At 34.9% G+C, this 60,948-nt stretch overlaps 1 protein-coding gene across 8 annotated transcripts; it reads left to right on the forward strand.

The window, feature by feature from the left end:
• Positions 1 to 7,369: 7,369 nt before the first annotated feature.
• On the forward strand, positions 7,370 to 55,244 carry LOC125649774 (serine palmitoyltransferase 2-like). Of its 8 annotated transcripts, none has more exons than XM_048877527.2 (14): positions 11,430 to 11,537; positions 16,815 to 16,922; positions 17,027 to 17,359; positions 24,206 to 24,360; positions 27,118 to 27,263; positions 29,635 to 29,759; positions 33,891 to 33,984; positions 39,153 to 39,258; positions 44,947 to 45,166; positions 47,045 to 47,171; positions 48,613 to 48,748; positions 48,909 to 49,038; positions 50,793 to 50,891; positions 51,713 to 55,244. In XM_048877527.2, the coding sequence occupies exons 3-14, from the start codon at positions 17,051 to 17,053 to the stop codon at positions 51,743 to 51,745; spliced, it is 1,680 nt and encodes a 559-aa protein (XP_048733484.2). In that variant the 5' UTR covers positions 11,430 to 11,537; positions 16,815 to 16,922; positions 17,027 to 17,050; the 3' UTR covers positions 51,746 to 55,244. The 8 variants fall into 8 exon arrangements, with proteins under 8 accessions (XP_048733483.2, XP_048733477.2, XP_048733478.2 ...); XM_056139309.1 differs by having other exon boundaries at positions 11,535 to 11,562; XM_048877526.2 differs by lacking the exons at positions 11,430 to 11,537; positions 16,815 to 16,922 and adding an exon at positions 7,370 to 7,492.
• Positions 55,245 to 60,948: the final 5,704 nt, after the last annotated feature.

The raw sequence follows: 60,948 nt of genomic DNA on the forward strand, positions 1-60,948 counted from the left end.
GATTAAATAATTATTGTCTCGCAAGCCAATAAATCTTCTTTATATATTTCTTTACATTAAATAACCGCTTTCAAGTATTTCTTTTGTTATTTATTTATTTATTTATTTACAAACTAAATGTTTTTATTAGTCATTAATATATATTCTTTACGTACGAAAGCCCATTGAGCTCATTTTCGTAGCTGAAAAGAAATAAAATTTCACGAATTAACGCGAAACTTTCGCGATATAAACACCTAACTTTCGCGAATTAACACGTAGCTTTCGTGTTATAACGCGAAAAATTATATGATATATAAATATTAGTTATGTAAAATAGGAAGCCGTGATTAGTACAATGAACGAGGACTGACGTTTATACATTTATAAGGAATCTTAACGTAAAGAACTATATACACACGCTAACACGCCTACATTTTACACACACACGTTTCAGAATTTTTGGTATATATGTTAATAACGTTTTATTGAATGCAAAGTAGAATTCATATTTGTAATTGATTAATACCAGTGTTGCTTAGCTAAAAACAGCTTTTAATACGGGGCTATAAAATTTCGTCCATTGAAATCAAACCTTAAAATGTCACAGAATTTCAAAGAACAATTAATCTGAATTTGTTATGTTATTGAGTATAACTAGATGCTTATTCTAGATTTGCTTTTGATTTATTTGATATCCTGGGGGGAAAAAACCAACAACCTCAGAATGTCTCTAAACAGCACCTGGTGACCCTTATTAACATTTTTGATCTAAGATATCTCATCAACTCTTATAAGATATTTTATAACTTTTATAAGGTATCTTATAAAAGAAATTTTATAATATATCTCGTATATTTTATAAGATATCTTGTAGAACATATAAGATATCTTATATGTTTTATAAGATATTTCTTAAACTTTATAAGATATCTCATAAATGAATTTTTACAAGATATCTTATATACCAGATACAGTATCATATTGTTGTGTAATACTTGCACTTGAGTGACACCTGTGTCCTAGATTTTTCTAGAGTCCGATGTTTATCACGTAGTAGAAAGATGACGAACTGTGTCTTTCAAGAATGTACCAGAACATTTAGTCTGATTATGAATACAATTTGAATTTAGCCGATGTTAAGTTCTGGTTAGACAAGCACTTTAGGCATTTTTGATTATTCTATACAGTGGCGTAGCTTCCATTGAGGCAACCGAGGCAGCTGCCTCGGTAAAAAACAAAAAACACCTTTTACGTTGTTAAAATGTCGATAGCTTCTGGAGGGCTTCGCCCCCCAGACCCCTGCCTCGGTAATATTCGAACCCAAGCTACGCCTATGCTATAACTGGAACGAGGATTTAGGAATTTCGTTGGAAATTAACAGCCGATTTGTGATTTGTGTTGTATACAGACTCAGCTCGGCACGGACATTGTTTATTGTTCACTTATTGTAAGTTAGTACTTTGTTAAAATTTTCTTTCACGAATTGCAAATAAATGTTATTACTTGTTTGACTGCCGTTGTTAGTAAATTCTGCTGCTGGGTAATTGTGACCCATAATAACATGTATAAGATATGTTATAAAACATATTTGATATCCCGTATGTTTTATAAGATATCTTATAAAGTTGATGAGATATCTTTTAAAAATTCATTTCTAAGATATCTTTTTATAAAATATATGAGATATCTTATATATTTTTTAAGATATCTTACAAAAATAAATTTAAAAGATATCTTCTATCTTTTATAAGATATCTCATAAACTTTATAAGATATCTTGTTTAATATACAAGATATCTTATAAAGTTTATGAGATATCTTATATAGTTTAAAAATATCTTATATATTTTATGATATATATTATCAACTGTACATTATGTGAGACATCTTATAAAATTTATTAGATATCTGATTCAAAATGGAAGATATATCATAGATTACATTAGATACATTTATAAAGGAGTAAATATAAATATGACGTGACATACATCCTGACAAGTAAGAGTGCGCAAACACGCATACAAATACACATGAGCACACAGAGTGAAATACAAGTAAGTACTACATGTATAATACTACCATTTGTCATGGTTTGATAAGAAAGTGAAATCTTTGAATTCGGCATAAACACTGCATGCATAGTTTTAATTTTAGTGAACATAATATTTATGAACAGCATTTTGCCACTTACCATGTCAACTTACTGTAAAAAAAAATAAATAATAATAATAAAAAAAATCCATCAGTACTATCATGATGAACAAAATTTTAAAAAGAAGAAGAGAGAATTGAAGTCAACTGCTGTACTAGCGATGAAAGTAAAACGTACGAAATAGCTACAAATTGGTACTTTTTGCAAAGTACGCATCAAATTGAACAGGTGGAATAAGTAAATCTATAAATTTGCCACTTCATAGGTATGGAGCACTTTTCATACATGAAATTGGCTCTTTTATGGTCGCCGGCGACCATTTGTGTCGCACGTATCGTCGCCGGGCGACCGAACGTGCCGTGAGGGTGGACAAGCCCGAAGACGATACGTGCAGCACAAATGGTCGCCGGCGACCAAGCGTGCGGCAGGAACGTGCAAACGTGCCGAAACGACCAAACGTGCTGTAACAATGCCCTTTGAGCTCATTTTCGTAGATCAATTTTTTTTTCGCGTTAAAATGCGAAACTTTCGTGAATAAACACGTAACTTTCGCGTTATAACGTTAAACTTTCGTGTTATAACGCGAAACTTTCGCGAATTAACGTAAAATTTTTAGGTTATAAAGCGTAGATTTTGTTTTTAAACACTAATTTATGGATTGAATGCGCTCAATATAGAAAACAGTAGCATGAAATAACGTGTTCATTACAATGAAGAAAAATAACGATAAACTTGTCCAGCTGTACTTTATAATTTTGTATATGCATATTTCTTGATATAATTTGACTGCTTTAAGAAGATCATCGTATTGACTTTTGATTCTTTTGTACATATTTTGTTTTATTAATAGTCACACAGGAGAGATCTTTCTAGACAATAAAATATATTAAAACCAAAAGCCTATCAAATGGAAAAAAATATGAAACAGGTAGTTACGAAGGTTGCTGTGAGAATTCTATGGGTTTTTATAAAAATATGACAGCTAAGGGACATAACAGGGGTGGATCCAAGATTTGGGGGAGGGGGGCAAACTTTATGAGGCAGGGGGTCTGGGACCCGCCAGTGGAAAGCTCCTGGATTTTACAGATTTTATAGGACTTGAAAATGTCTTAGAACTATATAGTAATTTCTACTATTTTCTGTCATTTCTAAGAAGCTGAAATTAATAAAATGACGCAATTCAATAAATCAAAAGATTTTGTTATTTATTTCTCCGAGAGAGAAAGAAATAATTGCTTCTTTTATCGTTGACATATTTCTAAACAAGAGACCATGATCTAACTTAAATTTGAAAATTTAGGGGGGAGGCTTAAATCCGATACTCCATAACCTTTGGAAAGTGTGGATTCATCTTTTATTGGAAGAACTTAGGTCACAAAGTGCTTTCTAGAGACATTCTGAGGGGGTTTTCAGGATATCAAATAAATCAAAAGCAAATGTAGATTAAACATAGTTTACTCTGTAACATAACAAATTCAGAGATTTAGTGGTTGATAGTTCTTCGAAATTCTGTGACATTTTAAGGCTTGATTTCAATGGAAAAAAATTTATAGCCCCGTATTAAAAGCTGTTGTTAGCTAAGCAACACTGGTATTAATCAATTACAAATATGAATTCTACTTTGCATTCAATAAAACTTTATTAACATACATGTATATACCAAAAATTCTGAAACGTGTGTGTGTAAATCGTAGGCGTGTTAGCGTGTGCATATAGTTCTTTACGTTATAAATGTATAAATGTCAGTCCTCAATCATTGTACTAATCACGGGTTTCTATTTTACATAACTATATTTATCGTTAATTGGCGAAAGTTTCGCGTTATAACGCGAAAGTTACGCGATAATTCGAAAAGTTTCACATTATAACGCGAAAGTTACCCGTAAATTCGCGAAAGTTACGCGTTAATTCGTGAATATAACGCGGGAAAAAAAATCAGCTACGAAAATGAGCTCAATAGGCTTTCGTATATTATATCAAGAGATATGCATAAACAAAATTACAAAGTACAGCTGGACAAGTTCATCGTTATTTTTCTTCATTGTAATGAACAAATTATTTCATGCTGCTGTTTTTATTTATCTATCCATAAATTAGTGTTTATAAGTAAAACGTACGCTTTATAACGTAAAAGTTTTGCGTTAATTCGTGAAAATTACGCGTTTATTCGCGAAAGTTTTGCGTTACTTCGCGAAAGTTACGCAGTTTCGCGTTAATTTGCAAAAATTTGGCATTTACCTGCGAAAGTTTCGCGTTAATTCGCGAAAATTACAAGTTAATTCGCAAAAGTTTCGCGTTAATTTGTGAAATTTTCTTATTTCAGCTACGAAAATGAGCTCAATGGGCTTTAGAATTTGCGAATTAACGCAAAAAATCGCGAATTAACGCGTAACATTCGCGAAACTTTCACGAATTAACGCGAAACCTTAGAGAATATACGCGTAACTTTCGCGATAATTTAATACGCATAAAATATTTTAATCTATATTTTACACAATACATGTATGTAGTGTTTATAGAATATGATTTATTTCCAAATTAGGGCCCTCTCGGGCATACAGCATACATGATTATTAACATTTCAATGTGCAATGACGATAAAAAAAAAAAAAAGAAAAAAAAAAAAAAAAAAGTAAAATCTGCACTATTAGTATGAGCAATGTTCATACATGAGACATTTGAACATGATAATACTTATTTGTATTATATGTAAGTACCACCATGTATCCTAATGCAAAACAGTCAGAAATACACATAGGGGAATATATATATATATATATATATATATATATATATATATATATATATATATATATATATATAGATGTCTATATATATACATGTACATAACAACTCTACATGTAATAATAGTAAAGGTAGTATAAGTACATATGATTAACTCCATTGTAATGCAAAAGATACCACGGGACGGTGCATTGGTACTAGATCAACATGTCATGTTTATAATGAGTGCATATGTGCAATATGGTTTCATATGGTTCACACATAATATACAGTAATACTAGTAGTATGAGCTTAGACAATGTACATAACATGAGTCATTACTTGATGTAATATATGTAAGTACCACTGTGTATCCTAATGCAAAACAGTCAGAAATGCACACAGGAAGAAAATAATAACAATATATGCAATGACACATAATAATAGTAATAGGCACATAGTACAAATACATATGATTGAATGTAATGCAAAAGATACCATGGGACGGTGCATTGGTACTAAGTCAACATGTCATGTTTACAAGGAGTGCATAATTATGTATAAACATATTGGTTTGAACTTTCACATGTTTCATTTTATATTGCTTCTTTAATCAAATCGCAAAGGGCTACAAGTACATCAGTATTTTCACAATTAAGTAACCATATTAATCTATTCATGTTGTCAAGACTGGAAAAATGTTCACATTGTTGTTTTATAATTTCATACATGTTCTGCCTGAGTGAGTTATAAGTTAAACATTCAAAAATTAGATGAATTTCATCACCAATTTTACAAGAACACTTTGTGCAAAATCTTAAATGTCTAGGGATTCCTGAATAACGACCTCGTTCTACTGGTAAATTGTGCGCTGATGTACGTAATCTTGCAAGTGCTTTACGTTGTACAGGTGGTAAGAGTGTTAAGTAGTTTTCAAAAACAAAATTAGTTTTAAATTTAACATAAGTTTCAAGTTTTCCATATTGTAAACTTCTGATATGTCCCCATTCTTTCAAATAATGATTGCATAACAATTCCTTACATTTTTTCTTAAAAATTGATAGGTTATTGATTGCAATATGATTGTTTCTAATTCCAACAATTCCAAATAAGTTTTGCACCACACCATACCATGACTGCGATTTTAATGTTCAAGCATTATGCTTACTTTGCATGTATGCAGCATTTAGTAGAGGAAAAGAAGTACCCAGATTTTCTAATCTGTTTACATATTTTATTATATTTTTCACTACATCAAAATGTAGTGGAAACCTGCCAAGTTCGGATAGTGTTGCAAAGTTTGAGCTTTTTCTATGAAGACCTAGAATAAATTTACAGAATTTTACATGGAGGTTTTTACATTTTAATTTAGAGTAAAAATCATGTAAGGAGATATCATTGCGATTGAAAAAAGAAGGGCGATTAAAAATTCCCCAAATCTCACTGCCGTAGAGTAAAATTGGCTTGATTGTGTGATCAAAGACATGAAGGGATGTTTTAATGCTAGGTTGTAATGATAAAAAATCTTTATGTAGTTTGAAATATGCTTTCATTGTCTTTTTGTACAGATCCTCTTGAGCATTAGAAAAATTTCCAGCTGTATTGAAATATATTCCCAAATATCTGTAAGAGGGGACACACTGTATTTCCCTTTTCTCCAAAATAAAATTTTGCTTGAGAAATCTTCCTGCTTTGTTAAAGATTAAAACTTTAGTTTTATCAATATTGACTTTCAAGCACCAATCAGAACAGAATTTTTGCAATTTATCAAGGTTACATTGTAAACCAACTGCTGAGCGTGACAGTAATATTACATCATCTGCATACATTAAACAGTGTATTATTTTATTGTTTAGAACTATTGGGTCACTTGCATCTTTGAAGTACTCTGGTAAGTCATTGATAAATATATTAAACAAGTTGGGACTGAGGTTGTCTCCCTGTTTTACACCGAGTTTAATTTGGAAAAAGTCTGTATGATGACTTTTTATCTTAATGCATGAGTTACTATTGTTGTACATACTTTTAATAAGCATATAAAATTGGGTTCCAACACATAATTTGAGTAGTTTGTATTTGATACCCGAGTGTATGACAGTATCAAATGCCTTTCTAAAATCTACAAAACAAGCATATACTCGCCCCTCTTTATTATGGCAATAAGTTTCAATGATATTTTTAAAAATAAACATGTGGTCTGATGTCCTTGCAGATTTTGTGAAACCAATCTGGCATTCATTAATTATTTTATGCTTTTCAAGAAATTTTTCTAGCCTCCTATTGAGGATATAAATATATCATAACACCGTCCCTCGATCGGTTCCAATCAGAAAATGATGCATTGGATCTATATAGAAGTCAAATAAACATCTATTTCTTTCAGATTCGGTAGAGGTGTGTTTAACTTTTATTCAAAGAATATCTATACGTTCTAGATAGAGCTATGGTTCCAGAAACCGCGTCGGGAGATGTCACGTTCTGTTTTCCATCATTCTTCAGATACGTCACTCAATATATAGGAAGGAGTTTGGGACGCGACGCTTGGTTTTCATGACCTCTTATGCTTGACATGTGCTTTAGAAGAGTTAAAGAGTTATTTCTCGCACGGTTGAATAGAGCCTGGAATTACTTTAGGTTTGTTTGTATGTTGTTTCATGTCATATTTGAGAGTATTTTAAATGTATCTAGACACGACACCTGCATGAGATGGAGTGCCGCAAATTTAGGCATGAACCAGGACATTGAGGCAGGGTCGTAGTAGTGAGGGATTGTTATGTGTGTATGTTTCAGTGCCTGTCGTGACACTGGACTTCGGATTTTGAGATATTTCACTTATATAGAAACTCGAATGAATCACACCTCGATCCCGAACATTTGGCGAAGGAGCAGTCATTAAAGTCACTACATGTCTATGGGTTGACAAAGATGTGACGTCACAGCATAATGCACTATGTTACGAATGATATGCGGTTAAGTATGCTCTAGCTTTGATGACATATGTACAACCGACTTTTATAGTCGTAAAGAATATGGTGTGTAACTTCGCTTTGCTTTATGTTAGTTGAAATTGAAGAGTTCTATTGTATTGTGCTACGTCATCAAATCATTGTATAGAGCGCAAAAATGACACAATTCAATATATTTTTTTAATTTACAAGACGCTTGACTTTCTTATATTTGACTTGTTGTATTTAAAATTATATATATTATTATATATTATACATGGAAAATTCAGCATGTATGGTTGATGTTTTGCTTAATGTTTATACTGTGAGTTTTATAAATGAATGATTTTCGGTACCAACTACTACCAAGTATGGATTTCCTACATTTGTTTACATTCAGACACTGAAATTTCTATTATTTTGAATCCAAGTATGAAATAAATATGTGTGAAATATCTAACTGATTTATCATATATATGACTTTGCAAAAGAAATAAAACCAAGTGAAATTTAAAATTTTCATGAAAATATCTGTTTGATTAATATCATTCTAGCTGTCCATACTTTTTAGCATTGGCACTAATCACGTATTCTAAATAACAAAAATAACCAAACGATGTTTTTGAAAAAATTCAGAAGGTATTAGCCAAATAATGAATATTGTTCTAACACCAGAGTAACGTACACTGAGTGGCCAAAAGTATTGCAACAAACATGGCTGACGTCATCACAATTTTACTCGCTTCAAATTTTATTTTTATTGCTGACGCGTAACAAAGTAAGCTTGGGTCGTGATGTCAGGTATGCGAATTAACTAGGGTACGAATTATATGGGGAACCGTTTGTAATTCAAAGTAGCAGACGATTTCCGGTAAGGTATCGAATGAAAACAATGTCGAAGAATGAGAGAGAATTGTCAAAGGACCTAAAGGAAAGGATTGTAATTCTAAATTCAAAGGGATTTAATGACAACAAAATTAGTGAATCATTGGGAATCCATCGAAGCACTGCTGGACGAGTTTTGAAAACATTCCGACAAAAAGAAAGTGTTAAAAACGATCCCCGGAGAGGAAGGCCCCGAGTGATAGATGAGAAGGGTGATCGGAAACTTTATCGCTTTCTGAAAACTAACAGAAGACAATTTCTTCAGGACATTACATCAACTTTTAATAGGAATGAAGGTACAAATGTGTCCATGAGAACTGTTCGTCGTAAGTTACACCAGGAAGGATACAGGAGGGGCAAAATTTAGAAAACGCTTACAATCGCTAAAGTCAACAAACAACGCCGAATTTTGTGGTGCCGAGGAAAAGACATTGGAAACCTGAACAGTGGTAGAAAGTTATTTTCTCAGACGAAACACAGGTAGTCATTGGACAAAGTAACTCTGTAAGTTTGTGGAGAAAATCGTCCGAGAAGAGCACCTTACCATCTGAACCAACGCAAAACGCCCGTGAGAGTAAGTTGTATGTTTTAGGGGTGTATTACCTATTATGGTATTGGTGTTCGTGTACCTGTTGATAGAAATCTAAACTCAGCAAGGCATATTGAATTGCTGGATAATCACTTATGGCCTGTTGTTAGCAAAATTTTTGGAAATCAGCAATTTATTTTCCAAGACGATAATTCCACCCCCACTCCTCTAGACAGACTAATACTTGGAAATAAGAAAACGGTATTCCAAAATTCAACTGGCCTGCACAGTCCCCGGACCTTAATGTCATTGAAAATGTCTGGCGTTGTATCAAAATCAAACTGTCCCGTGAGTTTGATGATATTAAAAACCAGGATGACCTAATGGCTGCAGTGACAAAAATTTCGGATGACCTCTCTCAAACATATATCCGTAGCTTCCATGCTTGAATATCTTCAAGACTACAACAAGTTATTATTCAGAAAGACTTTGGCAACAAAATACTAGAAAAAAATGGTAAATAAATAATGTTTATTTCATTGAAAGTTGGTTTTTTCCATGCAGCTGTTATTTACATTGTGATGACGTCAGCCATGTTTGTTGCAATACTTTTGGCCACTCAGTGTATAACGCGAAAGTTACGCCGTTTATTCGTGAAAGTTTTGCATTATAACGCGAATTTCCCCCAGACGAAAATGAGCTCAATAGCCTTTTCTACGAGTTAATGATTATATTGTTATAAAGAGTTCGTATCTAGAGAAATTAAAAATTTAAAGGACCTCATCTTTCTAAGTAAAAGCTCAACATTAAAATTAGAAATTATTGAAATCGCAAAGAAAAAATAATTCAATAAGAAAATGAAGTATTATACATTACATTATATCGGGTGTGGGATCGAAAATCCCACGGAGTGAACAAGATTAACTATCTGGTGATTATACGAAAAAATAAAATATGAGGATGTGTTTTCTTGAATTCAACAAAAAGACTGAGTTGTCACGAAGTGATATAATTATCATTTATCGTTTTTTAAAATAACTAGTCGAATGGTTTGACATATTTTCATTTCAGCAAGGTTAAATGCATGTTTAAAATTATGACCAAATGTGCTTCATTTTTAGGCACATAGCATCGTTTTTCAAAGTGTGTGTGTGTGTGTGTGGGGGGGGGGGGGGGGGGGGGAGGAAAAGTTGGAAGTTGACTTGTCTAAAATTCATACATTTAAAATAACTTATCCTATCTTCAAAATCCTAATTCGTGGAAAGGGGGGGGGGGTGGGGGGGTGGGGGGGTCCAGGGTGGTCTTCTTCGGCTAAAAGCATAAAACTGCCTCCGTTTACAGTCTTCTCATTCACTACTGCTATCAAAAAGTAGTTGGGGAGGGCAGAACCCCAATATATCTTTATTTGCACATGAAAATAACAGATATTATTTTAATATCATCGTGTACATGTACGACTTCAGTCACATATAAGATTTCCTTCAAATCAAATATACGCTTTTTACAACATGTGTGTATTTTCACAAACAATTAAAATCTATGTGAAGATGGAGTTGAACCGCAAGTCGATAAATTAAAAATGTTCAATTTCTTTTACTGATGATTTTTTAAAAATTTGTTTATGTATATACAGTGTACATGTATATGGTGGCGCCCAGTTTTTATTGGTGGAAGAGAGAACCCAGATACAATGTCTGGGAAGAGACCACCGACCTTCCGAACGTTATAACGAGATAATAACAATATACTAATTATAACGAGTTAGACTTTTTAAAAAATGAGACCAGCTGGCTTTCTAGTTTTCTCTTCTTCTTTTTTCGCGCAAAAAAGGGGATCCGGACTCTCTGGATCCCCCTTCTGGGTCTGCTCCTACATATTAGTTACTCAAGTTTGAAAATATTACATTTTTGCTCTATTACACAAATGTGGGATAAACACAAGTTCGAATCTTACTAACCTTTAACTGACCGCAGAAAGGTGACACTGACAAGCATTCTAATTTCTTAGAAAATCTCCCCCCCCCCCCCCCATTACACGTACCTGTACGTCCTCTCTAATTTTCTAGGGGCAAACCATGTAATAAGAACAATAAACATGGAGAGAAAATGTTTTCTAATGATAATGTTGAGAGAGAGAGAGAGAGAGAGAGAATAGCTCACAGTCGCGCGATCATTCCCGTATGCCTTGCAAGATGATTGGCTGAACTTAGTGGTAAGAGAAGGTTTATCTCTAAGCGAGCATGTGTGATACATATTACAAATAATTCGCAGCGGATACTGTACATATGATACTGTGGGACTGTGAGATGCATTGACTGCTGGTAAGACTAATCAACAAGGCGTCGCGTGAGTTCGATTGTAAAAATTCGATATACATATGTATTTCTATTCATATTTTCACCATGTACGATATTGCCTGTAAGAATGTATAGCACGTTTTTTACGTGAATGTTTATATACTGGTCAAGGCCCTTTGTTACAGTGTTGCCGAGGGGCATATTATATTGTTTTAAAACCCCCACCCAAATGACAATAATCTTGCTCCTAGAAAGTTCTTAATGAAGCATTACTGTTATTGAACGTGTGCACTATCGGAAACTAAACAAGGACGTTTCAGTATCGCTAAGGCTATACGGCTAAGAGGGTAATCTTACAATGTAGTAAGGTAAGCAAATAAGAATGTTATCACTATTTTTATTTGATGTAGTTTTGTTTTTTACGGTTTTAAAATTTTAGACAAGACGAATTTTGTCTGTCTTAACGGGGAGCGACAGCAAGCTGGCAAAATTATATCCTTGAAATCGTAAACGCCCATGTGTTTCACGTTATTTCTCGATCGTGTTGTCAATAGGCTAGTCGTGTATTATACAATGTGTGGGCAGGACCTCTTGTGACACATACGCCAGTTGTCGGGTCATCCACAGGACGGAAAAGCCTTCCATGAAATTCTCTCTAGTTTGAAATTTCGACACTCCAAAATATTTGGGCACCTGGGACGGCAAAGAACTGCATTAAAACTTATTTGGTTGCTAGTATAGTATGATAATTATTTCTGATTATCTGTGCTATTCACTTCACAGTCAGGAGTGATTTATATCATATTTCCCAAATTCCTTGTTTAATATCCTTTTCCTTATACTTTATATAACATTAATAAATGCTCATGCACAGGATTTTGACACAATCTGAGCAAAGTGGTATTTGTAGTCTGTATACTATATTATATACCAATTTGTTCAGATTGTGTAAAAATTCTGTGTGCTTATGTTGCCACTTGCAGGTCCTTGACTGAAAATAAAGATTCTAAGTCTGTACTAATGTGTACAGTTTAGGCACCTGACAATAAGACCAATGTGTCCTTCCTCCTTCCATTCCCCCCTCCCTTTTCATATACATATTTTATATCTGCGTTATCTATAGTTTGATTCTTAAACTCATTTTCTGCATTTATTAAACTCTGGATATGTATAAGCCTTAGTATAAGTAACAATTATATGTCACAGTCAGTGTAATTGACCGATTAAATCAACCAATGACATTTTTATATCATCTATATTGAGTTTGTCTGTAGAATAGCCAAAGCTAAATTACAGACCTGAATGAAAAGGTTTGATTGAAATGGTTTTTTGCAAAATTGGGGATTGAAATTAATTTTCTTATACTACTTAGTTAGTGAATTCTTTTAACCAGCAGAATTGAGCTTTCAATTGATTGCTTTTTTTTTTAGGGGAATTGAAGAAAATAAGCATACCTCTATATCAAAATATATGAAAATAAAGTGCAATAATCAATGTCATAAGAGATATTTGTGTGGCATACTAGGACTCGCCATATTTATATTTATTGCTCTATAAAGATATCTTATGTGATTTAAGAGATATCTTCTATTTTTGATATGATATCTAATAAATTTTATAAGATATCTCATATAATTTACAGTTTATATGATATCTCATAAGATATATATCTTATAAACTATATCAGATAGTCTCATAAAATTTATAAGATATCTGATATATATTACTGGATGAAGAAACCATTGGCTCTGTCAATCTTTCTGGAATGAAAATCACCTCTCTTCTACGGTATATGCGGATGATCTTGTACTGCTTTCAGAAAACCAGAATGGACTACAAAACAAACTAAACTTACTTGAAAAATATTGCAACGATTGGTGCTTAGAAATTAATACCAATAAGACAAAAGTAGTCATTTTTAGCTCACCTGAACCGAAGGTTCAAGTGAGCTTTTCTGATCGCTTTTTGTCCGTTGTCTGTCTGTCTGCCGGTCTGTCTGTCTGTCTGTTAAACTTTTCACATTTTCGACTTCTTCTCCAGAACCACTGGGCCAATTTCAACCAAACATGGCCAAAAGCATCCTTGGGTGAAGGGCTTTTAAGTTTGTTCAAATGAAGGGCCATGTCCCTTTCAAAGGGGAGATAATCACAAAAATGCCAAAATAGGGTGGGGTCATTTAAAAATCTTCTTCTCAAGAACCACTGTGCCAGAACAGCTGAAATTTACCTGAAAGCTTCCTGATATATTGCAGATTCAAGTTTGTTCAAATCATGGCCCCGGGTGGTAGGATGGGGCCACAAGGGGGGATCAAAGTTTTACATACAAATATGATAGGAAAAATCTTTAAAAATCTTCTTCTCAAGAACCACTGAGCCAGAAAAGCTGATTTTTACATGAAAACTTTCTGACATAGTGCAGATTCAAGTTTGTTCAAATCATGGCCCCCGGGGATAGGATGGGGCCCCAAGGGGGGATCAAAGTTTTGCACACAAATATATAGGGAAAAACTTTAAAAATCATCTTCTCTAAAACCACTGAGCCAGAAGAGCTGAGATTTACATGAAAGCTTCCTGACATAATGCAGATTCAAGTTTGTTCAAATCATGGCTCCCGGGGGTTGGATGGGGCCACAATAGGGGATCAAAATTTTACATACAAATATATAGGAAAAATCTTTAAAAATCTTCTTCTCAAGAACCACTGAACCAGAAAAGCTGAGATTTACATGAAAGCTTCCTGACATAATGCAGATTCAAGTTTGTTCAAATCATGGGCCCCGGGGGTTGTATGGGGCCACAATAGGGGATCAAAGTTTTACATACAAATATATAGGAAAAATCTTCTTCTCAAGAACTACTGAGCCAGAAAAGCTGATTTTTACATGAAAACTTTCTGACATAGTGCAGATTCAAGTTTGTTGAAATCATGGCCCCCGGGGGTAGGATGGGGCCACAAGGGGGGATCAAAGTTTTACATACAAATATATAGTTAAAATCTTTTTCTCAAGAACCACTGAGCCAGAAAAGCTGATATTTACAAGAAAACTTTCTGACATAGTGCAGATTCAAGTTTGTTCAAATCATGGCCCCCGGGGGGTAGGATGGGGCCACAAGTGGGGGGGGGGGGGTCAAAGTTTTACATACAAATATAGGAAAAAGCTTTAAAAATCTTCTTCTCAAGAACCATTGGGCCAAAGAAGTTGACATTTACATAAAATCTTTCTGACATAGTGTAGATTCAAGTTTGCAAAGGGTAGTTTGGGCCATAATAGGGACTAAGGTTTTACATGCAAATATATATGGAAAGTCTTTAGATATGGGCCAAGGTGACTCAGGTGAGCGATGTGGCCCATGGGCCTCTTGTTAATAAAAGCGGACACCTAATTAAAGAAAATTTTGTGCTCGGTAACATATGTATTGAATGTATTAACAAATATAAATATCTAGGAGTAATATTATCCTCCTGTGGTTCATTCAAGGAAGCAAAATCTGATCTATACAATAAAGCTCTTAAGGCCACATTCAAACTTTATAAAGACATGAAATCTATCAATCCACTAATTAAAACATTTTTACATCTTTTTGACCATATGGTAAAACCCATCGCCTTGTATGGCTGCGAGATATGGGGAACACTTTCAACACGCATGCTGGAAAAAGACAGAGATTTATATGATATCTTTAAAAATTGGGAGGTAGAAAACCTGAATATTAAGTTTTGTAAACATCTACTGGGTGCCGGTAAAAGAAGTACTAATATTGCAATAATCTCTGAATTGGGTAAATATCCTATGTTCTGCTCTATAATCCAAAGTATTTTACTACATTGGCATAGACTTGAGAATTGCCCAGAATCATCCCTGTTATACAGTGCTTATACAGAGAATATCAATCTGAATTCATATAATATAAATTGTTGGTACAAAAACATTAGCTATTTTAGGAAACAAGAGTACCGCAAACGGTACATAACACGCCCGTGAAATGCTTACATAGGGTGTTTTTCTTGTGCTATAATTTGTATAACTTTGCTTCAGGTAGTATCAGGCATTATGAGGCTGTGACAAACTTTCATATAAAAAAAGGGTCTTAGCTTAAAAATCGAGATAAATTGTTGGTACAAAAACAATGGGCATTTTGGTACCCACTTGTAAAAATATCAAATTCTCATTTTTCAAAAAGCAAGTGAAGAATCAGGTACTGAAACAATTTTTACTTTACTGGTCAAAACGACATGAAGAGGGTCAGAAATCAGGAAAACTCACAACATATTTTTCATATAAAGAAAACTTTACTATGGAAAGTTATATATTTTTAGAATCCCTAGAATTAAGAAAAACTCTATGTAGATTTCGAATTAGTGCACATGACCTTCGAATTGAAAGAGGAAGATATGAATTTACAAAAACCAATTCTGGCCAGAAGATTTCTTTAGAAAGAAACAAAAGAATATGTGAATTATGTAACCTTAATTGTGTAGAAGATGAATTTCATTTCCTTACTGATTGTCCATTCTATGTTGAAGAGAGAAATATGTTTTTTAATGGTATATACAAGCTCAACAAATTTTTTATCTATCTAACAAATAAGGACAAATTTACTTGGTTATGATTAATGAAGACAAACCAGTAATTGTCAAATTGAGTGAATATTTAGTGTAAACTTTCAGAAAAAGAAGTGATGCTTTAAAACTGCAAAAATCATTATAGTTTATTATTCATATATTGGTATAATACTGACACTGTCCATTTACTTGTATATATACATGATTAGCAATTCATATATGTATGTACTTGTTTCCCCAACATGCTGCATCCACATGCAGTTTGCAGTCTATGTAACCTGTAGTTAATGTTGTAAACTTTCTTTCTTTTTATGCCCCCGAGATCGAAGATCGGGAGCATATTGTTTTTGTCCTGTCTGTCATTATGTAATTATGTCTGAAACTTTAACCTTGCTAATAACTTTTGAAAAGTAAGTGATAGAGCTTTTATATTTCACATGAGTATTCCTTGTGACAAGACCTTTCCGTGGGTACCAACATTTTTGACCCTGTGACCTTGACCTTGGGGTTTGACCTACTTTTTGAAAACTTTAACCTTGCTAATAACTTTTGAACAGTAAGAGATAGAGCTTTGATATTTCACATGAGTATTCCTTGTTACAAGATCTTTCCGTTGGTATTGAACCTTTTGACCTTGACATTTGACCTACTTTATATTTTTTTTTTTACATTGGTCATAACTTGTAAATGGTAAATATTAGAGCTTTCATATTGTACATGAGCATTTCTTTTGACAAGATCTTTCTACTGGTACCAAGCTATTTGCCCTTGTGACCTTGTCCATCTTCGGAATTGGCCATTATCGGGGGCATTTGTGTTTCACAAACACATCTTGTTTTTATTAATGTAAGTTGAAAGTGGAATCAAAATTATTGACTTGACATTTTTTAAATCCTCATGTATACCTGACTTGATATGATATTGTTTTTCATTTGTCTAGTTTTTTTTAGGTTGTGATTTTCAAAGCAAAGAGGATGACTATAGTAGAAACAATATATATGCCCTCAAAAAATGGTTTTCATGGGGAAACCAAGAAATGGAATGGAGTAAAAAATGGCGGAAAATTTTCAAATGGATGCTACGTGCAACCAAAACAGTCTACAGAGGAAACGGGAAAGACATGGGAAAATGACTTTTGTGAATGTTTTGAAGAAACTCCAATGCTGGCAGCCATTTCTACATATATTGGCTATCTTATTCTTGTAGCAGTGGGCCATGTAAGAGAGTTTTTAAAAAGCATTGGGATTGGAGTCATTAAAGGCGTTGCAGAACCTAAAATTCCTGTGAGTTGGTCCATAGTTTTACCAAAATGTTCTTTCAAATACTATGCAATTCATAATGTAGAAAATATGAACCTAATTCTGTGTGTTGGAGCAGACAAGGTAAAAGGGAGGAGTGTGGGAGATAAGAGGAGGGGAAAGAGAAGAGAAGAAAGGAAGTAGATGAAGGAGAGAGATAGAGAAAAGGAGAAGAGAAAGAAGGAGCAGGGGGGGGGGGGAGAGTAAAAGAGAAGGAGAGAGGAGTTGGGAGAGAAAGGAGCAGAGAGGGAAGGAGAAGAGAGAGGAGGAGAGAGGAAGCAGAGAGGGAAGGATCAGAGAAAGAGAGATAGAGAGAAGGAGAAGAGAGAAGGAGCAGAAAGAGAAGGAGTAGAGAGAGGAGCAGAGAGAGAAAAAGAGGAGCAGAGAGAAGGAGAAAAAGAGAGAAAGAGAGGAGCAGAGAGAGAGAGAAGGAGCAGAGAGAGGGAGAGAAAGGAGCAGAGAGAGGGAGAGAGAGGAGCAGAGAGAGAGAGAGAGATAGGGGAGCAGATAGAGAGGAAGAGGAGAGTGAGAGGAAGAGGAGCAGAGAGAGAAGAGGGAGAAATGGCACTCTTGTTCACCCCCCTTCCCACCCCCCCATATTTACTGGCCCACATTAGGCCAAAATAAAAATATTGTTTGTTTGCCCTCGCTCGACCAAGCCTGAGAAAGTTGTACCAATCCAAAAGTTTTTCCGTCATTCTGGTGAAGTTTTTAGCTCACCTTAGCTGAAAGCTCAAGTGAGCTATTCTGATCGCCTGTTGTCCATCCGTCTGTCAGTAAACTTTTTACATTTTCGACTTCTTCTCCAGAACCACTGGGCCAATTTTAACCAAACTTGGCCAAAAGCATCCTTTGGTGAAGAGTTTTCAAGCTTGTTCAAATGAAGGGCCATGTCCCTTTTAAAGGGGAGATAATCACAAAAATGCAAAAATAGGGTGGGGTCATTTAAAAATCTTCTTAAGAACCACTGGGCCAGAAGAGCTGAAATTTACCTGAAAGCTTCCTGGAATAGTGCAAATGCAAGTTTGTTAATATTATGGCCCGGAGGGGTTGGATGGGACCACAAGGGATCAAAGTTTTACATACAAATATGATAGGAAAAATCTTTAAAAATCTTCTCAAGAACCACTGAGCCAGAAAAGCTGATGTTTACATGAAAGCTTCCTGACATAGTGCAGATTCAAGTTTGTTCAAATCATGGCCCCCGGGGGTTGGATGGGGCCACAATAGGGGATCAAAGTTTTACATAGAAATATATAGGGAAAATCTTTAAAAATCATCTTCTCAAAAACCACTGAGCCAGAAGAGCTGAGATTTACATGAAAGCTTCCTGACATAGTGCAGATTCAAGTTTCTTGAAATCATGGCCCCCATTGGGTAGTTTGGGGCCACAATAGCAGTGCTCCAAGTCACATCTGCTATCAGGTCGCAAAATGGCGACCTAAAAATATTTCTGGTCGCCATTTTCAAATTAATAGTTGCCATGTTCAAAATTTCTACTTGCCATGGTAAAAGATTTTGTAAATAAGACCTACAATTTTTTTTTTTGATTTTAATTTCTTTCAAGAAAAAAACCAACACCCATATATGCATGTTGTTTGTTTTATTTTTAAACTGAATAGAAATGTGCTGTGAAACTGCTGGGTGCTAACAAGTCGAGTATTTACTAGCAAAAGTTGTATTGCATTGGGCCATCCTGTATATTTTACAGTACACTTTTGGGGGGAAAAACTCAGCATTCCACACAAGGATTTGCTTTAAAGTCCTCAATAAGTGGGCCTTCACTGCTTGTGCGAATAAGAGCTACTTTTGTTGTATCTTTTGCAGAACAATCAATACCAGCATCAATAAGAACACTACATCCCGAGTTTGTAATTGTCTGTGAAAATTAGCAACAACTGTTGCCCCGCTCGACTTACTGCTAAAATGCAGTCACGGACAAGACATGTCTCTTACTGTTACCGTGAATAGTCACACTTTCACATTTGAAAGATGTACACCAGGTCAAGGGTGAAATCGGACAATGGGGTGTCCAGAAATGGTGGACGTTGCTGGCTGATTGGCCTCGCAATTCTGCAAAATATTTTGCAATCTCTGTATATCAACCACGAAAATTCCTTCAGCCATTAGGACTGGGGTTCTACCTTTACTTTTGCATTTTTTTTTTTAGACACTGCTACGTCATCTTTAAATGCAGAACTTTCTCCGTGTGATTCTTGAATTTCTTTGTTACATGTACTAGGCTGAGGCTACTACTTTTTACTACTGATAAATCCAAAGTACTTTAATACTCATTTTCCCGCCATCTTGATTGCTGTATTGAGAGACCGTCCAAAGGAGAATGGAAAAAAGGTCACATATGACAGGTGGTTTCTTTCATACAGGTTGCCTATTTTCCGCAGTTAATGGATAAAATTTTGCAAATAATTTGTACAATGGAGAAAATGACTAGTCTACATGTATTTGGAATTTATCATTAAGAATATCAAGTACGGTTTCAATAGTTGTAAAATAAAATTAATAAAACACTGTAGTTAAAAATCTAGAATAGAATGTGTTGTATCATAATTTAATATTCATCAAAAATTACATATAATCTGTTTAAGAATGATAAACTTTGCATGCATCTCATATTACACATTTACATGAGATTTAAAACTCATTTATGAACTGCATGTAAATTTTCTAAAACTTTATAAACACTTTGTTGTAAAGAGTATTTATGTATAGCCTACTTGTACAGTGTAACTAAAAAATGCAATGCTTGTGGTAAGAAAGCAAATGGTGAAGTGTTGCCTCTCCTTTTGTACAATACATGCTGGAAATATGTTATTCAATTTGAGAAACATTAAATAAATCACAATGTTCATTGTACATGTACAGCAAATCTTATAAGCTTAGAACTAATGCAGGCAACTTTCTTGAACTCAGACATGTCAAATACTCGGGACATGTCGAAGTGAGCCTCTACTTCCGGTCATTATTCTGGAAACCTCGAGTATCTCATGCAGGAAAACTGCGAATACTCCGTTTAAAATTTCAGTCCTAAGCACAAGATGTACCTGATTTATATCACAATTGGGCAGATTTTTCAGTCTGTTGAAGATAATGGTATAACAAGTGGTAGATTTTCATTTCCGATCTAGCCTACCCGTCACTTCTTAAAGATTGTGGAAATTCACACCTTCAAATACACTGGCCTTGATTCCCTGATCCTTGATTTTGTTAAATAAACAACAACTCTGGTTTTATCAATTAACCACACACGACACTGCATGTTGACAGCTTGGGTATAATAATTTATTTAGAGGGCCAACTAAACAAGATCACCGCCAAACTGTATTTGAAAACGAAAGTGTTAGGGACGATAATTTCTAGAATAGTTGGCTCAACCGAAATCGAAAGTAGTAATCGCGTTGTAATCGTAAAATGTACAGTCGTTAAATAGAGGTAAAATTTCGTGAAAATACACGAAAAGGTGGTAAAAATCATGGTCGTTGGTTGTGTCAGACAGGTGGTCGTTTAATACAGGTACAATATTAGGGGTGAAAGGATGCATCGTGATGTGGCCGAATCGCGATGTAGAGGTCTCGATTCGAAGTTTGATTTATTCCGGGTCTGTTTCGGTTCGATACAGTTCTAGAATCATAGCATACATTGTTTTTGATAACACGGTTTCTGATTGGCCAATGGAATTGAAAATTGCCCAATCAACGTACGAGTAAACTTTGCTGTACCAAAATGGACACAGTCGAGTTGAAAAATGCACCCCCAATGTATAAATCCTGGGTATGGTAACAGTTCGGCTTTAGGACAAGTGATAAGAGTGTTGCTTTATGTTAAACACTTTTATATTATGTAGAATTTATCTGCAGAGAGCAATAAATACAATAAACATTAAAAAATCTAAGCATTATAAAAAATTTGGAACATGCTATTGTATCGAATCGAGACTAAAGTATCGAAAATCGAATTGAATCGAGAAGGTACTGTATCGTTTCACCCCTATACAATATATAGAGTAACGTCTTGGGGGAACTTTTTATGGTCACATACGACAGTGAGTCGCTTAATACAGTGGGTCGCTATGGCAGTTTTGACTGTAATTATATGTGCATGTGTACCTCAGCGCTGATTGGTTGATTTAAATACATGACCATGTAAAAGATGTTGGCGTTCATTTTGTTTGATCGGTAAAATCAAGTCCTGTTAAAACATTCTCAGGTAAAAGTTAGATCTACCGATAAGCTTACGATTGAAAAAATTATAAACAAAATCGAAATCACTACCACATATTGATTAACATAATGTGCAAAAGCAAAAGCATAAAATGCCATTGAACCACAAAATAAGCAGCAACCGAATTTACGAACTGTCTGAAGTTATAACACCATTTGTCCGAAATAACAACACCATTGTCCGTAGTTACAACATTCTACCGGACTTTATTTACCGGTTAAATGTTACATATGGCATAAATAGCAGAATAAATCCAATGAAACCCAAGTGTCTATGTTCAGTGGTTAGATAATGAGCATTTCTGAAATACATGGAATACTGTCTGAAGTATCAACATCTTCCCCTAATTGCTAAACTTGGCAATCAAAGCAGAACTTTATACAAGAACTGACTTAATGAGTTTGACGAGGATATGTGAAATGATGTGCTTCATGATGTTTTGGTATTGGGCTTTGTTAATGGTTATGGGGATTTCATACTAAATGAAATTCTGCTGGCTAAACATTTTTTTACCTACCTACTGACCCTCTGAAATTTAGGGTCGGGAGAGGGGAAACAAACATTTTTAGCTCACCTGAACCGAAGGTTCAAGTGAGCTATTCTGATCACATTTTGTCCCGCGTCCGTCTGTCTGTCCGTCCGTCTGTCTGTCTGTCCGTCTGTTAACTTTTCACATTTTCGACTTCTTCTCCAGAACCACTGGGCCAGTTTCAACCTAACTTGGCCAAAAGCATCCTTGGGTGAAGGGCTTTCAAGTTTGTTCAAATGAAGGGCCATGTCCCTTTCAAAGGGTTCAAAGGGGAGATAATCACAAAAATGCAAAAATAGGGTGGGGTCATTTAAAAATCTTCTTCTCAAGAACCACTGGGCCAGAAGAGCTGAAATTTACCTGAAAGCTTCCTGACATATTGCAGATTCAAGTTTGTTCAAATCATGGGCCCCTGGGGTTGGATGGGGCCACAATAGGGGATCAAAGTTTTACATACAAATATATAGGAAAAATCTTTAAAAATCTTCTTCTCAAGAACCACTAAGCCAGAAAAGCTGAGATTTACATGAAAGCTTCCTGACATAATGCAGATTCAAGTTTGTTCAAATCATGGGCCCCTGGGGTTGGATGGGGCCACAATAGGGGATCAAAGTTTTACATACAAATATATAGGAAAAATCTTTAAAAATCTTCTTCTCAAGAACCACTAAGCTAGAAAAGCTGATTTTTACATGAAAACTTTCTGACATAGTGCAGATTCAAGTTTGTTCAAATCATGGCCCCCGGGGATAGGATGGGGCCCCAAGGGGGGATCAAAGTTTTGCACACAAATATATAGGGAAAAACTTTAAAAATCTTCTTCTCAAGAACCACTAAGCCAGAAAAGCTGAGATTTACATGAAAGCTTCCTGACATAGTGCAGATTCAAGTTTGTTCAAATCATGGGCCCCTGGGGTTGGATGGGGCCACAATAGGGGATCAAAGTTTTACATACAAATATATAGGAAAAATCTTTAAAAATCTTCTCAAAAACCACTAAGCCAGAAAAGCTGATTTTTACATGAAAACTTTCTGACATAGTGCAGATTCAAGTTTGTTCAAATCATGGCCCCCGGGGATAAGATGGGGCCCCAAGGGGGGATCAAAGTTTTGCGCACAAATATATAGGGAAAAACTTTAAAAATCTTCTCAAGAACCACTAAGCCAGAAAAGCTGAGATTTACATGAAAGCTTCCTGACATAGTGCACATTCAAGTTTGTTCAAATCATGGCCCCCGGGGATAAGATGGGGCCCCAAGGGGTGGATCAAAGTTTTACACACAAATATATAGGGAAAAACTTTAAAAATCTTCTTCTCAAGAACCACTAAGCCAGAAAAGCTGAGATTTACATGAAAGCTTCCTGACATAATGCAGATTCAAGTTTGTTCAAATCATGGGCCCCGTGGGTTGGATGGGGCCACAATAGGGGATCAAAGTTTTACATACAAATATATAGGAAAAATGTTCTTCTCAAGAACCACTGAGCCAGAAAAGCTGATTTTTACATGAAAACTTTCTGACGTAGTGCAGATTCAAGTTTCTTCAAATCATGGGCTCCGGGGGTAGGATGGGGCCACAAGGGGGATCAAAGTTTTACATACAAATATATAGTTAAAATCTTTTTCTCAATAACCACTGAGTCAGAAAAGCTGATATTTACAAGAAAACTTTCTGACATAGTGCAGATTCAAGTTTGTTCAAATCATGGTCCCCGGGGGGTAGGATGGGGCCACAAGTGGGGGGGGGGGGTCAAAGTTTTACATACAAATATAGAAAAAAGCTTTAAAAGAACCATTGGGCCAAAGAAGTTGACATTTACATGAAAGCTTTCTGACATAGTGTAGATTCAAGTTTGCAAAGGGTAGTTTGGGCCATAATAGGGACCAAGGTTTTACATGCAAATATATATGGAAAGTCTTCAGATATGGGCCAAGGTGACTCAGGTGAGCGATGTAGCCCATGGGCCTCTTGTTTAATATGGCCTTGAATACAAATTGACGCAAGTTCTGTAATGTCCTGATTGCTTTGCATATTGCCATAAGTTGGTCTATTTTCTTGTAGGGTTTTGTGCCTTTGTATCAAACATGGGAAAGCTTTTATTCTTGGTATGTGTACCGGCGCATCCAGGACTGTTTCTGCCGCCCAGTTGGTAGTGTTCCTGGGGCCAAAATGGTGGTCATGGACAGAGAGAGTAAAGACAACCGTTGGCATTTTTAGTAAGTGTAATATGTAGAGTGTTGATGATTATAAAGGTATGAGATACTACCACAAGCAACTGTAAAACAACAGGTTCAACGAAATCATTTATTCACAATATTCATGTATAGGTTATGGAGGAAGAATATATCATTTCCAAAGTGTCATGTTTCTATTGATATAATATGTTTACGGTGTGACTGTTGAGATGAGCGAAGACCCATAACATCTTACAACACGACTTGAGGCTTTAACGCGGGAAATATAACGCGGTTGATGTAAACTGTGCATTGTGACGTCATCATTAGCTGTGATTGTTTTTGTTTCAAATCAAGCAATTATCCACTTAAGAAATGAACATCACTTTTGAGCTGTTCATGGTCAGTATGAATGGATTTAGATTTGAGGCAAATTCTGTGAATCGCGCTAGCCTCAAATCCAAATCCGTTCATATTTGACTATGAACAGTTCAAAAGTGACGTCCATTTCTTATATTTATTTACTAACACACCATTTGTTTACATTGCTTCTATTTTGTTGCATAAAACAAACTCCTGGCTTCTGTCACAGTAGTTATTGTGACGAACGTCAACACATAGACATGACGTCACATTTCGTCTCACCCTGCCTTTTATCAACATTGAAAGGTGCACTGTATTTTGGAGGTAGGAGACCGCAAGATTGGGATTATAATCCACATAAGTTTACAATCTTAATCCAAAGGTGTGACTTACGAGATCTTTGTAACAGATGTTTTATTTTTTTTCCAAATCATTACTCTCTCACGGTCGCATGCTTTAAGCTAGTTCATAATTCGTTCATAGTCAATGTGAACGGATTGTGTCGCGCGCTGAAATTAGTTGGTTCATAGAGGAAAATGCGATTTGCAATATAAATATAACAAAATGAACGAAGATATTGGAAAGCTTATCTGTAATTTAAAATCATTTGTGGTACTTTCCAAATTATCTACGGGGTTGTTATTGAAGTATTCCGCAGTGATGGCGACATATTCCGGAAGCATTATGGGTAGTCTCCATCATTTTTCAGATGATGAAGAGCAATTCACGTGACTCGATTGCGTTATCATTAAAACCTATTTCACATTCATTACTTACAGATGGGTAATGCAAAGCACAATATTTATGCCCCCATTTGGAAAAGAGGAGGCATATTGTTTTCCACATGTTGGTCGGTCTGTAGACTAAGCCTTGTCTTCTCAATATCTAAAGAATCCTTTGCTTGACAGTTACCAAACTTTGTACAGTTGTTGCCCCTATTGATTTTCAGGTCAAAGGTCAATCTGTCAGTCTGTAGACCAAATCTTGGTCTGCTCAATACCTAAAGAACCTTGACAGACGTAAAACCTCTGACTAGTAGATAATTCATATTTTTAGCTCACCTGAACCGAAGCAGTAGTCGAGTTTGATAATTAATGAATTTTTAGTCATTACCTTTGTAAAGTTTTTTCTGAACCAAGCTGCTTGTATGATGATACAGTGAAACTTCTCCAAACCGGTCCTTCAGAAAACCGGTTCTCCCTGAATATCGGCTGATTTTCAAAGTCCCGGCAAAAATCTTAACTTTTCCTTACAGAGAAATTCTTACAAAACCGGCCACCCTTGAAAACCACACACCGGCCACTTTTTAAAGTACATTTGTTAACAAACGTGTAATTTACCCTTATAATACTGGACACTTTTTGAAGACCAGAATCTTGGCTAGATGGGTGATCAAGATTGGCCAGGTGTGAAAAAGACTGACTGGCCAGATGGGAAACTATTGACTGGAGGTGTAAAAAACACAAGTGGCCTCTAATTTCTGTAGTTTACTTGTGCTGTCAAGGGTGTTAGTGGCACTTGGCTAATCCAAGTGACCCTTCCATATTCTGTACAAAATGTAATAAATGGATATGAACATATTGAATGAATACTTGAATTCTTGTGTATATAATTGTACTATCCATGCATAATAATTTCTTTAGATATGGAAGTAAAAAGCATTTCAACTTTGTGAAGTTGACACAGATTTTAACATTATATAATTCCAATGTTATTTATTACAAGTGTTTTGATTGGACAAAAATAAAGCTGAACAAGAGTTTATACATCAATAAATCCGAAAACGCGATGTATTCATACACGCCTGAAAACAAATAACATAGCGTGGGGAAACTATTCAAATTTTTGCAATTGTTAATGAAGTGAATGAATTGGAATTATAAGAATCAAACATTCTTTTTGAAGAATTTATCGATGTGTAAACTCCGGCCATTTTACTCACAAACTTAACATAAAAGTGCTTCGCACTTTTATTCAGTTTGTGAGTAAAATGTCCGGAGTTTACACATCGATAAATTCTTCAAAAAGAATGTTTAATCCTATAATAATTATAATACAAAAGTCAAAAGGATTGTGATGTCATAATGATGACAGTTTACATAAATCTCATCTATGATTTTGGAAAATTTACAGGGCTGAAGTATGGCTTTTATTTTTTTGCCTTTGTGTATGGCAAATTAAAACTGGTACAGGATACTTGTAGATTACACATTTATTTTCCTGCCTTTGTGTATGGCAAATTAAAACTGGTACAGGATACTTGTAAATTACACATTTTTGAAAGAGTAAATACATGTAGGTATGTTGTAGGGATATTGATAAATGGCACAAATAGATTTAGTATCAAAATAAATACATGTAAACATACTGATAATACACATATTGAATTGTAAATCAATTGTTCTTTAATCACTGTTTAAATTCAATTACTCCTAGCTACACTGGTGGAGAGTCAACAGTCCTGAATTTTGGCTCCTATAATTATCTGGGATTTTCTCAGAACTCAGGACCTTGTGCTGATGATGTTGAGGAAGCCATTACAAACTATGGAGTTGGTACATGTGGCAGTCGGCAGGAATTAGGTAGTATGAATTCATGAATTCCACGGGATTGTTTTAAATTGATTTAGAATGTTAATATAAAAATTTAGTGCAAATTTAAGTAATTTGCTTTTTAATGTGTGATCAGCTTCGTTTAATGAATGGGTCAAAATCTGATACCCCACACTAAGATAATCTTGGTACCAAAATTGTAAATTTGATGATCCCAGGGGTAGGGGTTTTGGTATCAGGGTGGGGCCAAAATGGTAAGTTATTAAATGTGTGAACAATATAACTCTGTTAACTTCTTGATAACTACTATTCCAATTCCTTTCAATTTTGGTATGAAGCATCTTTGGGACAAGGAGGACATAAATTGTTAATTTCCGGACTCCTGCACCCCAGAGCCTTAGGGACTGGGCAAAATATGCCAAAAATTGACCAATTTTCAAAAATCTTCTCTATGACTGCATATCTTTAAAGAAAAACTAAACCTCCTCTTCAAAGTGCATTCTGGAAAATTCCAGTAAAATATGAAATGGGTAGTAACATCTAAAAGCTGGATAAAACCCTGCCCTTGGGAAAAGGTACATTAGAAACACCTCTCTGTGTCCTTACATTACAATTAAATGCGGTACACTGGAGCATGATGCTGAAAATACTGACCACGGTCACTGTGACAGAAGTTTGACAAGTCGATGTAAAATAATGTCATCAGCCAAGGGAGATAATCTGCAAAGCTTTGAGCAAGCAACTTTAATCAGTTGTGCTCTTGCTCTCTGTGCACAAGAATTACATTTAGTGTGTAATTTATGTTGTTTACAAATCAACAGACTTTTTATACATACATTTGTATAAACACATAATTCATTTTACTCAAACTACAGTTTCCTTTGAAATTTAGTGCATAAATTTAGGAGCTTTGAGAAAATTCTAAATTATCAAAATCCTCATTTGAAATTCATTGCAAAAACTAATTTTAGATAGGCAGAAAGAGCTTACCCGAAAATGGTTTACACTGTAGGTGTAAACTAAAAAACCCATGGTTGTCCACCAGAAAGCTATACTACTGTAGCGGTCGGCCGGGTTCGATCACAGGTGGCCAGTTAGCTCAGTTGGTAGAGCACCTGACTAGAGATTCAGGGGGCCCAGGTTCGAATCCCGGTCTGGTCCGTTGCATTTTCTCCCTTCCTGTTACAGATTTGGTGCCGTTGACCACCCCTGGACTTGGAGGTGAAAGTCCTCCCAGGGGCAAATAAGAACTTAGGTTGATGTCTTCAGGGTGTGAAGACATTTAAGGAGGGAGGAATGTAGCGGTCGGCCGGGTTCGATCACAGGTGGCCAGTTAGCTCAGTTGGTAGAGCACCTGACTAGAGATTCAGGGGGCCCGGGTTCGAATCCCGGTCTGGTCCGTTGCATTTTCTCCCTTCCTGTTACACTACATTAAAATTTAAAGAAAACAATGCAAAATATTTTACTTCACCGTGTAACGTAAATCTTCACCGTGTATCGTAAATCGTAGAAAATATATGACGTCACAATCAAATGACGTCGCAGCAGTGTGAGACAGAAAAATCTCACATGGCTGTCTCACATGGGTAAAGTCGTTCTCACACTGGTGATCATGTGAGAATAAACAATCAACTGCTTTGAAAATGATCTGCTATTTGATTGGCTGATTTTACATGATTAAATAAAAACCAAACAAGTAAGGCTTCCCATTCAATATTTCATTAAATTTACCAATACATGTATTGTGAAGTACTCGGATTAATTTTATTGATATTTCGACATTTAGTCTCAGCCTTACAGATAGTTGTTGTCTGTGATCAAACCAGTCTTAACTACTACAATTAAAATTTTGAAATTCTACACTTTATTGAAGAGAGTTTATATTAATCTTCCTGACAGCAGTAGAGTGCTGGACTGTCATGCCCGAGGTCCTGGCTTCAATCCTCAGCAGAGGCATATATTTGACCATTACATTTGGTGCCCAATGTTGGGCCCAGGTAGTCTTTGGTGGGTAATAGTGATTGCCCCCAGAGCTTTTCCCCACAGGTGCTGACATTCCAGGAGAGTCGGGACAATGGGGTAGTGTTAGACACATGACCTTCCTTTTAACTCTGACTAGTGGGTTAATCCTTTAGAGTGATAGTTGAGCACTGGATGCTCAGCAGAGGCAATATACATGTACTTGGCTCTTGTTACATGTAACTGTAAAGGAAAGTCCAGTTTGGGATAAATTGACATGATTAGACAATATACCAGTAAAATCGCACATCTCTAATAAATTGACATGATTATATCAAATGCATGTATGCATCATATTAAATTAAAAGAATTTTCAGCAAAAACATTTCATGAAATCCTTCGGTTTTGATACTTTCAACACCCATTTATCTTTTGATTTTAGGATACCTTGACCTTCACAGACAGATGGACAGACTTGTGGCAGATTATCTTGGAGTAGAGGATGCCTTCACTGTACCCATGGGGTTTGCTACCAATTCTATGAATATTCCCACCCTTGTAGGAAAGGTGAATATAAAAATTGCATTCAATCTTTTGAAGTTGAAAATGCTTAGGATAAAATTCATTAATTTTCACCTTATCAAATTTTGTCAAAGAATTTGATTTCATTTGTGTATGAATTTGTCGACAGCTATCCCTGATCTTCATGATCCTAGGGGTCAGGGTTTTGGTATCAGGATGGGGTCAAAGTGGTCAGTGATTAAATGTGTTAACAATTGAACATTTTAACTTCTTCATAGCTACTTTTCCAATTGTTTTCAAATTTGTTATGAAGATAGGGACAAAGGGAGCATAAAATTGTAAATTTCAGGGCTCCTGCACCCCAGGGGCCTAGGGGCAGGGCAAAATCTGTCAAAATTTGATTAGTTTTCAAAAATCTTCTTCTCTACAACCACACATCTGTAAGAAAAACTAAATGCATAGTGATGTTGAGGAGGAAGGCCTCTACCAAAATTGTAAATTTCATAATCCCTGGGGTAGATGTCCTGACCCCAAGGCAGGACCAAACATGGTATTATATAGTGTTTATGTGTAAAACGTTTTTAAATAATTATTGCTATTGATACCAAATTGAAACTAAATAGATATTTAGAAGTTTTTAGTCCTTTACCAAAATTGTAAATTCTTAGGGGATAAGGGTTTGGTTCTAGGGTTGAGCCAAAATTATTATAGTGATTATTGTCTTTATCATTTGAAAGATTTCTTTAAGTTTGCTGATACAGTATAAAAAGCTAAATGTATATTTAGGAAAAGCAGAAAAGGATGCATCAAAATTATGAGTTTCACAACCTCAGAGGTTTGACTCAAGGACAAATCCAAATTAATCATATTGTGTTAATGTTAGGCCAATTTTTTTTTAAAAATTGGTTTACAGATTTCAAAATTTTCAAATCTGTTCGGAGGAGGTAAAAAAAAAAAAAGTTCGAATGACAAAATGTTAAGTAATAAAAATGAACTTGATTTGAGGTCCATGTTTATTATCAACTTCAATATTCTCTTCACTGTCAACTTAAGACGGTGGTATATAGCGACAACCCCCATGCAATATCTGTTCAATTATTGATCCTTCCACGATATTATATATAAATTACATTACATTTAACTTCTATTAAATACATGTACATTAGCATTGCTGTTAGATTATTTTGAGTTTGTAACAAAGTGATATATTATATTATAAATATTAATGATAAATACCGCCTTATTACCAGCCCTTACCTGAATGCGGATTTAATGTTTTCATCTCAGTCCGGTTCTTAAATTAATATCCCAATTAGCTGCGATGTCCCGAGGGAAAATTGGGTTTAAGAACCGTTTATCAGATTAATTTGTTTAATCAGACAAAATAACTAGAAATAAGGGTGTCTTATGATTATCAACAGAGCACAATACGTAAAGGTTATAAATGTTTTATGCATAAACAAGGCGAAAACAAAACCCGGAAATGCCTTTTCTTCGTAAAATTTTCGGGACTACTTTTACACCCAAAAGAATAAATAAAAGTCATTTATCAAATAATTAGGCAATTTTCATACACCAAATTCACCATGAAGACACTTGGTGATTGTCTTAAAACACACTTAGTAAGATATTGAAAGAAACACTAACATAAAACATTAAATCGGCAAATATCAATATCGGACATCGCGGGACATATGTCCCGGACTATATTTACACCCACCCATTTTATACAATGAATGAATTCAATAATGTATTAAATATGTTTTCAACGTCCTTCAATATATGAAGAATTACACATATTAATTATGAAGAATATTTCTTTAAAATTCATTAATAAGAAAAAAGTGTATCCTCGGCAAAATGTATGCATAGCAAGGTCAGGTAGGGTTATACTTGTTTAGGTGATTAGTGCAACCCAACATACGTCATGGATGCCATCTGAAAACAAGTGTTTGTTTTTATTTTGGGATTTACATATCTAAATGGTATGCAATGCATAACTAATGCTAATTAGAAGCTAGTTTCATAAACAGATAACTTATTGGAAGCAAAAAGCATTGTTACTAAGGTGCAGAATAATTGTTAGCACCGGCTGAAGTTGACTGATATTCCACACATGACTATTATGGACTGTCCCGAGATTTCAACGATCGACGGAGGCGTCTGTCCAAATATCCAGTCCAGCGGAATCTATTTTCTTTCCTTTCTTTTTTTTGTTTTTTGTTTTTTTTTTTGTGAAAAGGAAAAATTACAGCGTCGGAAATATAAAAAGGAGTGAAAAACCATTTTATTTTTTTTCCAACATCCCAAAAAATCAGTGCGGCGGATCCATAAACTAACTCAATAAAAAAAAAAGGCCTTGCATATATTAAGTAAAGCCTTTCATCAGTATAGGCACTTTTCGAGGGCATTTTTAAAAGTTTAAAGAACACACCTTGTTTTATAATTTTGCTGAATCTTAGACTTTAGCTTAGAACAGGAAGTTTTTGTGGATTTCAAAGCCCTTGGGACTATAGTGATACTTGTGTAATAAGATTAAAATCCTTGGTACCTAACGGCACCTCTGGTGATAGAAGGGTTTTACCGTTTTAACACTCTGTAAAGGATATAAGCCAAAAACTGTCCGATCTGTGAGAGAAAGAACTGATCAAGGCCTGTAGGGCTCTCTTTGACAAATGTATTGTCTTTCTCTTATTTTCATCCTACTTGTAGACATTTAATAAGGTATTGGGTTTACCTGGCACTGTCCAATAAGTTGACAATTACTGTCCATTATTTCTAAGAACTGATAGTATCTTCTATATAAAAGTCTAAAAAGACATAGGATTGCATAACAAAATTGTTTTAATTTTATATAATTGGTCACCCGCACCCTAATTTGTATTATTTCCCAGGTTCTTTTGGATTTGAATTCTGTTTGCATGGTCTTATTCTTTGGGTATGTTTTCACACTTTTAGTCAGCCGTAGTGACAACACAGTTTAACAGACAAAGACATTTATTTCACAACACACAAAGAAGAGAGAAAAAAAAATATATAAAAGATTCGATGATGATACAAAAATGATAAGGAAAAAATGCTATCTCTGAATATAAAGTATATGTATATATAATGATAATAAACCAACTCCCAACCCAGGGTAGGGGCAAGTTATCCTACCTAACTTAGACGGGGAAAGGTCGAAGAAAATGAAAACCCTATCTAAATTATGGATATTTATTTACCTAACTTTTAGGTTTTGGGGTCTAAAATAATTTAACAGGAGCCATCAGAGAAAGACTAGTGCAACCTGGTAAATACCTAATAAGCCTGAATCTAAAATGAGATACTTACAGCAAGTTAATGCTTTCTAAGTCCCCCAACTAACTAACGAAAATCAGGGTATTTATACTAAATTGGGACAATAGAAAATCCTAACTTTGAATATATTGAATAGAATATGAGGGTATGAACTTAACCCATATTTTAGTACCACCCATAGAGGTTAAATTATGTACTTCCGGATAATTATCCAACAAAAATCAAGGTTACGAAAATTAAAGATTGTTTTGATGATTGAACATGTGGGTATATGCAGAAACTGTCAAATAAGATGTACGTGTAAATAAACAACTAACTGAAGGTAGTACAATGTCAACGACAGGTAAATATATAATATAAAACATGAATACTATGCATATAAATGATGGACCTCTTGTTTTAAACTCCAATTTTCATTCACAGGTGCTATATATAATAAAGCTGAATTGCCTCTTTTCTGTAAACAAACTATTCCCTTACAGAAAGACAGTTCAGTTTTATTATATATTTTTAAAATGTGAAGCACCTGTGTTTTCATTGTATTTGCATTTGTACCTGACCATGAAATCAAATGACCAACAAAGTACAATTATTGCTCCCCAAGAAAGAATATAAAAGATTATTCCATGAAATATATACACATTGTGATGCCCACAAAATTTCATGAAACCACAGTTGATCGGTACATCATAAGATAGAAATTTGCAATCTGCAAATTTGAAAAAAAAGGGTCTTAACTCGGAATGTGCAAATCAATATTTATACCGTTTGCCATTAACAATGTTGCTAATACAATATATTTTGATCCTACGTTTTTTTTTTTTTCAAAAAAAATAAAATCATTCATTACACCAATAGTTTTGTTTAATTTTTCAGGGTTGTTTGATATTGAGTGATGAACTAAACCATGCATCTCTAATTCTGGGCTGTCGCCTGTCTGGTGCAAAAATCCGGACCTTCAAACACAACTGTGAGTAAATGAATTTCCAAAAGCGATTGATCCCCACAATGACAGCAAGTGAACAGCTGTGCCACCTATTGATTCAGAATTTGTTTTGTATCAGAACTATTGATATAGTGATACAATATGGAAGACATTATACATCTGAACACATATTTTAATAAATTGGCAGTTAGCCAGTAAATATAATCTTTACTCCTTATCTCCAATATCCCCCCTACTATAAATCTTCACAAAATAACTACCATAAAGCAGTAATTAAGCCAGGGAGTTGGAGCAGCTGGTATTTATTATGCAACGCCATGCAAATGCATGTAACATGCCATAATTTATTATGAACAACAACATATTATGAAAAATATGTGAAACAAACAAAATAAAATTAAGTGCTTTTTATTTTAAGTATTTATTAAATGTTGAATCCCCATCATCGACGTTAAAAGCCTCTCAGGAAAAACCTTAGATGGTTAACTATGGAAACCTGTGTCCACACAAGTGTAAATAATGTCTCTGGAGCAATGCTGGACTGTAGTACTAAAAATTGAATAATGACAGTAATGATATGCCAATACAACCTATCATTAGGTCAAATGCTGTCTGATGTGACGTGTTTCATACCGATTGTTAGGCCATTCTTGGCACACTGATTTTTTACTACGGATAACTCCGTTTACCTGATCAAGATATAGGGCTCATGGTGGGTGTGACCGGTCAACAGGGGATGCTTACTCCTCCAAGGCACCTGATCCCACCTCTGGTGTGTCCAGGGGTCCGTGTTTGCCCAACTATCTATTTTGTATTGCTTATAGGAGTTATCAGATTGATCACTGTTATCTTCACCTTTCATGATGTAACCTATGAAAATTTTGAGATGTAAAAAATGAAACTCAAGCACCTTGTGTGAAGCACTAGCTGGCTTAGAATGACCAAACTCTAGACTATTGTGGCTTCCTATGGCCCTGTCTACTTCTAGGCACTTTGATATGTTTCTATCATACAATGTTTTCTTGCCATTCTACGAAACGAGGGAAAAATCTATTCTAAATGTTTTGGTATATGATTTAGTCACACAATTTTTTGCCCTTTTCTTGATTATCTCCCCTTTGGAGGGAGCAAGGCCCTTCATTTGAATTAACGAATCCCCTTCATCCAACTTGAAAGTTTTTGACCTTGTAACCTTGACCTTGGATTTTGACTTGCTTATAAGAAAAATTAATCTAGACAATATTTCCTGAACTGTTTAAAGCAGGGCTTTCATATTTTGTTTATACAGTAAAATATCTGTATCTCAAATATGGTGTATCTCGAATACCCCGCTTGAGTCGAAGTCGACCGCCGGTCCCGGCCGTTTTCCCTATATAAATGATTAAAAAAACTTCTGATATTTCGAACTTGGTGATCTCAAATACGCCGCTAATGTCGGAAGTATTTTCAAGGTCCCATACCCTAAATTCACCTGCTTTATCTTGAATTGCAGTTGATTTTCCGCTCTGCTTACCATACCTGGCGTGGTTAAGTCACACATTCACACCCGTGGCTACATCAATTATAATTAATGACCGCTAATCCACGCTCGCCTTTTCCCAGTAGACCCAGGTCGCAATAAATGGTTCAACAGCTTGGGTGATTAGTGAAGCCTTCCAACGTTACGGCTAAAGTTCACCGCCAATTATGAACTAACACACCCGATTCCAGGGATGGTGTTTTATCGCAATTCACCTTTGAATTAGAACGCTTTGGCCGATATAGTATTGTGTTGTGTGACGACACAATTGAATCTGTTTGTAATACAATTGCGAAATGCAACAGAAACTCTCATTGGTCCATATGTATAAGTCCGCCCAAATTCCCTTATACGGGAGTAGTCAGCATTTGAAAACATGACGGCCAGATGCTAGATGGAAAAAAAAACTTCAAAGGAAGAAAGAGAAAAAGTTGTATTCTTGTGTTGTTGTCTCATAAATTTAATATTAAAAAAATCATAACATATTTTCCTACTATACTAGTGTCCAAACATACCTTCAAATATTTATTAAAGCCCCATACGACCCAAAAACTCGATCACAGCTTTTGATGATTTCGTTCGTAGACGTAGCCATGTTAGGTAGCCAGTCAATTCGAATCCCGGTTCATTTCCATATTGGCACAATAGCGTCTAGATGTGTACTAATACCCCACAAATATTTTAGCTAAATTGTTTAAACAATATACCACCCCAGTCCTATTAAATGATAATTATTCAAAAAGCTAAACTCACGGCAGTGCGGATTTCATTAGTCATGAGCGGCCGCGCCGGCCGATCTCCATCTAATGGGCTTATGTAGCATTTTCGTTCATCTAGAGCTTATTTTACCTAATTACAAAAACTGGTACAAAAAGTTTTAATTTCTATTAATTATTCGTGTTGATAATAAATGAAGAGCGAATACATAACTTACAACCGATTTTATGAATAGATACCAATAGCAAGAGTTCGAATTGACCGGCTACCTAACATGGCTACGTCAACAAATGAAATCATTTGAAGCTGCGAGTTTTCGGGTCGTGTGTGGCTTTAATGAATATTTGAAGGTATGTTTGGACACAAGTATATAGTAGGAAAATATTTTAAGATTTTTTTATATTGAGTTTATGAGACAGTAACACAAGAATACACCGATATCAGGCCTCAACCGTCCGCAGCTTTTTGTGACCCGTAAATCGAGGTGAATCTTTTCAGAGAGCTATGTACAGTTCTCCAGCTACACTGAATCCGCTCGAGAAAGTGGGCGGGCTGTAATCGGCCAATGAAAACTCTTGTTGTATTACATCAAACATGTCATTCAAATTGTTCAATCGTCTCATTCAATTGTGTCGTCACACAACGCAATACTATATCGGGTAAAGCGTTCTAATTCAAAGGTGAATTGCGATAAATGACACGCTCTATCATTAACATGTGGGTTAGATAAACGCACAAAATCGTCGAAGTATGCTTGAAGGTAATGCTCTTAATAACGATAATGCATTTAATAATACACGCTTCATCATTAAAACTAGTACAGAGAAAACACGAAAATTTATTTAATAAACATTCAAAAGGTTTTTTTTAAATCTGTCTTTTTTTGTTTGTTTCTTATGCGATAGGTTCTTTCATTACAACGCAATAACTACATCCCAGTCGAGCCTGGACATCAGTAAACTTAAAGTAAGCATACAGGCACGATCATCTTAATTTTGAAACACATTGTGAATTTAATTGGATGTTTATATATATTTTAAAAAAAGAAATGTTTCTCTTTGAAATTCCACAATTTTAATTTATCAACTTGTATTATACTATAAGAAACAGCAACGGGGTTGTTGTTTATAATGCAAATCCCATACTAAACATCAAATACCCTCCTTCAAAAAATATCCACGATCGATTTTGGATATCTCAAACCATCGGATATCTCGAAGTTTTTTCGAGGTCCCTCAGACTTTGAGATAGAGATATTTTACTGTATATAGATTTCTCACATATTTTCATTTCATGATTTTTTACCTTGTATCATGGTTATATCATAACCCTGGGACGAGGTTGGGGCCACATTATGAGGTCAAAACATTTTGTGTCAATCAAGATTACGAAAATCAAATGTCTTAAAATCAAAAGTGTTGATACAAAGGTCCATAGGCCACATCGCTCACCTGAGTCACAGCTGAACAACACAAGGACCAGAGTGTCTTAGGTGAGTGATGTGGCCCATGGACCTCTTGTATTAATAGTTTGATACTATTATGTTATACAAATATTATTGGAGGTTTATACAATTCCTAGAATACCTACCTTAGATATACAATAGTGTAGAGGGTGAGGTGAATAGTGTACTTTGAGGATAACTAAAGCAACCAAGAAATGTCCATAATTATTTTATTATATGGCTGAATAATTTGAAAACATTGATACTGGCACTAGAGCACAATGTCGGTACAGCCATCTTCAGATGCAGCTAAACTGCAAACCTATCAGAAGTGTTTAGAGGCATGAATTTTTATGCCCCCGAGATTGAAGATTGGGGGGCATATTGTTTTTGTCCTGTCTGTCATTCTGTCTGAAACTTTAACCTTGCTAATAACTTTTAAGCAATAAGTGATAGAGCTTTGATATTTCACATGAGTATTTCTTGTGACAAGACCTTTCTGTGGGTACCAACATTTTTGACCCCTTGACCTTGGAGTTTGACCTACTTTTTGATAACTTTAACCTTGCTGATAACTTTTGAACAATAAGTGATAGAGCTTTGATATTTCACACGAGTATTCCTTGTGACAAGACCTTTCGGTGGGCATTGAACCTTTTGACCTTGACATTTGACCTACTTTTAATCTTTTTTTTTTTTTTTTTTTTTACATTGGTCATAACTTCTAAATGGTAAATATTAGAGCTTTCATATTGTACATAAGCATTTCTTTTGACAAGATCTTTCTACTGGTACCAAGATATTTGCCCTTGTGACTTGGCCATCTTCGGAATTGGCCATTATCGGAGGCGTTTGTGTTTCACAAACACATCTTGTTGTTTATTATATGCCTAGATGATTTAAAACATCAGAACTGGCTTCTAGAATTTGTAGAACGTGCAAAACAACACCAGATCTGTCATCTTTAAATGGGATTTGACGTTACATGTACTACGTATGATTCAGCAATGACTCCCGTTCGTGATCATAGTCACAAGATAGTGAAAAATGAGTGGAGAAAGAGTTTTCATTGAGTGACCATAAATAATAAGCATAATTTTTTTGTGGCCTGATGTTGGAGAAATCAAATGTTATATTAAGATGATATTGATTTAAAGTTGGTTTAACAAACAGAAACATAGATTTTAAGAGCCATTTTCTGACTACTATATTCATCTTGAAGGCACGTAGCAGGTGACCACAATGTTAAATTTATTTTCCCACTAACTGGAAAAAATGCAGTAGTTGATCATATGATAAAAAATATTGTTCACCCAAACTTATTTTAAAAAAATGATTGTGGTGTTACGACTGCCAGGAAGGATAAAATTCCCATAATTGTGTTTGTTTAATTTGTTCATTAGCGTTTTCCAATCCCTCTGATATCTCAAAATGGGATTCTTGCTATATGTGTATTTTCTGCAATTTTATGGAAAATTCATTGAACTTAAACATGATGTAAAATTTCAACAGGCATGAAAGATCTGGAGAAAATGTTACGAGAGGCAATTGTAGATAAACAGCCCAGAACACATCGGCCCTGGAAAAAGATTTTAATAGTAGTGGAAGGAGTTTACAGGTAATCAAGGAAACAAGGAATAGGAGAAACAAAGTTCACCTCAGACACAATGAACATTATGGTAAAATTCAACTTGTTTTACATTGGTACATTAAATATTTAGAAGACCTTCCTTACAAAATAGGCTGAGATAAAAGAAGGTTGTCTTAATTTCAGTAAATAATTTGTTACCTGTTGATATAAATTTATGAAAAATTGTTTGTTTTATCAATCTACTTCACTGTGAGAAGTAAATGTGGCAGAAATGAAGCTATATATTATACTCTATGTACCATTAAAGTGATTGTCAGAAAATTTATATTCCCATAAAAATTTATCTTGAAAATCTATACACATTTTAAAAAGCACATGCATTTTACTTGAAATTACAAAACTAGACATTTTATATTGATGAAAAATTGACAATGAATTGTTTCTATTCATTGATCTAATTCTTTTTAATCATTTATGAAGATAAAAAAAATGATGATGAAAAATTGATTACTGATAGTGATGTCGTACAATGACTGGACTGGTGTGTGTGTATAAGATTTAGTCTGATGGTGACATTGAGCAACTAATGATTGCTTTAATATTTCATTGTGATGTGAAAGGAGGGGGGAGGGTATAGTACATGTGCAACATTTCATTACAAAAGTATGAACCTTTGCCAAAAAATTGTCATTATATTTTTAGGCCCCCGAGATCGAAGATTGGGGGGCATATTGTTTTTGTCCTGTCTGTCATTCTGTAATTCTGTCTGAAACTTTAACCTTGCTAATAACTTTTGAACAGTAAGTGATAGAGCTTTGATATTTTACTTACATGAGTATTCCTTGTGACAAGACCTTTCCGTGGGTACCAACATTTTTGACCCCGTGACCTTGACCTTGGAGTTTGACCTACTTTTTGAAAACTTTAACCTTGCTAATAACTTTTGAACAATAAGAGATAGAGCTTTGATATTTCACATGAGTATTCCTTGTTACAAGACCTTTCCGTTACTTTTTGACCTTGACATTTGACCTACTTTTAATTTTTTTTTTACATTGGTCATAACTTCTAAATGGTAAATATTAGAGCTTTGATATTGTATATGAGCATTTCTTTTGACAAGATCTTTCTACTGGTACCAAGATATTTATGTTCCCCAAACAAAGTTTGGGAACATATTGTTTTTACTCTGTTTCTTATTATGTTCCCCAAACGAAGTTTGGGAACATATTGGTTTTACTCTGTTTCTTATTATGTTCCCCAAACAAAGTTTGGGAACATATTGGTTTTACTGTTTCTTATTATTATTATTATTTTTCTTTCTTTCTTCTTGGGACTTTTTTGTCCACGAGTGTTCTCAGAAACTACTCAAGAGATCAATATGAAACCTTTTTAGGATGATAGTATAGCATATGTAGATGTGCGGAACGAATGTCATTTTGTCTGAAAATGCATGCATGTGCATGCACGTGCATTGAATTTTTTATTTAAAAACTTTGGAATGAGTCTAACTTTTTTATTTTTCGATGAAATCGTTTCCTATTTATATGGTAGGTATAACTTGGGACCCTTAACTGTTTGGCATCGTCAAAATTTCAATTCTGCACGCGCATGCACGTGTGCTTCAATTTGATTGGATAATACAAAAGCGTTTATAACATTCATGCCAATTAAGGAAATTTAATGCTATTTACAGGATAGGTAGACATGCCAAATATCTACAGATCGATGTAATAAAAATTGCAAACGCGCATGCGCACGCACGTGTATTGTCTTTTGAATGTTCAATTCTTTCAATGACCATAACTTTTTTGTTTTTTGTCAAAATCTTTTCAAACTTGTATTGTATATGTATCTTGATATTCTTAACAAAAGTGTATAGTCATAATTACCATCCGGCACGTGTATGCACGTGTGCTAAATTCTGATTGGACGATTTTCAAATCGCCATAACTTTCTTGTAAATAATTGAAACAATATGAAATTTATACTGTAATTATATCTATCAAATGCCTATTGAATGACATCAACATTGATGCTCAGTCATACTCACGTGCGCGTGTATGCACGTGCATAGCTTTTCTTTCATTTTTCGGGTACTAAAATGGCTATAACTATTGAATTCAAAACTGAAATGAATTCAAATTTACCCTGAGGATCTATGATATGAATGTCTATAAAATGGTGTCAACAAATTTTCCATTATCAAAATCGCGTGCGCGTGAATGCGCGTGTATTGTAATTTTTGACGTCTAAATTTAAGTATTGGTCTATAACATTTTTAGATTGCAATGAATAGGTTTGAAAATTAGGTTGCAGGTATGTTTTGGGTCTCTTAATTTATTAATAGTCTCAAAATCACTTCCCTGCACGCACATGCACGTGCGCTTAATTGTGATTGGACGATTTTGAAATCCCAATAACTTTCTTATGAGTGAAACGATCGATACCAAATTGATATAGTAAGTATATTGTTCAAATGTTTATTGAATAGCATCAACAAAATTCTTGTGTGGTACTCACGCGCACGTGTATGCACGTGCATTGATTTCAGTCTTTGTAGTTTTGAGTTGCCGTTAATTTCTCGTTTTTCATTGAACAGTTGTGAAACTTCTCTTGTACTCATATAGTAAGACTTCTAATGTATCGAGATGGTCGAATTATTTATATGCACGTGCATGCACGTACGTGCACATGCACAAAACTCTCAGATCTTTATAGCTGATTTGAACTAGTATGAAATGGACTGAACGTTACAATATAGATATATATTCACATGCTCCACAGTTTGCAATGGTCAAAACAACTTGTACTGAAATAAATGTCACCACTTACTAAATGGGGGAATGTTTGGGGAACATCTGTAACGGTCCCCGTTACAATAAGTACTAGTTATTATTATTATTATTCTTTCTTTCTTCTTGGGACTTTTTTGTCCACGAGTGTTCTCAGAAACTACTCAAGGGATCAATATGAAACCTTTTTAGGATGATAATATAGCATATGTAGATGTGCGGAACGAATGTCATTTTGTCTGAAAATGCATGCATGTGCATGCACGTGCATTGGATTTTTTGTTTACAAACCTTGGAATCAGTCTAACTTTTTTTATTTTTTGATGAAATCGTTTCCTATTAATATGGTAGGTATAACTTGGGACCCTTAACTATTTGGCATCGTCAAAATTTCAATTCTCCACGCGCATGCACGTGTGCTTCAACTTGATTGGATAATACAAAACCGTTTATAACATTCATACCAATTAAGGAAATTTAATGATATTTACAGGATAGGTAGACATGCCAAATATCTACAGCTCGATGTAATAAAAATTGCAAACGCACATGCGCACGCACGTGCATTGTCTTTTGAAGGTTCAATTCTTTCAATGACCATAACTTTTTTGTTTTTTGTCAAAATCTTTTCAAACTTGTATTGTATATGTATCTTGATATTCTTAACAAAAGTGTACAGTCATACTTACCATCCGGCACGTGCATGCACGTGTGCTAAATTCTGATTGGACGATTTTCAAATGGCCATAACTTTCTTATAAATGATGGAAACAATATGAAATTTATACTGTAAGTATATCTATCAAATGTCTATTGAATGACATCAACATTGATGCTGAGTCATACTCACGTGCCCGTGTATGCACGTGCATATCTTTTCTTTCATTTTCGGGTACTAAAATGGTCATAACTATTGAATTAAAAACTGAAATGAATTCAAATTTACCCTGAGAATCTATGATATGAATGTCTATGAAATGGTGTCAACAAATTTTCCATTATCAAAATCGCGTGCGCGTGAATGCGCGTGCATTGTAATTTTTGACGTCTAAATTTAAGTATTGGTCTATAACATTTTGAGATTGCAATGAATAGGTTTGAAAATTAGGTTGCAGGTATGTTTTGGGCCTCTCAATTTATTAATAGTCTAAAAATGACTTCCCTGCACGCGCATTTAATTCTGATTGGACGATTTTGAAATCCCCATAACTTTCTTATGAGTGAAGCAATCGATACCAAATTCATATAGTAAGTATATTGTTCAAATGTCTATTGAATAACATCAACAAAATTGCTGTGTGGTACTCACGCGCACGTGTATGCACGTGCATTGATTTGGGTCTTTGTAGTTTTGAGTTGGCGTTAATTTCTCGTTTTTCATTGAACAGTTGTGAAACTTCTCTTGTACTCATATAGTAAGACTTCTAATGTATCGAGATGGTCGAATTATGTATATGCATGTGCATGCACGTACGTGCACGTGCAGAAAACTCTCAGATCTTTATAACTGATTTGTATTAGCATGAAATGGACTGAACGTTATAAAATAGTTATATATTCACATGTTTCACAGTTTGCAATGGTCAAAACAACTTGTACTGAAATAAATGACACCACTTGCTAAATGGGGGAATGTTTTGGGGAACATCTGTAACGGTCCCCGTTACAATAAGTACTAGTTATTATTATTATTATTATTATTCTTTTTCTCCAGTACTTTTTTGTCCGGTAGTGTTCTCAGAAACTACAAAAGGGATCAATATGAAACTTTCCAGGATGATAGTATAGCGTTTGTAGATGTGCATAGTGATAGTCATTTTGTCTGCACGTGCATGCACGCGCGCGCACGTGCATTCCAATTTTGGTACAAAAAATGGAAAATCAGAATATTGAAGGAAGCGATATAAAACCTAAATAGGATGATAGTATATCATTTGTACATATGAAAAATAATAGTTATTTTGTCAGCACGCGCACGCATGCGCGTGCACGCGCATTACGAAATTTGTACACTAACTTTGGAATCAGTCTAACTTTTTTGTTGTTCATTGAAATGGCTTGAAATTCATATCATAGGTAGATATTGAGACCCTTAACTGATTTGCATGGTCAAAATTACCAATTTGCACGCGCATGCACGTGCGCTTCATTTTGATTGGATAATGCTAAAACGTATGTAACTATCTTATCTATGAAGCGAATGAGATGATATTCACAGCATACGTAGACAATATGTGTATCTATATATTGGTGTAGCAAAAAATGCCAACGCGCATGCGCGTGCAACGTTTTTTAAATGTTCAATTTTTAAAGGACGATAACGTTTTTGTTTTTCGTCAAATTCTATTGATATTAATGGTTTAAATGTGTCTTGGTACTCCTTACAAATTGCTGTGGTTAGAATTACTGCTCAGCACGTGCATGCACGTGTGCTGAATTCTGATTGGACGATTTTAAAATCGCTATAACTTCCTTATATTTGGTGGAAACGTTATGAAATTCACACTGTGGGTATATGATACACATGCCTGTTGAACGACATCAACAAAAATTCGGATTCATACACGCGTGCGCGTGTATGCGCGTGCAACGCTTTCTTTCATTTTTTGGTACTGAAATGACCATATTGAATTTACTACATGTAATTAAAGGCTAAAATAAAATGATTTTTTGCTATAGATTCACAAGTACATCACTTTTTAATTGGGGGAGGTTTGGGGAACATCTGTAACGGTCCCCGTTACAATTAGAACTAGTTGCCCTTGTGATCTTGGCCATCTTCGGAATTGGCCATTATCCGAGGCATTTGTGTTTCACAAACACATCTTGTTTTCTTATACAAACTAATACATTATGATAATGAGTTTCCACTGCATTACTTTCACATAATACTATAAATAGTATATTTTCTCTGTTGCAGCATGGAAGGTTCAATAGTGAAATTACCAGAGGTTCTCAGATTAAAGAAGAAGTATAAGGCCTATTTATATTTAGATGAAGCCCATAGTATAGGTGCCATAGGGCCTCATGGGAAGGGTGTGGTGGACTACTTTGGTCTCTGTCCTCGAGATGTTGATATTATGATGGGAACATTTACTAAAAGTTTTGGTGCTGTTGGAGGTTACATAGGTGGATCTAAGGTACAGTTTGTATGAATGAATTTTCACCAAACTTGCAATTAATTTCATTCAAAAAGCAGAAAATTTTGATACTTAGCAGCTGTGATACACAGTCGGAGTAGAGAATCATCAATATTTTTTTATATGTTATAAGTTCGGTATCAATCAGTATTTTGTTCAGTGTTAAAAACCAGACCAACATTTTGCCAGTATAATAAACTATGATAAATCACATAGGGGTATTAAAGGAGTACTGGTCTACTCCCTGAAGGAGGAAACAATGATTTTCTAATGCATATTTATGAAGGAATGACGTTTATGGTGGATGTGCAAAAGCGCGCGAGAAAAATATCATTAAGAACACCATGTGAGATGAAAATTTCATTTACAGTATGTAGTTGAACTGAATGGTGATTTTATGTTGAACTTGAAATTTAACTCCGCCTCCATTGCTCAAAGTGGATATCTCTACCGTGTTTCTGTCTTTTATCGCTGAATGTGTCCCGCCATCAGTCTGCAGGCCGTCCATGCTTTCATGTTGCCATGCAATTGTTGACTTCAGAAATTCCTCGTGCAACGTCATCTGATAATTAATATTTCAAAATGAGGCATTCACTATCCGACTAGGAGAATACTTAATTAAATAGGAAATTAGCTTGATTACTTTTTAATCTAATTGAGTTAAATTGCATAAAGTGTATAACTTATATAGCTTGATATTAAGCACGTTTTTTATTCCTACGATAATATCTTAAGATTATGACATATATATATAAATATACAGTACACGACATGAGTTTTATACACCCGTCCGTGGAAAGACCATGGTGGAAAATCCACAGAGATACACTGTATCCTCTGTGTTCCATGGTGTGTGTTATTTGTGAATACACACAGCTTATAGGAGTTTTGCTGTGACCATGGGTGCCTTGCAGAAGGTGTGGAATTGTGCTGCAGGCTAAATAATCATGATAAAGGTGGAATTAAAAAAGAAAAATGTCAATATTTTCTCCCCTGATATGTATATTCTTTAGACAATTCCAACGATACCAAACATAATATATTATGTTTTTGAGAAAACATCATTTTCAATATTTTCCTTTTAATCTTCAAACCACCCTTTCTTCATTAAAATTTGTTTATTCAGTAACTCACAATCTTATCTGTCTGTTTTTTTAAGCTCGCTCAGAAAAATAGGACTTCAAAGGTGCCAACAATTTTAAAGGTCCACCATGTTTTGGAAAAAAAAATTCCACCACGTTGTGGGGAACACACATAAAACTTGTGTTTGTGTACTGTATATAGCTTTAATGCTTTAATTCCATTAATGTCATAGTTGAGGAGAATAGGGCTGCAACAGGTACCCTAAATAACCGAAAACTCGGGTGATGTTGTTCAGGTCGGGTTCGGTTCCATTATTCTGAATTTCAGTTCAGGTCCGGTTTTATATAATAGAATCATTATAAGGCATCCGAAACACCATGGCATCAAAATGAAAATATGTCTTGATTTATTGTTAAATGATGACATTATGGACCAAACAATGACAATATGTAGACACATTTAAAATTCGCCACTGGATTAATATCACAAATGACAAAATATTTATATAGCGAAAGCATGGAATGGAAACGAGTAGCAGTGGCGATGCTGTTTCTGGTACATATGTATGGACATCAAGTCTAAACCACAGTCCACATCCACGAGTAATTATTGTAACAAAAGACAAATAATTTTTTTTCATATGTTAATTGTTATATAGATCTGAATCAAAATACCAGAAATGGAATTAAAAATCCTGAATTGACCTGACCCGAAAATTTCTTTGGAACCATAACAGCCCCAGAGAATAATTAGTTTGCAAAATTTTCATAAAATGCTTTTGTTTTCCATTCACAGGCCCTTGTAAACCACATAAGGCTCTACTCTCACTCATCAATTTACTCCAGTAGTATGGCTCCTGGTGTAGCACAACAAGTCCTGTCCTCAATGAAAATTATGCTTGGCAGAGATGGAACCTGCGAAGGTAAAACGGAGTTCTAAGATCGTATGAGTAGATCAGATGATGTGTTGTAATCATTCATCATTTGTTAACACTTTAAAATTCTCAGAAACTACAGGTGACTCCAGATTTCTCGAACGTTTGATCTCTTAAAGTGTTGGGTCCCATAAAACATTTCATTGCTGATATCCATGGTCCATATAGCCTCAGATAGTACACCAGTATACAAATAGTACACCAGTATACATATGTAGTAGAAATAGTACACCAGCATACATAGGTAGTAGAAATAGTACACCAGTATACATATGTAGTAGAAATAGTACACCAGTATACATAGGTAGTAGAAATAGTACACCAGTATACATAGGTAGTAGAAATAGTACACCAGTATACATAGGTAGTAGAAATAGTACACCAGTATACATAGGTAGTAGAAATAGTACACCAGTATACATAGGTAGTAGAAATAGTACACCAGTATACATAGGTAGTAGAAATAGTACACCAGTATACATATGTAGTAGAAATAGTACACCAGCATACATAGGTAGTAGAAATAGTACACCAGTATACATAGGTAGTAGAAACTTTTTTTTCAGCGGCACGCTCATGTTTTCTGGAAGAAAATATTCACAAAAGTTAGCATTGTAACTCACTCTGAGTAAAATTGAGAAATTGTGATACTTCTGTGCATGAGAACAGTTGCAAATGTAACAGTTTTTGGGCCTCAAACATATTGAACTACATATTTATTATACCCCCCGCAAACAAGTTTGGGGGGGGTATACTGGAATCACTTTGTCCGTCCGTAGACGCAATTTGTCCGAAGTTTATTTCTAATACCGCTGGACATATTTCATTCAAACTTATGCACATCTTCTATATATTATGTAGTTGTGCATCTATTTTCATTGAAATATTTTAACAGTTATAGAAGGCATGCACATTTTCTTTTCATTTTGGGGGTTGCGCACTTTGTCCAGAGTTTAATTCTAATACCGTTGAACAGATTTGATTCAAACTTTATTCTCATCTTATATATATAATGTAGTTGTGCATCTTCTATTTTCATTGAAATATTTTAACAGTTATGGAAGTTACGGACATTTTCTGGTTTGGTTGTACTTGTAGTAATAGACACAATTTGTCCAGAGTTTATTTCTAATACCGTTTTACGCTCATAAGTTCTGCATTCACATTGATTGCCCTGTAGATAATGTGAAAATATCCAATGTGCTTGCATTAAATATTTCCCATCATCTTATATGCCCCGGGGGGGGGGGTAATTAGTCCCATTAGGACAGTTCTAGTTACTCCTGAGTCATTTTGACACCTGTCATGCAAATTAAGCATCGATCCCAAACTGTATGATTGCTTCATGGTACACAGAGATTTGGAGAAGTTAACACAGTTGTGCAGCTTTGGAATGCTCTTTGAAAGATTTGCCCTTTTCACTGTACAGGTAAGAAGAGGATTCAGCAGCTGAAGTGGAACACTCGGTATTTCAGACGGCGATTGCAGGAGATGGGATTTATACTATATGGAAACAAAGATTCTCCAGTTGTGCCTTTACTTATGTTTATGCCATCCAAAATAGCGTAAGATCACATACTAGTAATTCAGACCTCTTCATTATATGATTGATATTCATGTAATATGTTTATTAGTAACCTTGAATGAGTGACTCAATGGAGTAAAACCATGATCCCCATGTGAGTGAAAACTTTTTGCTCTAGAATCGATTTTGTAACTTTTTAGAAAATTCTCGAGGGAAAGTTTGAAGAGAGGGATGGGTGTGGTTGTTGTGGGTTTCCCTGCCACTCCCATGACAAAATGCCGTGCCCGATTCTGTTTGTCTGCCTCACATACAAAGGAAATGTTAGATGAGGTAGGTAGCTGGCCATTCAACAGTATACTGGAACAGCTGTTTTTAATTTTGTTGTCGTCAGTTTGCAATATGTTTTTTTTTTTAGCTCACTTGAGCCCAAGGCTTAAACTTTTGACATTTTCATCTTCTGCCCCAGAATCACTTGGCCAATATCTATCAAACTTGGTACAAATCATCCTTGGGTAAAGGGGATTCTGTTTGTTCAAATGAGGAGTAACGCCTTTTTCCATGGGGAGATAATAATGAAATGCATAAAAGACACCACAGAGTCGTCAACTTCTGCTTCATACTTGGATATTTTATTGAAAAAAGATATTAATGGCAAACTAACAACTCAACTTTATGGCAAAACGGGATGATTTCAGCTTCTCCATCGTTAACTTCCCATATTTATGTAGCAATATACCATTATCACCTGCATATGGTGTTTCTATCTCTCAACTGATTCGATATGCAAGAACTTATTCTGTGTATGATCAGTATTTAAATTGAGACAGGCTACTGACAAACAAGTTGATGGTGCAGAGGTTTCAACAGTCTCGTTTAAAGTCATCATTTCGCAAATTCTATGGTCGTTATAACGATCTAGTTTGACAATACAACCTATCATTGGGTCAAATGCTGTCTGACGTGTTTCATACCGATTGTTAGGCCGTTACTTAGCACACTGATTTTGACTACAGATAACTCTGTTTACCTGATCAAGATAAAGGGTTCACGGCGGGTGTGATCGGTCGACAGGGGATGCTTACTTCTCCTGGGCATTTAATTCTGTCATTTAAAAGTCTTCTCAAGAATCACTGTACCAGGAAAGTTCAAATTTACATAGAAGCTTCCTGACATGGTGCAGATTCAAGTTTGTTAAAATCATGGCACCCGGGTGCAAGGTTTATTATCTTACCAGAGCTAAAGACTTAAAGTGAGGTTTTTTGATCAAGTTTTGTGTGGCATCTGTTTGGCATAATTAAACTTTTAACAGTTTCATCATCTTCTTAATAGCCTGAAAAGGCCACAAATGCAGGGTCATTTTCCATTCCAAGGGAGATAATTAGGAAATATTTAAAATAGGGAGCAATGTTTAAAATGTTTTGAAAATATTCTCAAGAACCAATGAACCAGTAAAATCAAATTTTTTATAAAAGTTTCCATATAACAGAGATTCAATATTATTGGAAGTAGTCCTGGGGCCAGAGTTGGGTCACAGTAGACATTCAAAGTTTTGCATAGTATTATTTAAGGAAATTCATTTAAAATCTGCTCAAGAATCACAGAGGTACAATGTATTAAATTGTTATACAAAGTATCCTCACATAGTTTATATACAATCAATTAACCATGACCCCATGGTGGAACAATATTAAAGAGAGGCTTCAAGTTTTAAATTTGAAAATATAGAAAAAGGTCCTTTGAAATTTTATTGAACCCAGGACCCCTGGCAGTCCACAAGAAGGGAAATTTTATTTAGAAATACATTATAGGAAAATTTTCAGAAAATCTACTCAAAATCCATAATGGCAATGTATGTGAAATTGATTTGCACTCATCAATTTCACATACATTGCCATTATGGATTTTGAGTAGATTTTAACGTTTGTTAACACCATAGAGAAAATGTAAGTGCTCAGATGAACAATGTGGCCCATGGGCCTCTTGTATTATTTTACAAATTCTATTCAGATAAACACAACTAAGATGATTATTTATGCACAATGCATTTTATGTACACAAGTAATAAATGTACCTTATTGCTATAGGCTCTACAGATCACTAGCGAGATTGGAGATCTCTTGGCCATCAAGTACTCTAAAGCAGCTCCACCATCATATTCAGAAAATGATATTCCCTTGCTAGAGGTAAAAACCTTTAATACCAGTGTTTTTCATTGAACTAGATATATATGTGTAACAAAAAAAAAAAGGAGAAGCTGTGAGTATTTGGTTCACATAGGGCTTTAAATTAGCTGCAATAATGTAGCCCTATCCGATTTTTTTTATTCTACGGAGAGGGCTACATTATTGCAGCTAGGCTTTAATAGATTGAAGGTATACACGCTGTAGTTGGACACAGCTGTGGTAGGTAAAATATGTTCAGAATTTTGTATATTAAGTTTTTGAGATGGCAGTGCATAGATACAGCAATATAAGGACTGTGCACAGACTGTGCCGTAAACGCAAGGTTTTCATATTAAAGGGGTGGATCTCTGTTCTGTCCTAGTATTTCCCAGAGAGCTATAGATCTGCAGCTAATACAAGCATTGTTCTGTCCCAGTATTTCCCAGAGAGCTATAGATCTGCAGCTAATACAAGCATTGTCATTTAATGAACCATTAAAATTTTTACATAGAAAGAAAAATTCTTAAGAACCACAAGTGTACAATTTGTCACATCCTTGTAAAGTGATGATCAATTCAAGTTTGTTCACTCTTTGACCATGATGGCTTGACCATGATATTTGAAATTTTGCATTGGTCCAAGGAAAAATTATCAGATGAGTGATTTGACCCATGGGCTCTTGTTTGTTGAGTTGGTTATCATCCAAAGGAATGGTGTATTCATTAATTAATTTAGATACTTGTGTGCAGGATTATAAGAACATGTGTAGTTAATAACAACTAGTACACATGTATGTATGATATGTTACATGTATGTATGTTATGTAATCATTTGTCTTGTAGGATGAACATGGAAAGTCAGATGAAGCTTTGTGATAGCATACAGGAAAAGCAGACACTTTAGTCATTTCATTCTGGGTGAAGGTTCAGGAGCATGCAAACTAAGGGGACTCATTCCAGCTTTTGAATTTTTTATTTTTATATGCTCATATTTGAGGCCCCATGCAACGGCGTGACAAAGACGTCTGTCCATTAACTTTTACTTGTCTGGCTTAAAACTGAGACACTTTGAGGCCTAGATTTTTCCCTGATTTCTGATTTTGTTAATGAGGAAATTCTTTTACAATAACATGGTAGATAATTGCTTTAGTATGAATATGGAATCTACTGTTTAACCTTGCAGATAGTCATTGCTTTACATTTGTATATTGAATGAAATCTTGATTTTAAAAAAATCTAATGATTATGCATTAAGAAATCCGAATGTTGTACACAGATGCAAAGGACAGCACATTCTGTTTGAAAATTGCCGTAGTCTGCATCATTAAATCATATGTACATTTAATCCCAGTTTTAAATTATCATTATGTTATTTTATAGTTTTTATTTTGTGTATTTTACGTGGCAGTTTTTATTCCCCCCAAGATAGAAGATGGGGGGGCATATTGTTTTTGTCCTGTCTGTCATTCTGTCTGAAACTTTAACCTTTGAACAGTAAGTGATAGAGCTTTGATATTTCACATGAGTATTCCTTGTGACAAGACCTTTCCGTGGGTACCAACATTTTTGACCCCGTGACCTTGACCTTGGAGTTTGACCTACTTTTTGATTGAAAACTTTAACCTTGCTAATAACTTTTGAACAATAAGAGATAGAGCTTTGATATTTCACATGAGTATTCCTTGTTACAAGATCTTTCCGTTGGTATTGAACCTTTTGACCTTGACATTTGACCTACTTTTAATTTTTTTTTTTTACATTGGTCATAACTTGTAAATGGTAAATATTAGAGCTTTCATATTGTACATGAGCATTTCTTTTGACAAGATCTTTCTACTGGTACCAAGATATTTGCCCTTGTGACCTTGGCCATCTTCGGAATTGGCCATTATCGGGGGCATTTGTGTTTCACAAACACATCTTGTTTTTATTGAAATCATTTCAGTAATATGCATGTATTTAAATTTTTGATATACATCCACCTCTGTTAGCTTAGATTTGATACACATGTAATATGAGACCTGTTGACCTCTAGCTGTGTATGAGGGTATACATGTCAGCTTAGATTTGATACACATGTAATGTGAGATCTGCTATCCTCTAGCTGCAGAGGTCTGAGGTGTATAGGGGTAAACATGTATTGCTGTGTCTTGCCATTTTGTTATTCTTATGTTAATGTTGTGTTTGCTCTTGTGTACAAAATTTTACGCTACATTTCTGGCTTGAATATTGCATGTATCAACTTGAATTCTTGCCGTGCATAAAGGTAAAATATTGAAGGTCAAGGTGACATTGGAGGAAAATTTTGAAATTGAACATTGTGTAAAACATTGTTTGAGTATTTTGTGTCGGATGATTTCATTGACACTTAGAGGGATGCTCTTTCCACAAAGATCTGGGCTACCTTTGATTTTCTGATTCAAGGTTGAAGGATATATGGTAACACTTAAGAGAGTATTAAAATAAATGTTCAGACCTTTTTCATGTAGAAAATATTACATGTAACTTTAAAGAACTATGCATGTTAGACAATGTATATGTATCTGATTATTGGAATAAATAGATAACGTCATGTAACCATATTCTAAAGTCAAGACGTATGTCTGCTTGCGTTTTGTTTTGGAAAGCATCGGACATACTCAGGAACATGTTTATTTTGATAATGTTGATGTGTCTTCTATGATTAAATAAATAGCTTCATCACATCAAGATTTAGGTTTATGAAATGATAATATTGTGCAGGCATTTCTTTAAAGAATAATGATAAAATGGGGTCAAGAATTTCTCCACTTTTCTACTGAAAGACGAGAGTTTAAATTTTCTGAGTCGGTCATTGTGCGTTAACAATTGAACATTTTTAACTTATTGATAAACTACCATTCCAATTCTTTTCAATTTGGTATGAAGCATCTTTTGGACAAGGGGGGACATAAATTGTAAATTTCAGGACTCCTGCATCCCTGAGGCCTTAAGGGTGGGTCAAAAAGTGCTAAAAATCTACCTATTTTAAAAAATCTTCTCTACAAATGCACATCTGTAAGAAAAACTAAATGCATAGTCACGTACAGCAGGAAGGCCTTTGCCAAATTGTAAACTTCATGATCCCATGGGTAGAGGTTCGGACTCCAGGATGGGACCAAACGTTTATATGTAAAACTTTTAATAACATCCTTTTTAGTATATTGATACTAAATTGAAATTAAATGGATATTCAGAATGAGCAGGTAGTCCTTTACCAAGATTGTAAATTTGATGATCCAAGGGGTAGAGGTGTTGGTACCAGGAAGGGACCAAAATGGTCAGACATTATAATCAAATGTGTGTCAACAAGTTTTAATTTCTTTCTGATAACTACCCTTCCAATTCTTTTCACATTTGGTATAAAGCATTTTTGGGATAAGGCAGACATAAATTGTAAATTTCAGGGCAGCTGCAAAAATTTAATAATTTTCAAAAATCTTCTTTATAACCACATATCTGTAAGAAAAACTAAATACATAGTCATGTAGAGCAGGAAGACCTCTACAAAACTGTAAATTGTTTTTGTGTAAAACATTTAAAAAAGAACCTCTTTAATGCTATTGATTCTAAATTGAAACTATAGATAGATAATCAGAAAGAGCAGACAACACTTTGTAACAGGAAGGGAGAAAATGCAATGGACCAGACTGGTATTCTAACCAAGGACCCCTGAATCTTCAGTCAGATCCTCTACCTACTGAGTTCTCTGGCCACCAGCGATTGAACCCGGCTGACTTCCACTTGTGAATTTCATGATTCCAGGGCTTGGGGTTTTGGTTCCAGGGTGGGGCCAAAATTATCGTAGTTAATTATAGAGTTTATCATTTAAAGACTTCTTTAATTTTGCTGATACTGTATAAAAACTCTTAAGTGCATATTTTAAAAATCAGAAAGGGACGGATGTACCAAAATTGTGAATTTTGCAACAGGGTTCTGATTATAGGGCGAGTTCAAAATAGTCACATAGTGTTATTATGACATATTATGTAAAGCCTTTCATTATTATAGGCTTATATTGGGGTATCTGTGTTTTAAGAAGACATCTTGTTTGATAAAGCAGCCAAATACTAGAATGTAGCTCAGATGTGCAGAACAGGAAAAGTATTGTGGATTTCATAGCCCTGGGAGTTGGTGATACTTTTAAGTAATACTCAATTGACCGATAAGGCCTGTGGGCCTCTTGTATTGGTTTCAAGTAAATATTACTATTACAGTAGCATTTAATTTTTGAATCTCCTTTAAATCTTCGGTTATCATCCAATGTTCAGAAGAAATGGATATGCATTGATCATATTGCACATTATATTTTTGTATACTGAAAAGGAAAGAAAAATAAATTACATCAAACAAATTATATCCTTTGTTTTGACTTAAAGTCTGTTGTGTATGGACGCCATCCAGTTGAGCAAAATATTTTATCTGGCGGCTGCCAAAGTTAATTTCAGGTAGCCACCAGAAAAATTTGTCTGCAAAATAAGTTTCTTGCTGTTGTGGTGTAGAATGATCTGGGGCTGCAAGATATTTATGTGGCAGCTGCCAGATAATGTGGTGGCTGTTGCCAGGTAATGATGTGGTGGCAGCTACCAGATAATGATGTGGTGGCCACCAAATATTTATATGATCAAAATTTTACATATGCTTTAGAATGCAATATTGAAAAGGATTAGTTTTCACTTTTAAAATACAATGTCTGTAATGATCGTGGAAGTATGGGTTATCTACTAGTCAGGGGATGCCACAATACTAACTTTTGATCTCTTAATTAGACGCCAAGAAGGCATTTCCAAATAACCAGTCATTTGAGTCGTGACCTTGTGACTTGAAACCGATGGGGGTAATCTTTTTAGGGTATACCAAGTATGTTTGATGTCTGTTCAGCAAAGGGTTATTGAGTAGATAATATTTAGCCGCGTTGCAATGAAGTTGAACTTGGCTATTGGTTTGGTGATGCAGGCAGGTGGGTGTCAACAATTGGTTTCCGTATGATAACTCAAAAAGTTTACATCTAATCAGATGAAACTTTGATATATTGTTGGGTACCAGGTAATGTAACAGGTTTGTAGTTTCATAATAAGCAACTCCTGTATGGGTTCAGGGAATTTAATATCACAGTGAAGGATATCTCACATGCACATATTTTTTCAGCCCTGCAATACAGGTAAAATAACAATAATATGATATCACAGAGTGCATTAATTAATAATTGACAATATTACTTATATGATTAATGAATGTAATTTCCATCAAGATAAATGTATTGTATCAAAATCACAATAAAGGGAGACAACTCTTAAAGTTACATATACTGGTATGAACAGATTTCTCCCATAGTCATAAGAATACATTATCATTAAAACTTAAATCATATATTTACCATTCTATGGGAAGAGGCTTCCACATACAAGTACAGGGTATATATATCTATGTGGATATGTACATGGACTCTGTAATTTACATACAATAGTCTAAAAATACTATTTATTAAAGTTAGACTCAATTGCTCACTCCGAACAAGTTAATCAAATATTCTGATTATAAAATAAAGTGTAACTTGATAGATTCACCAATTTACTCTAAATATAAGCAATTGATTCATGAAATCAAAGAGCTTTAAACAAAACTATCATTCTTTGTAGATCTAGCCTTTCTCTCAGTTAATATTTAGTGCAAAAGGAATCTCATTAAATCTGCAAAAATATATAGACTGGAAATATTAATTGACATTTACCAATAAGGATAATTAGTAATGAATTACTTACCAGAAAAGAAGGAAAAGTCTTTATAGAAGGTCTTAGTCAATGTTGTCGATATGAAGTCTGTCCTCTCTCAAAACTAGACAAAGAATGCTCAATTTTGGCGGTAAAACCCAATGACCAAAACAATAAAAACCAACCAAAAGCAACTTCACAAAACACAACCAATGAAGTTCAAGAACACTACAAGACCTTTGACATATGCCTTAAGGTAATGACTATTAAATGTGTTCACCTATATATGTACATGTAAGGGCTAGAGAAATAAAGGAGTGGATCTAGGGTTTTCTAAAGTAAAATACATTGAAGCATATATCTATAGCAAAATTTATTCATTAACCCAAAGATCACTCTATTACAGTAAGAAAGACCCCTTTTAATTTTGGAGAAAAGTGGTCAAAGGTCAAGGCCACAGTGACCAAAAATAGAAAATTTCAGAAAAATTTGGTTTCCAGACGATAACTCAGAAAGTTTAAATCCGAATCAAATGATACTTAAAGATATTGTTATGTACCCGGTAAGGAAGATCCCTATTGATTTTGGAGAAAATAGGTCAAAGGTCAAGGTCACTGACCGAAAATAGATTTAAAATTCCAAAAAAAATTGGTTTCAGGAGGATAATTCGAATTTTTTTTATTTGAATCAAATGAAACTTGGATATATTGTTGGATACCAGCAAAGCAAGTCCCGTATTGATTTTGGAGAACAAAGGTCAAGGTCACAGTGACCGAAAATAGATTGAAAACTTCAGACAAATATGGTTTCTGGACAGTAACTCGGAAAAGTTTAAAACTGAATCAAATGAAACTTGGTTATATTGTTGGATAGCAGGTTAGGAAGACCCCCTATTGATTTTGGAGAAAAAGGTCGAGGTCACAGTCCTGAAAAAAGATTGAAAATTTTAGAAATATCTGGATCTGCATGATAACTCTAAAAGTTTAAATCCGAATATTCACAATTATAACTATGCCACATCATTCCTGACTTTATAATGTATCCCATGCAACTCGGCTCATGCACCCCTGGGTGCATATATTGATTTTTTCTTGTTTTTAGAGTTTGGTAGTTTTACTGACCCTTTTCATTTATAAGAAAATATATATATATATATATAGTCGTCATGTGTGTCCGTCCGTCCAAGCTCATATCTCCTAAATCTTTCATCAGAAATTGATCACAAATGTTCCATGAGACAAGGACTTTCGGACCAAGGTCATTCAAGGTCAAGGTCACTCAGGACATATACCTTATATAAAGAAAAAGTGACTAAATTTCAATTTTTGAACTAGTATTGATTATATACTAGTATTGCACAAATAAGTAATAGGAAATTAGCTTTCAGACAAAAGTCATTTTGTAAATGTCATGCAATGTCACTCAACATTGGTGCATTCAATTTCCCAGTGGTTACTGTTGGTATAACTAATCACCATCGGTAAACCATATAACTTGCCCCAGAATTAAAGTATTTCCTTATAATTTAATGCAAGAGACAAAGATGCTAACCTTCGTTTATCAAAATGTACATAAACTCGGAAAAATACAAGTCAACCAAGCCGCGCAATGATTTACTTAGCAACAGCGACACGAAGCATCTAACTGCGAAGCCGGTCGCCATCTTTAATCTTAGTTCTATAGAGTCTAGCCATTTATCAAAATATTGAAGGCGTGGATCCAGAAATTTTTTCCAAGGGGGGGGGGGGGTCGAACCTTTTCACAATATCGAACCCGTGATATAACTCATTTTTCTTATAAATTGTTATATTGTAATTTTTTTTATCTTTGCAAATTTCGGGGTGGGGTGTAACAATGAACAAAGCAGGTTATACAAAAATAACTTGCGTTCCTCAATTGGAATTTGACCAGTCAGAGACAGGATACAATAAGAATTAAATTATTTAAGGAATGACTTTAATTCTGGGGCAAGTTATATGAGTATAACCTGGTTTGGGTCAGTTTACGCATTTTTTATAATCCGCACAATGATTTACTTAGCAACAGCGACACGAAGCGTCTAGCTGCGAAGCCGAAGGTCGCCATCTTTAATCTTAGTTCTACGGAGCCTGGCCAGTTATCAAAATATTGTATCGAAAGCGAAGTTTATCATGATAGAAAATATGTGTAGACTATCCATGTAATGCGTATTTCGCTGCCCTTTAGAGATAGAGATCGACTTTGAAGTTGCTCATCTCCGACAGGTTGAAAAAAATACGGGAAATTGCATTGTTTAGGCCTACCCAAAATAAATCTTCAAATATCAGAAAATGTAAGAATTAACGGCTTTCAACTGTGAAAACTTCTACTAGATGAAAACTTACCTTTGTATGCAATATGTTGTCGCTAATGGTAAATCCGACACAAGAAAATATGTAAGCAAGTAACAAATAGCGATCCACATGTCAATGTGTCTGACGTCATGTGATAAAATGTGACGTATGAATATTTGTTTGCTTTGTTGAAAGACGGATCAAGGAATGAAACAACGCACCCCCTCCTTTTCCCCAGTGAGAAATGTATTTCAAAATGAACAGGGTAATGCTTACTTGGCAAATCATTAATTCGAATATAATATCTTTTGTTTTAATTTTGTATTATTCGACCATACATACAGAGAAAGATGTTTTACAAAAGTGATTTAATGCGTACAAGAGTAAATGCTAATATTGACAACGGGAAAAACGTGTATCAAACGGAAGTATCTTATTGTACACGTTGACTTTCTATTCCATAGAAGGCTGAAAACAGTGCTGCGATGTAAAAGAGAGAGAGAGAGAAAAAAATAGTTCCAGCTTCTGGTTGTCAAGGGGGTGTGTCCCCATACCAAACCAGGTTATACAAAAATAACCTGCGTTCCTCAATTGGAATTTGACCAATCAGTGACAAGAATACAATAAGAATTAAATTATTCAGCAATCATCAGGGTGTGACATACTTTCTTTGCATAAAAAAAACAAGACCATTCATGTACTCTCTACGTAATATTTTCACTTGGCGTAAGATGTATGTGTACCAGGTTTAATGGTCCATGGCATGCCCTAACGAATCAGTCTGCATCCTGCTACTACGACCTCGACCTTAAGAAACAATAGGCATCCTCCACTTGGCATAAAGTGTATGTTTAGAAAGTTTGACAGTACTAGCCCCAACAGTTCGGTTTGTATACTGCCAATAAGGTTTTCCTACTAAGTGATACTGTGACCTTGACCTTGAAAAATAATGGGCATCTTATCTCATTATAGTGATCGAATGTACGAAGTTTCAATATCCTGGAGCTTACAGTTCAGTTTGTATCCTGCCTACAAGGTTTTCCTACCAAGTAATACTACAACTTTGACCTTGAAAAACAATAGGCATCTTCCTCTCATCATGGTGATCAAATGTACCAAGTTGCAATATTCTGGAGCTTACAGTTCGGTTTGTATCTTGCCTACAAGGTTTTCCTACTAAGTAATACTATGACCTTGACTTCTGACCTTTAAAAACAATAGGAATCTTCCTCTCACCATGGTGATCAAATATACCAAATTGTAATATCCCGGAGCTTACGGTTGGGTTTGTATTCTGCCCACAAGGGTTTCTTACAAGGTTTTCCTATTAAGTGATACTACAACCTTGACCTTCAAAAACAATAGGCATCTTCCTCTCATTATGGTGATCAAATGTACCAAGTTGTAAAATCCTGGAGCTTATGTTCGGTCTGTATCCTGCCCACAAGGTCCGGACAGACGGACAACGCCATACCATAATATGTCCTGTCTTCGATGGGCGTATAAAAAATGAAAGCCCCACCTAAAATGGGTCCAGATCTATATGATAGGTTATGTTTTTTTAAAAGTAGGTCAAACTCCGACTTCAAGGTCACAATATGAAACAGTCTGATTAAAACCAGCCCCCCTTCTCCTATTGTAGTCAGGACAACAACGATAGGAGAAGGGCGGCTAGTTTTAATCAGACTGCAATATGAAATGAACTGTCTTGCTATGAGAAATACACATACAAAATATGAAAGATCTTCCTTCAGAACATATTGAATACGTCAGATTTTTTATTAAAAGTAGGTCAAACTTCCAGGTCAAGATCACACACCATTACATCACATGAAAGGTCTTGTTGTAAAGAATGTATATACAAATTATGAAAGCCCTAGCTTAAATAGTTCAAAAGATATTTCTTATATATCAACATATAACACTTTGATCCCCCACTGTGGCCCCAACCTACCCCCAGGAACTATGAATTGCACAAACATGGATCTACTCTATTATATCGGGAAGCTTTCATGTAAATTTTTCTGGCCCTGTTGTT

Source organism: Ostrea edulis, chromosome 5 (assembly GCF_947568905.1).
Source record: "Ostrea edulis chromosome 5, xbOstEdul1.1, whole genome shotgun sequence".
NCBI classification, from domain to species: Eukaryota; Metazoa; Mollusca; class Bivalvia; order Ostreida; family Ostreidae; genus Ostrea; species Ostrea edulis.

Excerpts from the sequence above, each read along its gene's own strand:
- LOC125649774 (XM_048877526.2), top strand. The coding sequence starts at position 17,051 with ATGACTATAGTAGAAACAATATATATGCCCTCAAAAAATGGTTTTCAT. Across the intron at positions 24,361-27,117 it reads GACAACCGTTGGCATTTTTA|CTACACTGGTGGAGAGTCAA; the intron begins GTAAGTGTAATA and ends AATTACTCCTAG. Across the intron at positions 48,749-48,908 it reads TTTATGCCATCCAAAATAGC|AAAATTCTCGAGGGAAAGTT; the intron begins GTAAGATCACAT and ends GTAACTTTTTAG.